Source organism: Hyalella azteca, unplaced genomic scaffold (genome assembly GCF_000764305.2).
Source record: "Hyalella azteca isolate HAZT.00-mixed unplaced genomic scaffold, Hazt_2.0.2 contig8592, whole genome shotgun sequence".
In the NCBI taxonomy this organism is placed as follows: Eukaryota; Metazoa; Arthropoda; class Malacostraca; order Amphipoda; family Hyalellidae; genus Hyalella; species Hyalella azteca.
Window position 1 is genome coordinate 16641 of NW_025938681.1, and position 72089 is coordinate 88729.

The 72089-nt window shown below is 37.9% G+C and overlaps 3 protein-coding genes across 3 annotated transcripts; all 3 read left to right on the forward strand.

The window, feature by feature from the left end:
* The first annotated feature begins 29018 nt into the window (after positions 1-29018).
* On the forward strand, positions 29019-42537 carry LOC108679856. The gene is made up of 8 exons (XM_018168585.2): positions 29019-29319; positions 34414-34596; positions 34728-34835; positions 37558-37713; positions 37879-38372; positions 39004-39197; positions 39656-39738; positions 40499-42537. Exons 1-8 carry the CDS (start codon positions 29019-29021, stop codon positions 41374-41376), a joined length of 2397 nt encoding a protein of 798 aa, XP_018024074.2. The 3' UTR covers positions 41377-42537.
* Positions 42538-45942: 3405 nt separating this feature from the next.
* On the forward strand, positions 45943-47927 carry LOC125178286. The gene has a single exon (XM_047881684.1). It carries the CDS (start codon positions 46063-46065, stop codon positions 47917-47919), a length of 1857 nt encoding a protein of 618 aa, XP_047737640.1. The 5' UTR covers positions 45943-46062; the 3' UTR covers positions 47920-47927.
* Positions 47928-56499: 8572 nt separating this feature from the next.
* Positions 56500-64784, forward strand: LOC108679854 (dnaJ homolog subfamily C member 27-like). The gene is made up of 7 exons (XM_047881683.1): positions 56500-56767; positions 57317-57469; positions 57703-57821; positions 59895-59970; positions 61720-61962; positions 62524-62621; positions 64473-64784. The coding sequence occupies exons 1-7, from the start codon at positions 56657-56659 to the stop codon at positions 64615-64617; spliced, it is 945 nt and encodes a 314-aa protein (XP_047737639.1). The 5' UTR covers positions 56500-56656; the 3' UTR covers positions 64618-64784.
* Positions 64785-72089: the final 7305 nt, after the last annotated feature.

Sequence of the window (72089 nt, forward strand, 5' to 3'; positions counted from 1 at the left end):
ATTACTTCCCACCGAAAAATTTACTTTAAACTTTTACCCCAATTTTCCATACAGTTTCCTTTAGGGTTCCAAAACCAGAATTTAGTGTCAGTGGCCCATGCAGGGCTCCGCATTTATCTGTTCGCTTGACTTTTTCCCAAATTCTTTCTTCCTTGGAGTTTTAAGTGCCGCCAGTTTCCACTTACAAGAGCGAGCCTTTAGTCCCTTTGCAATTTTAAAGAAATCTTCAGCTCGTCTAACTTTCTTAGGCGTGCGTTAAAAATGTCTGTGAAAAATCCATACGGTAGTCGGCATCAGAATTTACGAAGAATCCAAATTTGAGTATACCAAACAGGTCTGATAAATTTCTTCAGATCAAATTTAGCTATTTTCTTGGAATTTTTTCTGCTTTAAGCAAAGTGGTCCTACGCTATAGAAGAAATTGGTTAAAATAATCAATACTCGATTTCTTCAGTTCTTGTGAATCCAAAATTAAAGATCAACTTATAATTTGGTACTTCAGTCTGGAGTAAATCAGGCGACGTGCAATGAGAAATTAATTGGAAGTGTCTGAACCCGTTTCTGATTGCTGGTTACATTTGAAACCTTTTCGCCTTATAATTAAAACCAGTCAACATGCAGAACGCATGGTAATGCTATTAAGATATCTGAACTCCAGTATATTCTAAAACTTTTGATTTCAATCAAATTTTGGCGCAAACATAAATGGAAGTTAAAATTTATAATCCCTAATGCCAACCACTTCTACTTCGTGTTTTATTCGTTTCCTTCATCAGAATATCTTGTTGGGAAACTAAAATCTGCTGAGCTTTTCAGTCAATATTGTGAAAACTCAGAGTCTGTGAGTAAATCAAATCTGAGACGCAATATCCGCCGACTTCTGGCGACCTACGCTGGTCTTTGATGTACAAACGATGGTAATTTTTGTTGAAGTTAGAAAAATGTCGTAACTTTAAGTCTAATATGGAATTAAGAAGGCAAGTTGATGGACCATGTTAAATTTGGAGACACTCAAAGGTCTTGGGATGTTGTACAGAGCAAATGAAATATCACGGGCTCTGATTCATTATAATGAAATGGTATACCGATATGAAAATCATTTCTGAACTACTTCCATTTTGGGGACTCAATAGTGTATATGATTGTTTGAGAGCAGGGAAATTTGGATTTGGAACTCAGAAATTCGAACTGCAGTTTTAAGCACCTGCGGTCAGTAAAATCAATAGCCAATTAGCTTGAAACCGAGTTTTAAATTTTCCCAGTTCTTCAGTTATCCAGCTATAGAAAATTTATATATGTTATAGAAAAATTCTTCGCTAACCTCAGAACAGCCAGCAACCAGGTAAGTCCATGCAGGATGATGAAGAGTGTCCAAGAAACACCGATAGCAGTGATCTATACCTAGTTAAAACTTTAAATAATAGGGGCATAAGATAAATAATGACTGAAAATGTTCATATTCGACCACCGTCATGTCTTGTGTAGAATTTACGAAATAAAACTAAGTTTTGTTGCTGCTTCGGTTCTGAATAGAGCATTTGTGTAGCAAATTCGTGCATCAAAATTGCCCCGTCGTCAGTTTCCTAATTTAATTTGTTTAGGAGATTAGTGGACGCTAGCAGTTACTTGGTACCCGTCAACGCATCAAGCATTGACAACTGTATAAATATCTGTATAATATCGTTAGCCACTGATAGAATGTTCAGCTTGGGTCATTAAAGTAATGCAGTGGCATGTTATATTATGGCTTAGTTGCAAACAGCTAAAGATTGTCACTCAGAATTCGCCTTGAGCGTTATGTTGTTCTATTGTCAATAATAAATTTGAAACTGTTAAACGTTCAAAAAAATTTATCATAATCCATAATTTTCTTCATAAACACCATGTTTTATGCTATTCTGCATTTAATTGTTTAACTGTGCTGCAGTGACAAACTCCAATGACTTTGCGCCAGTTCAATGCGACAGAAATTTCGGCTGTCGCGTATACAGCTGAAATGTTGTGTAGTACCAGGGCTCAAGAGCTGGTAATAAATCCAAAGGACGGCATCCATACAGCTGCTGAATACAGATGCTTGTCGTGAGATGGCCAACACGTGACGTTACGAGAGAGAGCACCGAATTACTGTATTTATGTGGAACATTTCAACGGTCAATGTTTTCATAAATTCAAACTTGAGGAAAATTTACCGTCTAATTTAAAATTAAATTTTTTATTTTCCATTTCGGGCTGTTCATACTATAAAGATGTTCTTGCCTTAGTCGAATAATATATGATTATTACTATTCTTGATGAGAAGCAACACTTTCACGGGATAAAATTTTTTTTACAGATAAAGATTACAATTAAATTCAAGAAGAAGGTACAATAAAATATATGTACGTCTTCATTCGAGAGAGTTTTGATGAAAACGATTTGTCGAAATGAGGAAAATTGCATCATTTACGAATCAGTCGTTTGATTATTACCTGCAGCCATATAACATCGAAACAACATTTAATCGACTTAAATTAAAAAATGAACGTTGATAAATGTCGATTAATTTCAGATGCCTGGGAGTATCGGCACCTTGATTTGATCACAAAAATATAGAAGGTCGATTTCTTATTATTAAATCCTTAAGTTTCATTTGAAACGATCATTCCTCCTAACTTGTTAAAGCTTCATAAGCGTCCAAATTTGATTCGTTTTGATAGCTCTTTTAGGTATAAAAAGCAATCTATGGATGGAATTCTTCGACTGGCCCAGCTTCACTTTTTGCACGAGCGACTACGGTCACTCACTTGTCATTTTACGTGCCTATGGAAGTGAGTCTAAAATTTTATGGACCACCCAGTGATAAGATATCGCTTCAAGCAAGGGAAAATATTATTGAAGCGAACTTGGTTCGCTTTGAACGCGGACTTTGTGACGCATGCTTTTAGTGCCGGCGCTCAACAGCGACGTTCTTTCAATGAACGTTGCATTATCAGACTTTCAGTGCTGGCTTTCAGTCATTGGACATCGCACGACACACTGACATATCGCCAGAGCTTATGGGCCAGCACGGGCTCATTGCGTTCATTGGCATGAAATACGGTCTGCATACCGGATGTCGAGATTTGTAGATGTGAGTCACGAATTATTTGCATGGGTCACGAAATTTTTGTGTGGGTCACGAACATTTTTGCAAAGGTCATGAACCACACATTACTTAAAAGATGGGCGTGAGTGAATTTTTAAATATTTTTGATAACTTTCAGTTTGAAAGTGAGTTCTTTTCGTTGCTTCCATGAAAGACGCAAAAAATATCTTTCTGTAGTATGCTTTTATTGAACTTTGGGAGAGAATGTCGACCAATTAGAAGAGGTATGTGAATGAAATGGAAAATGATATTGATGAGCCTTCGCCATTACAAAAAAGAACTTTTAAACAGTAGCTTCGTAATTTCGATAAACTTCATTATTTGACAACAATAGCTGTATTTCTTACTGTTCCTTTATATGATAGCAGTACGTAGCTCAAAAATATTGAATAAAAATGATCACGATTGAAATTATTGCAGAAAAATATTCTGAAAATTAAAATAAATTCAGTCATTTTTTTCAGAATCCCATATGAACTATTTACTATAGGTGCCATTTGAATCTTACAATATTGAATGCTTAAACCGGTCACTTGGATACCTACAGTTAAAATTTTATGTAGATTAAAAAAAATACCAGGAAAATTTGTTCCTTTATATGTTCCTTTGTCACTCCTGGTATACTTTAAAAATCATCAGTCAACCGATTTATATTTCATATATGACTCGCACAGAATTTATATGATGTTTTCTCGTTTTCCTTGAGCCGGAGCGCCTGGAGACTTCAATCAGAGTGCCTTCAGTGCGCACTCTAAGAGTCGCCTGCAGGGCCGGCTGCCCATTTGCATGAATTTCGAACGCTCATGGACGGTGGACTCAGAACCTGCGGGACGAAGAACGAGGACTAAAAATATGCTTTACGTGAGCCTATAAAATAGTTAACTTATTTAGAGGTATTTAACGAATGACAAAAAAATAACGGGGTTTTAAGATCTAACGGAAATTTGTTCAGTTTCCTCCAAAATGTGAATGTTTAGACTTACTTTGATAGTCGTACTGGATTATTACTGACATCAAAAGTTCCAAATGTATACAGGTCGTCACCGGTAAGAATTATTTAATGCGATACTCATATGTAAACTGGATCCTGTATTGGATGGCTGATCAGTACTCGAATTAGTCTGATGAAATGAGACGTAATTTAGTCTACCAATGTATCTGATAAAGATAGAATAAAATTTCGTGGTATTACTAAAAATTTGATATAAATCAGTCGTTCCCAAACTTTTTCTGGCTGGTGCCCCAATAGGCGGCTCCCCATTGAATCTTTAGCGCCACCCCCCCGACAGACACATATAAAAACTTATGCCTCTTCCTTGATATTTAGTTCGCTGCAATTAAAAGAGAAAGGTTTAACACAAATGTGTATTGCACAAATAGAACCCCATTTAGTAAGCCAATATATTTTTTATAGTTTTAACTGTTTCATAACTAGAAATTCAAGACGGTTCAGACAATTTTACGGCCGGACTCGTGGCCGGTCTCGCTGACGGTCTCACGGCCAATCTCCAAACTCAGTGACAAAGAAATATCTCCCTAACTAATGAACGCAGCTCGATAAAACTTGGAACACGTATTTATTTTACCTAACGGTGATGTTTAGCTTGTAAAAGTTTTTAAATTTCACCTTCATTCGTGAGTTATATGACGATATAAGCCGAAATTCGTAGTGATCAAAGAATTTCTTCTAAACTACTGAACAGATTTGAACGAAATTTTGAATATAAATTCCTAACTACCAAATGGTGATTTTTAGCTCGTGAAAACCTCTTCAAGTCGGAGTAATGTTCTGCACGTGTTGTGTACAAATCGTTAAACAAACGTACAAATTTCTGACTTCGACTTCGCGGACTGCCGCCCCCTACTGCCCCTTTCTTCCTCACCGCCCTCCAGATCTTTCCACCGCCTACAGGGGGGCGATATCGCCCACTTTGGAAACCTCTGATTTAAACTCTTCGAAAATTTTATGGAAATACATTTTGATCTTAGCATAAATTCTCTCGAAATCTCATTGTTGTCGTATGTGCTCCGACACTTCAGACTTGTAAAGAATCTGGCCGAAGCCATTCATTACCGTAATAATTAAAAAAATCATCTATTTTGGCTGGATTTAGAGCACAAAATTATTGCACAAGATGCTTCCTGCCCTGTGTATACGGATCCCAGCTTGCTCCGTGTTCAGTGCTAGTTGCCGCTAAAAGATTAGTTCCAGAATTGGCTGTCGTTGAAAAAATGAAATAAATATTTTAATTTATGTGGATTCTCTTTACGAAATTTGCTCTTCGTAAAGAAGTCCGCATCCATTATATATGTAAATTTTCAACAAATGTTGCAAAAATGGTGCAGCCTGGAATGTAGCAGGCAATGCAAGCAGCGTTCAGGGCACACTCCCATCGCATGCATGCAAAAATTCGACTAATTTTGCCTGACAAAATTCAGAGCTCTAGTTCCAAGAATTTTCTGATAGGGTGACACGTCATTCCCATTATTAGCGTAGATGTACACAATAATGTAATTTACATTGCAAATGCAGTAATAAATTCGCAAGATATAACATATAACATTAGTATAAGATTTAAAAAAATGCAAAGAACATGTATAAATTAGTCAATTCAATCCAATATTTTCATGTTTTTTCATAACAATTCGTAGAGCAAAAAATAAAATTTTTGGAAATTTTAATATAATTAATAAATTAATGTTTCAACAGGTCCAGCGCTATTGGAGCAATGAAATAAACTTTCCCAATTATATCGAATTATGATTATACTATTTTCACAACGCCGTTTGGATCATACGTAGTCACCCCATATATCAGTGTGGATGTTTAGTATGGAAGTTGATTAGTGCTGAGTTTTTTACCATGTAACAAAACTGGTTTGAATGGAGCTTCACCTTCTTAATTATCAAAAATAATTTCGCATGGGGCTTGATATTCCCACAAATTACGTTTCTTCGCATGGTACGTGGTCATTACATTAGTACTATTTGTTATACGTCATGCATCATCATCCCACTCAGCAATGTTTGTTCAACACCGTTTGTTCACCATCGGAGGTCGTCATTCCAATTAACATTTTTTTTGCGTCAGACGTCTTCAGTCCATATAGCAGTTTCTTAATTTAAGTCATCCGTCTTCATCCCATTTAACAGTTTGTTTACGCCGCCGTTCGAAATCATTCCATACAACAGTTTCTTTAAATCGTACGTCGTCATACTTTTGAACAGAGAAAATGAAAGCACTTTTTTTGCGTCATGCATCGTTATTCCATACAAAATTTTCCAGAAATCGTACGTCAATATAACATTTTACAGTTTCTTTACCTTGTGCGTCGTCATCCCAAACTGCTTTGTTTGTCTCACTTCGAATGTCAACATTACATGGAGCTTTCTTTTTCTGTCGCGCACCATTGGACTTCACGGGGCGCTACCGGCTTTTGATCGCCAGGACGTCGCACGAGCGACGCGCCGACGCCGACATTTGAATGATAAGATCGCGTTTTTGTCGCCAAATGACGGTGTCATGGCCAGGAGTTCATACACATTCCATTGTGTGCAGCTCGTTGAGTTTTTGACTCAAAAACGAGCAGAGTTTTCCTTCTGAAAAGAAGAGCTCTATGAGAATTAGGAGCCCTATTGTTGCTTGACAAAGATGGCCGACTCCTTCCAAGAGTGCTTTTGTTCTGCTCTGTAGGCCATGAGTCGTCTGGTGGAGGCGCCCGCGCGATGCACATCCCGATAATTCTGCTAGTGGAATTAGAAAAGGTGAGCACAAAGTACACACAAAGTACAGTCAAATGGGCTCCTTGGGCAGCTTTGAACAAAAGACAATGAACTGTCTAGTCTACTGCGAGATGCTATTTCTGAACTGAATTACTGCGAGATGCTATTTCTGAATTTTCTTCCCGACGGAGGTATTTAAAGTAATGAACAGGATCTCAGTCTCGCTATCTTACTGCAGGAGAACGAATGTATATATACAGTATATATATTGATCGAATTATTTCTTAGCAAGCTGTGCAAAAATCATCAAGAAAAAACACAATGATTTCATCCATTAATTTAATTATAGACAAATTAGTTTCTACAACTCATTCATTACAATCCCACTATCATTATCATATAATAGTGAAGCCTGAAAAATAACAGAATACGACGTAAACATTTTAAACGAATTTCTTTTCTAATATTACGTTATAACTGAACGTAATGAAATCCTTAATGCGGACTTGGCAGTCCGCAGAGCCTGCCATTTTATCCAGCAACTTGAGAAGGATCAATAAGGAATGACAGGAGCTCGAGTCAATCGATCATCCGAAGCTTTCGATGGCAACGCAGAAGACTGATCGCTGAAAGACTGCATTTAAGATCATATACTTCATTTCTTTCCATTAGTCTTGCCTCATTGAAAAAATCTTCACCTTGGTTTATTGAAAAGCAAACGGTTCTCCTCTGTGAAGAGCAACAGGGTTGCTAGGAAATATATCATTGAAAATTTGCATATATTAGTATTGCATATTACATATTGGTTTTAATATTCACTTAGAATTGAAGTTTTTACTTAAAATTACAGACATACGACAAGTATAACTTGTGTACATTTGAGTCACCATCCTGGCAATTGATTTCGCCTATTGGCCAAAATTTACGTTTCTCGTTGGCGGTATTTACTTTAATTGCCATCAACTTCTACAAGACGTAAGCCAATTTCTACCATATAAGTGGTGCGTTTCTTCTCGCTTGAGAATTAGAGACCCGTCAGTCGACCGCCATGTGTCTGGCTTTGATCATGTCTGCTGGAAGATAAATCCGACGGCTGCTGCGGATCTCAGAGAAGCAACTTTTGGATAAATAGAAAACCATTTAGCGAGGGTCAAATCCTTTCCATTGATGGCTGCGATCACATACATTCGGAGAAGATTACATGATAATCAAGATCGCCCTTCATATTTTAGAAGCTTTAGCCTTATCATAGAAATGATTTTCTATGATCGAAAAGTGCGTAAAATGACCCAGAAAATATACAGTATGTAAGTAAGTTTGATGTTGTTAGGTTACTTTCTGTGGCTGAATATAATATAATATAATAATAATATAATATAGTATAATATAATATAATATAATATAATATATAATTTATACGTACGGAACGCCTGGACCTTGCATCAGCATCGTCATGCGATGCCTTAAGCTCAGGTTCTAATCATTAATTTCCAGGCAACAATATTTTGCAACATTTGAGCTTCTGTTCGCAGTAATTACATGATTATTTCTTGAATCGCATTCATGCATTAAACTCCGATTTCAATCCTTGCACAATTTTTAAAAACTGACACTTTAGTGAACAATGAATTTCTCACAACCGACGTCACTTCATTTGACCCGTTGTATATTACAGAAATATAATTTCTTTTTGTTTATCTACAACTGTAATAAGCATAATTCGAATATCACACTGATTAAAATACTTGACGGCTCGAATCAATATCGTTTCAATATGTAGATGGCGATATATAGTTATTCGCAGGATTTTATGCAGATTTTACTCGTCAAAAAATCCACGTGTCACATTCTCTGTTAACATTCGACTACTAGTTCACTGTAGATTCTTTACATCCAAAGCCTGTTTCCTGACTTCTATCCTCATTCATATCAATTCTCATAGATTGGGAAAACCTTGCCCGTTGGTTCTGTGGCGTCTGTACGTGTAGGCCTGTGAGAAATAGGCCTCCTAAGGCCGATACTTTGCAGCATAGAAAAAAATTCGGTCATTGAAAGTGGCTCTTCAAGGTGGCGTAGCTTTGACACATCCTAAGTTTCACGGTCACAATGAAAGAGAAATTTATTACCCTCATTTTGAGGGTGAGAACTATGCTGAGCGGAAAATGCCAAGCGTGCTGAGTAAAATATTTTTGAGACATGCATAAAAAAATAAGGACCCAAATAAAAATTAAGGGTGGCGCACCGATGATTATTGGTGGCGATAGTCGATTATATTATTATTGATGATTATTGGTGGCGATTATTGATCATCGCCACCGATGATTATTGATGGCGAAACGGTGGGTGGCCAGATCTGCCGAAAATCGACAAAAAAACACCAATAAATTGAGAGGGAGGCGAGTATAGGTGGGAGTCATCGATGAATCATCGATGAGTTATAGGGTCTGAAACATCTATGGCACATTGCAGACAAATATCTTGTGAGCTACCGATAACCGTTTTCCCAAACTGCACAGTGCATGATGGTATAATTGCCACTGTAATTTATCCAATGTAGAAAGGTGTTATTGTGTTGCGGGTCATTCGAGATCAAGACGAAACCATGACTTCGTTTTGTGTGCTTGGCTTTTAAGATTAAGTTCTGGTAAGAAAATTTAGCGTGAATTAGGTAGGTTCCAATAAAACTGATGGAGAGAAGCAAGGGGTTCAAAACATTGCCACGCCAAAGTGAAGCCACTGGCCGTGTATCAGACTGTTCCTGATATAAATTTTCCGATATACAATGAAAAAATTTTGTTGCAATAAATAGTTATTCCATAGATGACGGCGAATCCAATTTTTCATGTTCACCTGAAATATTGCGTAAATTTATAGTGAATTTTGCGGATGCGCCAACTGGCTGTGTTAGAAGTAGTGCCATCAATTGAGACTAATTATTGTATCATTAAGTATAAATTGTATGAATCAATCAAGTGTGTTCCATTATATTTACAATATTCTCAAGATGCCCCATTTATCTAAAATCAAAAGCCACTTTGACGTAGTCGACAGCGGCTCGGCTTCTTTGTAAAGCACAACGGCTAGGCATCAAGCGCAGCGAGCGTAGTCGACAGCGGCTCGGCATCTTTGTAAAGCACAGCGGCTAGACATCGAGCAGCGAGCGTAGTCGACAGCGGCTCGGCTTCTTTGTAAAGCACAACGGCTAGGCATCAAGCGCAGCGAGCGTAGTCGACAGCGGCTCGGCGTCTTGTAAAGCACAGCGGCTAGGCATCAAGCGCAGCGAGCGTAGTCGACAGCGGCTCGGCATCTTTGTATAGCACAGCGGCTAGACAACGAGGCTCGAGCAGCGAGCGAGTCCATGCAGTAAGCACACGTTCATACCGGTTGGGTTGACTTGACTCGCGTCGGCGTTGAGCTTCCTACTAATCTTTACCATGTCCTGCTTGAAACATGTGCTTTCCGGGTAATTTGCTTGTCATAAAAGTTTCCTTTTTACGCAGTGGATACGAGTAAAAATTCGGTTATCCATCCTGACTTCGATTGTGAAATTTTATATACAGTCAGATAATTATTTAGATTTTAAGCCTAAATTTCTAGGAAAGTGGCCCCGGTATCTTTCATACGCAATAGACTAAAGATTAGGCTAGGGAAAAATAGTGACTAGAAGTGGTGCTGGTATTTCACGCCTGACATTTCAAAATACTAGCGTAATAATCAATTCCTTATTTCACGTCAGAATATTCTTGGTGAAAATAAATCGAATCAAACCGCTGTCAGAATTTGTGTAATGTTGACATTATAAAACTTCGATGCTTATTAAGCATTTTCCCGTAGCCTTTACTCCGAGCTGAACCATCGTTCGATCGTTATTGATAAATGAAGTTTATTTCAGCGGGTGTTTATTCGAATGCAGCAGCATGTTCAAATAAAATTGTTGATGGAACCATCTAATCATCACGGTGGCAGCATTAACTTCTCTCATTGGACGAAATTAATATTTGCAATACTTCAGTTAAATGTTTTAAAATTACTCGACTGCCATGTCCTCTCCGATGGCACAACGGTAGAGGCTCGGCTTCGCGTGCGGGAGATCGGAGGTCGAATCCTGCAGGGAATGACACTTCTTCAAGTCGATATCTCACAAGGTATGTGTATGGTACTCTGATAATTTGTTACTGCTACATGTCTGACATTGTTACCTCTAATGCCTTGGTGGTTTCCCATACGTAGCCCTTAGAATGGTGATTGTATGAAGCAATATCAGTAAATACGAAAGCATCGGATTTGAAACTAAATTAAAAATTTTCATCGACTTAATTTTAAAGGTGGCCATCGGTGTCTGCGCCACTGGTGCCAATGGGCAGTTATTTGTGGAAGAGGAGTTTTACGGGTAGAGGGGCCATCGGCAGGTTATAGGTGTGGGATAGGTGGTGCATGCCACTCTTAATTCACTATATAAATCATAGTCGCTCCACCTATGGCGTCCGCTGATAGCCATCCTAAAAACATAGGTGCTCCACTCTTAATTTTTATTTGGGGAGTACACACAATTACATTGAGTAAAGAATCAGGATTGATCGAGGTGAAGTCTATGTGAATGAGAATGTACGGCCGCGAAAAGGCATAGGGATTCTCTGACATTCATGGAAGCTCATAAAAACTTATAGGACATCACTTTCTTGTACAAAAATAATTAAAGCAAGTGATCAGTGCAAAAGATGGTCAAAGCTGAGCACGCTGACTTTTTGTACGCTCGGCTTCCAAGTTTGGGTGCCTTGCGTGGTAATCGGAGAATAAGGTGATTGCCTTTCAGCAGAACAAAATACTAATAATACTAATTTCTGAAAAAAAAATTCGAATACTATCAATCCATCACGATGAATCAAAGTCTTAGGCTGATTGGCATAAACTTTTAATTCTATGTACTCAGGTCACTACATTTTTGAAGTAATTTTCATACAATAAATAGACTCATAGTGTGTGGTTCTGAATTTTAGAAGAAAAACAGATAATGTCCAACCAGCTTTCCTTGTGCGTCAAATTAACTCATGAACCGATACAACTCAAAAGAAATAGAGCGACGCCCGTTAGGCTTCATCAATTGTGACGTCACAAGCGGGATGATTCAACAGCAAAAGCAAAAAGTCGCAATGCAAGGCCTCGGGATAATTAGTTAAGCGTTTTTCAGGCTTACAGCAATCTAGTCTCGTAGAAAATTTCTAACTAAAAATAAGGGAAAAGAACAGTTATTATCTAAAGAAGTCCTAGCAGTGCTGGGACAATGAAATTAGCCTAACCTTTTATCAATGCTATTACGAATTAGTGGTCTAACTTTTTTATGAGATTTATGCAAACGCTAAATGAGGATTATTTTGCTTCATGCCGTAACCATGACGAAGTGACATTGTTTTCCTAAGTAAAATGTGTCTAATTAAGATCAGACATCGGAAGTCGTGAAGGGGTGTTATTCATGTGGATGGGAAAATCTTCAGATCGAACATTATATTAAAAAACAATTACCTGGCTTGGTACGAAAGACTAACTTTGTAAGAAATTAACTATCTGTATTCACTCACTTCGTAATTTGACATCTTTGTATAATGAATTTGACCTTAGTAAATCGTAGATATTAATTCGTAGGACAACGATGCGGAAGCTGCTAAAGCCAAAGCATGGCCACATGATCTAATAAGCATGTTTCGTTAAATTATTCAAGACTTCTTGAAGCAAGCAAGAATAAAAAGTATACCAGAGTGTCAGGTGGTTTTAAGAGAGCGTCTGACGATCTTGTAGCGTGGTGCGTTATTTCGTGGCTTAGCTCTGGGCTCACTTGCAATGTTCAGTGTATTGATGGTCGGCATCAGCAGTGGAAGCTTCTCGCACTGAAAGCCATTGCCCATCCTGTCGCTTCTGTACTCTGAATTCATGTTCTCCGTTCCCTGTGCTTAGATTCAATGATTATTAAATTCATTTGACATTTTTTTTATTTATTATTCATGTTGTTAATTGTTATTGTTCAGTATTCCTCAATATAAATGCTTCAAATGAGTCAATTACTTAAACCTCGGCAACAATCGTTATCCAAACTCTATACGTGCTGAAAAGATACGGCTTGCAAACGTTCTGCATACATTAGCTATAATTTGATATGTATAGGATCATATAATTTTTGAGATTGGATAGTAGGAGATTTGAGTACTTATTTTATAGCTTGGGGAGGGCTTCCACAAAAATATATTAGCAAAAAAAACTAAATGCACTATTGATAAAAATACAGGTAGATTTCCCCATATATGATCGAATTATTTTATGGTAATAAGTCAGCAAATCATTCATATTTGAAGGTAATATTATGCAACTTTTTATAATTAATAATTCTCACTCAACACGCGTTTTCTCATAGCTCTGTGGCACACAACGAAGCTGGCCAGGTCATCCGAGCTTAGCTCATCCGAGCAAGAATGGCTACGGAAAACAAATTTTTTGAATCTATAAACATTATATTGTATCCTAATATGGTCGGTAATTTACCTTTCAGGTAATTATTTCTCTTCTGAAATTGTGGGAAAATTTTCCCACCATTGGTCATTTTTTTGGTCCAGTGTTAATTTGTTCTGGTTCGCTGTTGTTGTTTCACTTGTTGGGTACCACTTAGGGTATTTTTTTCGTTAAGTAATAGAGGTATAGTTTGTAGGGAGTGCCAGTGGCAGTACGTTCAGAATCATTATACTTGCTATCGGACTAGCTATATTCGCTCCGGGCTGCATTGTCTTGCGAACTCTCAGACCAGTACCCAGTCAACCTCAGCATCTGTGCATGCAGCTTCAGCCACGACAGCCAATCAATCCACCATAAGTTCTAATTTCTTCCTGTGCACTATTTACCTATCTTTTCGTATGTATGAATGTTGCGGTTTATTCTTTATTTTATTTACGTTCTGTTATTAAGCTTGTTTACTACGGTACTCTAGACAATCAAATTAATCCGATCCTGCCAACTTATCGATCAAATTTATCATCTTATCAACTTTACAATTTTAATTATTACCAATCAACTTTATCAACTTTTCTATCAATTTATCAATCAATTTATATAGCGAGGCATCTGAAGTTCATTCGGTGCTGGCATCCGTATGGGTAGTCCGCTGCTCTATAAGCTTTTTCTTCCTTTCAAAAGTCCAATCTCCTACTGTACTTACTATATTTCCGTCTAGAGTACCTACCTTCCACTGATTTCTCTAAACTCATATTTGCCACCTTCCTAAGAGCTAGTAATTATCACTGAGACGCATCTAAATCTTAGGTTTGTGAACTGTTGGCCAATCTATTCATCTATATATAGTTGTCACTTATTCTGATTTTGATTTAGCGATAGCGAGGTTAAAGGGACAATTGCTTTAAATATTCATTTGTATCTTGCAGTATTCTGTGTTGGATCTTGCTGAAGCAAAGCCGTGAAGGATATTTCTATTCTGTTGCCTGAATCAATCATTAAGAGATCAACGTACGTCAACATTTACTTTAATAATTGCCACCTTCATCTTCACCACATCGGGAAGTGGAAAATGTTGCTTCGTCCATCTTAGGAAATCTTAAGATTGAATTAAAATCCAATTGCACTATTTCTGTTTTATTTGATCCGATTGTATGAGAGCCAAATATCACACGAAATTTCCTCCAGAAATCGGTAAAAATATAATTTTGTTTATAAACTTCATGTTAATGTAGTCTTTGATCAAGAACTATGCAAATGACATTCTATGTTTGACATTAATGAAGCCCAAATTGAAGCTAGTCAAAGTTGCAAACGAAATCAATTTTCCAGGAGTGTTTTTGAGTATAGTTAACCACTTCATGCACTCAGAATGCATTTTATGCCTTTTCATGGGCAATCCGGCCCATTGTCCAAGCGTTGACGATAGACAAACATGGACACATGTACACCGGAATTGATCGGAAATTTTACCATCGGATGGACACACACATCGGAATTGAATTGAGTTCCATCATCGACGCTTGCTAATGATTGACTGCCTGGAGACAGATAGGGCGTTGCAATCACGAATTCGGTTAAATTCTAACTCACGAATGAAGGGTTAAATTCTAGAAACTTTCATCAGCTAAACATCACCGCTAGCTCCCAGTGAATACGTGTACCAAGTTTCGGCGAGCTATGTTCTTTGGGAGATATTCGTCGTTCACTGAATTTGGGGAGACCGGCCGCGAGTCCGACCGTAAATTTGTCCGAGACGTGCATTTTTATGACAAAATCACCGTCACCTAAAGAAGGAAAATTTGTGGGAGTTGTTATAAAAACCCGTTTTGATATCGAAACTATGTAATTGAATGAATTTGAACTTAACTTATGATAAAAATTATTGGGGGCAAGGAACTAATCACTTATGAAAAATTGTTTGAAAAGCATTGGAGAACTGGTGCAATTACACTTTGACACTAGGTAGAATAACATTAGAAAGTATCAGTTCGAAGTATAAAATCAAATTCGTGTTTAAAGAATGATTTTATTCAACTTGTCTCGGTATAAAGAGTAAAATTATATCCCAAATGTAATTAGGAATTCATGTGCTATTTGTCGATACAGACAGGAGCCAGTTTTCCTATTTTCTTATGTGTATCAGAAAGACTGCGTTGCAAAAAAAAACCTATGTAAATGGCTGGTGTTTCTATCACGAACATTTGCATGCGAATGAAACTTGGCGATGTTACACGACACGACGAACGTCTTTTGTTGTTATTGCTACTGGAGGATGAAAGTTGCTCCTGCATTTGATTTCGGTATTGTTTATAACTTTGCTGTTTTTGATTGTAGTGCTGCTGATGTTTAGAACTTTGTTGTTGAGAGAATCGTGCTAGCAGCATTTTACGCCGCTTTAGCAGCTCTGATCGCATATATATCGAATTTGTCGCTCGTGAAAATCGTGGTTATTTTGAGCTAACGTTGCTCCTGAATGTTTCCATACGGTCGTTCTTATATACAGATGGCAAATAAAAATTCAAATTTAGAGTACGTTTGGAAGTTTCTACGATGCAATTTCATCAAGGAAACGATCCAAATTTTTATTTCATTTATAAAAATAAAGAAATAATTTCTTCATATCAGTTATATTATTATTCAACAATTATTCTTATTATGTAATTATTATGCAATAATTATTCTCCGAACAGAATTTTTGTTGTAAAATATGCTCTAGCAAATTCAGAATCTATCATTTACTTGAGATTTTTTGCAAAGTTATAAAACATGTGCAGGATATTCAGACTCTATTATTTGCTCAAAATATTTGCAAATTTATATACTTGCACAGGCAAATTCATAATCTATTATTTTGCCAAGAGTCCAAAGTTTTGGCTACACATATAAATTGTACCGGACACGCGGCTGGGGCGTGGCAGCTTCTCTTGTCGACGGGGCATAAAGAAACCGATACCAGGCAAGCCCAGCGATACCGACTGGCCGAACAGCCGCTGTCTAGGCTCTGCTAGGCTATTTTAGGGAGGCTATTTATTGCAGCAGCTTCGTCTGAGAAACAAAAGCTATGGCCGGGGCATGCAAGGTTTGCCCACTGGACATCGGAAATGAGATATCCAATATAACAATCAAAGAGAGTCTAAATAATGGCAAAGAAAAATTTACATTGAACAATTTTATGACTCAAAATTTCTAATTTCTTCAATTTGCTGGTGAAAGAATACTTACTTGAAGTCTTTTTGCAGAGATTACAATCTCCAATAACGCCAAATCTATGGTATTAAAGGGTTTTCAAATTATATTCATAATCTATGTAATGCGATTAAGTGACTGACTTCAGTGTTTCCGATAGCGATGACATGTTTTGTTGAAAGTATACATAACGTGAAGAAGCGTTTTACTGAAATCGAGTAGATCATGAAAATGATTTTTCTTCCAACATAGAAAACATACAACTTACGGGATGGGCTTTCTTTATTGTAAAAATCAATCCTTGGCTAACTAAAATTATTTAATTCCTATTCTTCTTAATTCTTAAGAAAAAGATTATAGCCAAAATAAGGAAGATAAATATTATATATGAAAGAACACTAATATTAAGGGGTATCTTAATTCATTTAAAGTGTCGACGTTTAAATTGATTATATAATGAGCTGAATGCCTCTCAATGTTTCTAGCAAGAAGAATTTTTCTTCAATGGTGGTATTTGCTAAGTCATTTAGAATTTTTCGCTTGTTCGTGGGTAATGCTAAAGCCTTTAGGTCGTGCATGGCGGTATCTCTGGGCATGGCAGTATTTGTAAAAAAATTAATTCAAGACACATTTTAGCAAACATTTCTAAATAGTTTGACAGTGAGCCCAACTAATCTTACTTCGCATCGCATACAATAATAATCTAAACACAGTTGAGAGCACAGACGCAGCGAGGCTCTGAAAGGACTATTCTATTTAAGCTCGTGACTCAACCGAACCACATTAAGACTGTCATTAAACTAGGCCTTGGTAGGCGGGCTCAGGGAAGACGGTTTGTTTTGGTAGGTTTTGATGGCAGCCATGCGACTGACCTCGACGTGATAGCGTGACCTCTCCAGGCCACGTCTGATAAGGCTGTGATAAAAGATAACGGGACAATGTATTGAGTGTCCTCATACGTAACTTAAATACAAGTGCGTTAAAATAGTGTTGAGAAGTTTCAAATTTGGAGAACATTTCATTTTGTGTGAAATGAAAACAATATTTGAGATTAATAAATATATTTTGAGCAAGAGAAAACCATTTTTTAACGAAATCATGGGCGGAAAGATAACATGGTCTAACGAGAATAGTAATTAATAAACATGATCATAAAGCTGTCCGTACTATCATCAGCAGTGAACGACTTTATTTTTGAAATTAAAGTTTAATTTTGCAAACGAAAATGACACCAAATAATGAGACAGATATTTTCCGAATTAAGGTAGACGACTTTTCATCTCTGTTGATGCAATGCATTGTGAAATATCCCATAGTGATCCCTAGTCAAGCTCAAGGGTACAGATATGCGACAGAAGTTTCAAACTACTCTGCAATTTAGAAAATTGCATCGCTCTCCTAGAATAGAACAACGCATTTTATTTCATATTAAAAAATAAGAAACTGTTCTGTATTTTAAAATATTCTACCAGCTTCATTACGAAGAATACTTCGGGTACTAAAAATCTTGAAATGAAAGAAAAGTTTTCCATTATTGAAAACCTTTCACAGTAGAAACCACTGGTAACCACTGGAAATACCGAAACGGCTACAGTTCAAAAATTAAGTAGCTTAGCTCAGAAACGAGGTTCTATAAGTGCTGATGGCCTATTGAAATCGTCTAACGTATGAATGTTATATGTTCAATGTAGCTCGCATATTGAGGAATCATTGAATGGACCATAAATCATTGGATTCATTGCATGCAGGACTACTATAAGAGCATGTATTGCTTCTAGTTAATGAGGTTACATAAGTGCATTTGATGGGCCCCCATTGTATTACTCCTCTCACACATTGATGCAACGCATGGTATTAATTTTATTATAAATTTTAAATCAAGCGACTGAAAACATAGACAAAAGCGCAGTCCACTGATTGTCAAAAACATTTACATAGAAAATAAAGAACATATTATTTGCTGCGCCCCATTTTATCACTCCTCTCACACATTGATGAAACTCATGGGATCAATTTTTTATAAATTTTAAATCAAGCGGCTGAAACCATGGACAAAAGCGCGGTAACCACTGACCGTCCAAAACATTTGCATAGAAAATAAAGCTGACATATTTATCTTGGAGAGCACACTATAGGTTCAAGAAAGCCAGCTCAGAAACCACAGCAATGACAAATATTTGAAGGGAAATACACGGAATTTGCCTCTGAAGACGGACATTTCGACGTGGCCGTTCCGTAGCATAGGTGCCTCAGGGAAATCATGTGTCACGTGAACGTCGGTCTGGCGCAGGTGAAACATGCGTCGTCCGAAATACCATCATTGCTGGCGATATTGTTGTCGCGCTGCCTCTGCCAGTAATGCTTTACTTGTGGCAGCTGTTGGATGGTAACTGCCATCGTAAGCATCAGAGTTGCCACGCCAACGCTGCCTTCCTGATGCCAGTGTTGAGGAGGAAGTTAAGTCCTTATTGCAGCTTCATCATAACTTCTACTATGCTGCTGTTTTTAGTCATGACATTGTAGTTTAAGTCACCCGCTGAATGTTTATTGCAATCATAACTTATGTTGCTCACTGCAGCGGTCTTCGTTACAATGAGAGAGCTGAATTGCCAGTGCCAGCATTGAGCTTTTGCTCTCAGGCTTTCGTAGCCTGCCAGATGGTTAAGGGAGGAAAAAAATTTTAATTGCTTCAGCTTTGGATGCATGTTTACATATAAATACTCCATCTCATTTCAAAGGAATTGTCCATTTTTTATTATATAAACATTTGCTCGATTTTCTATTTTCTAAACTTTTTTTCTTCTAGTTTTGCTTCACCGATAACACTCGGTTTACTGTATTTTCTCGTGTTAGGCAAAACCAATATTAATATTTATTTTTTATGTTAATAATCTTGTTTTTAGTGAATATTGTTTTAGGAACGCATTACCTACACATTGCTGTCATAATCGCAATATGAATTGATGAAGTGGATAATTTGTAAGGCTTGTTTGAACATATAGTAACTATTACTTAGGAACAGGAACTATTATTTATATTTAGGAACTATTATCCGCATTGCATTTTTGCAGTCGCTATGAAAGAAATAAAAATAAAGGAACCAATATGCCCATTCTAGGAGCGAGGGTCGAAGTTGGTAATATTGTGTTTGTCGAATTTACAGGTTTTATCTGTTCTGAGTTTCCGGAACGACCAGCACTGGAAAGTTTTGACAGTAATTTTGGGCATTCAGGGAAGCGTAAGGCCCTTATGCTTTGGTAATTACCGAGACGAGCTTGATCGGCCTCCTTCATAGGCCTAGAAATGAGCGCTAGGCTTACTAATGAAGCTCGATATTGCTTTAGTGCCCTTCGTGAAACGACTGCTCCATGGGAGGCCTTCAGTGGATGATCGACGCTGCAGCATCAGCGAACACACAGTTCAGGAAGCTTTCTATAATTTCCTTCTATAATTTTATTTCATATTAAAAAATAAGAAACTGTTCTGTATTTTAAAATATTCTACCAGCTTCATTACGAAGAATACTTCGGGTACTAAAAATCTTGACGACGCTGCAGCATCAGCGAACACACAGTTCAGGAAGCTTTCTATAATTTCCTTCTAGTGAAGCGGCGCTTGCTTAGTAAGATCTTATTGAAGCAGATGAAAATAAATGGACTGTACAATAAATGTTAAAATATGAGCCACCGTCGCCGGATGAAAAATAAATTTGTATTTGGTATACTCTACTTCCGGATGAATGGAAACAATATCTGATCTTCTGATTACCAGACAATTTTTTTCTCTCATTTTACATGTATTTGTGTTAATAAAATATAATCGCCACAAAATTTGGCGTCCTTATCATTTGAAGTAAATAATAATGCAATGAGTATTGGATGATGGTCTCCCATGGATTTTCAACCAGGGACAGATATACACCATGACAACAAAACGATATTATTTATGATAACGATTATAAACGACAACAAACACGCGTTTATAATCGCCAATGATTATAAACGCGTGAGTTTATTGTAATGCGCAGCTCATCAAAACGAAGTCATTCCTTTGAAAATGAGAATCTCCAAAATAATCAATGTTTAGTTGATATCGGCATTCAGTTTTCTGAAAAAAAAGACATAGACAAAGAGCCCATCTGGGAGATATAAGACAATGAAATGGAAATAAGGACCAACAAAGCAATCTGACAAGAAAATGGACTTTCACTGACCTCTTAAATCCAAAATAATTTCAAGGTAAAAGCGAAACGTAAACCTCATGTTGGAGTTAAATGTTATCTCAAGAAATTTTGTGTTATCGACAAAGTAAATAACAATATTTGACACATTTGAAAAAATATAATTCATGGACAATACATCTGGAAATACATTTATACCACACGAGTACATTATAGTACCATTCATTGAACGTAGCAACAAAGCCACGTGATACTGCAGGATAATTTTTCTTCAAAATTTTTATTAAGGATACATTTTTTGTATACGCATTAGTATCGTATCCATGACTGCGATGAGCTTCAGATATTACGATTAGCTTATTCATTCATTCATTAAACTGAACCGTTGGAAATAAAAGTGCCACTACCAACACAATCGATTTATTGCTTTCGTGGTTGCAACGTGCATACTGGTTTCTGGGCATCGATCACAGCTGTGTCGCTCAAAATACCCGAAAGTTAGTTGTCGTTGTTACCAGGTTTCTTAAATTATAAATAATATGCGTTTAAAAATTACTTTTTAAAGACAACTCTTCTAAAGAATCCAGCGTCTCCAATGTTACACATGTACAATGAATTTCTAATTTTATTTTCAAATAATTGAAAAAAATTAATTTGAATTTTTTTAGTATATATAGAAATTAAATCTTAAAAATTATTTATTCCGTCAATTGATTCAAGCATTGTCTCCAACATTACGCAAGAATGTAAAATTTCAGATCGATTGGACAGGTAGAAGTGTGTTGAATATCGATTATAAGATTTGTAGCAGACAAACAAACAAAAAACAAATAAACAAACAGCAAGAAGTAAAGTTAAAGAGTTACAAGTAATAAATATATTTAGATATTTAGAATCGACATTAATTACAAAAAATTGAGTTATAGGCTCACTTGCTATATTGTAATTTCTAACCTCATAATATCATTAAATATTTTCTGTGCATAATTTGCACAGAAAATCATCAAGTTTTCGATTGTGCGAATCAAGTTCCGATCAAAGAATCAAGTTTCCGATGGTGCGGAAACTTGAAACTCACTTGATTTGCACTTGGTTTCATTTGCTTCAAAGGTAAAACTCAGCAAATGATTTTATCAATCGGAGATGATATGAAGAGTTATTGATCGTGGAGGATTTTTCATTTAAAACCTAATCGAGAATATTAAATAAGCAATAAAAACTCATTCATAGAATTCATAAAGACAGAAATTATTTACGACGCTATCATTAGACATGCACATGAATAATATATTGTAGCGGGACAAATATGCAACATAAGCATTATTACGAGTCTGTAACAGCGCATCCTAAACATATATAGGATGACGAAGTAAGTAAAAAATGTAAGGGCTCGATAATAAATTTCACCAGTCGAGAAGTGAGAGTAACACGATCCAGGCCAGAGTAGAAGATAATTCGTGATATTGCATCAAATGCTCACAGTATAACAGACATTAGGTTTGAAACTCAGAAAGCTGAACTGAACTCCTTACACGGTTTATAAAAACATCTTGAATTTACAGTGCGATCGAATCACGGAGAAGTAAGATCGGAGCCCGGCTACTGCATGAATAAGGATCCGTTCTCTGACCCGGCATTGACTTAGGATCCGTAAGGATCTGGATCCTAGCTAAGGATCCCAAGAAAGATGCGTTTCTATGTTATTTATCTTCATTCTTAATCGCAGAAGTGCGACGACTTAAAACTAACAGCGTGGCCAAAAGTTGGCCCGCTACATTACTCAAGAAGACAAAATTAAGACAAAAATGAGCTTCTAACTAACCGTCGGACTTACATAAGCAAAATTCATTAATACAAGTTAAATAATAGAGAGGAATTAAGAAAATTGTTGTAATTCATAGAATTGGGCGTCTGGCTGCCAAGCTACAGACAAAGTTCATCGGGGCAGAAAACATCCGCTGAGTTACGGTGGTGAAAAAAACAGCTATGCTCGAGAGCCCTCAGGTGTACAGTGGCGAAATGAAATTCTCAAGGACTTTTTTTATCTTTAAGGAAGACAGTTGAGAGGCGAGTAAATATTATAAGAATAACAATGTAAATCTCGCTTTCTAATTCTCAAAATCGCCTTTTCTGGCCGCTTTTTAAATTTAATCGCCGTTAACAGGACGGCCAATAAATATACCTAAATGAAAATGGGCGAATAATGTGGCGATTCAAAATATAAATATATGAATGAATATCTCTGATCACATTTCTCAAAATCTAGATAAAAAATACCAAATTAATTAGTTTAGCTTTTGAAGTAACGTCTTAAAAATGAGAAGATATCCGACAATGTAATGCTTTTAAACGGCTTAAACCCCTTATAAACAGTATCAAAACAAAAATTTTGACTTCCTTTTATAATTAATCACGGAACATCAAAACACGGTACTAAATTTAGCCTGGAACGGTTAATCCTGAATAAAATTTATTGCATTAAAGTGCACGATAGGAGGTAGAGGCTCTTGCTCAGCCCCTGTCATGAGCCACTGTCGCCGGCAGCTTTTACACCTAAACAAATCTCGGAACAAAGCACAGAGGGAATTTATTTAAGGTTCTTTGAATTTCAAAGAAATGCCCGAAACAAAAGTCAAGAGAGCTTCTGCCAGTGCGGGCTGAGGGCAGAGGGACTTCGTTTATTTCGAATAAAACTTCGGATGTTGTTTTGCCGCAGGCTTCAGAGATATATGAGATGATAAAATACTGCTGGTAATGTTTTAAATTTGATCGCAAAATTATGAAAAATGGTTAGAGACTCTCATGGTTATACATCAAACATTTTTGCTGTGCTGTGCTTGCTGAACTACAAACTCGAGTTATATTTTTAAAATTTATTGCATGTGCTATATATATAATCGTAAAATGTTAGATGATTGACAATAAATTCCACCGATTGTTATTTAACATGTTCGGGATATTTGAAAAACTTGACGGTTGAAAGCGTATAGAAATGTACACGTATTGACAAATGAAATGTCATCAAATAATTGGATTTCAAAATGCTAATTGGATCATGTAAATTGTATCGGTATACAATGTTCAGAAACTGTAGCAAATTTAACCTGACATTTTGAAAGTTTTATTGAATTCTAATGAAAATAGGTGTACTTATGTGCAGCATAGTAGTAGCAAGAAATCATTTGAAACCAGTAACACGAAGTTTTTTCAGCGCTTGATTCATATTTTCTCGCAATTTAAGGAATTCGGGAACCAAGAATTTGGAGAAGATAGTATAATTCATCATCTTCTGCATACATGAATGCAATTAATTGATTACAACTCAGGTAACTGCGTAGGTATAAGGTTTTTTTAATGATTTTTTCGATGTTCAATGACATTTAACTTAATCATGGTCCGTCAAATTCAAAATTCCCTAATTTTAGCTGACAAACATTATTAATTCCTAAGAATTACGATATAACTAATACTCGTGACCAGGTGTGAAAAAGTTGCATATATAAGCTAATAATGCCATGGATTCTAGCTCCAAGCACAAAACGTACTTTAAGGATGCATAGAAATGCGAGGCATACTAGAGTCCATTGCACAAAATAGACTCTAGTTCATCACCAGCTCACAACAGAGTCCAGCATTCAATACATACTGAAATCGCATTAACATCAGTTACCAGAGCGATGAAACTCCTAGGCGACATCAGATAATCGGCTTATGGGGTGGTGAAAAAAAAACAAATAACATAGTCGCACAAACGTACTGGCTTAATTTAAAAGTGGAATAAGTTATTTTACGAAGCAATATCGAGGCTTTTATCGAAAGTTAGTCAAAAGTGCAGTTTAATCAAATATGTAACTTATGGAAAAAGATTAAATTATGAATGAGCAGGTATGTCGACCTTATTCTGAGCTTCTTAATACTTCCATAATAATTATTCAATCATTATACATTATTATCATTAATAATTTAACTAAATATATTATTCCACAGTTCTATTTCCAATACAAAATTTTCTAACAAAAGGCAACAGAAATAATATTATAAATATCAAATTAAATAAAATATCATGTAATTTTAGTCATTTATTGTTTAATTATGCAAACAATCGACCCCTCTTTTCGTTTTATCAACTCACTTACGGCGACCTATACAACATCGCATTTCTACAGGCCAATCAGAGTGAAGCAATTCGATCACGAACGTAGAATTTGAATGTTGAATTCTTTTTGAAGTATAGGCGGCCGTCACTCCGCTATTCAGTGACCAACGATATTTTGTTAATTTTTGATATTCCTATTAAATGAGAATTTGACGCAAGTGAGAAGTAATAGTAAAAAGAGGGCCTATCATCACGATTTGCTTATACTACTTAATAGGTTATAACCACCATTTATCACCGAGTAAAACCTGACCATTTACCCTCGATGTTATCCCCAATCTTAGCCAGCCAAATTCAGTTAAATGTCATTTGTCTGCAGTACCGATAGCTGATCTAAACTCTGTGTAATTACGCCCGTCACTTTCTTATGATAGAATATAATTCTTTGGAATATGTAATTGTTTACAGTGTAATCCTGAATCAGGTAAGATGATACAGTACACTGCTAGTGTGTGTATCATTAGCTCAATGCATATGTTGTTACAGAGCATACGCCTCTTTCCTAGGAGTCAATTCCGGAAACGTAGACAAAGAGCGCTCAGTTCGTCGGAAGGGCGAGCTAGAAATTGAGCTTTATATAGAGCGCAGACTATGCGTATTGCAGCAACATCAGGCATCAAACCCTTACGACCGCGAACGGTCGTATCGGTTCTCCTTTGCACGCGCATTAGTGACAGTGCATTTTGTAGAAATTTAGGAAGAGAAAAAGTGACCATAAATACAATTTATGCGGAAGAAAATAAGCTGAGAAATGCGTGGTGTGATCTGATACAAGTTATAGCAACGATAGATACTGCGTAGTTAATGAAATTTTGCATAGTTAATTAAAAAACTTTTCGCAAGCGAGCTTGAGTGTTGCGTGTACATATTGTATAAGAGCAGGTAGTTTTAAAATCCCTAACCACCCCCTTCCTATGAATTACCCTTAACTGAGTTCCTTTGACTCAAACCCTCCCGGCCGCATGTAGAAAAGGATGAAGGGATGCCAAGCTTGGAAGCTGGCAGGAAACATTGAGTGAAAGGAGGGGACAACATCAACACCCTTGTTGATATATGATGGCTCATGTCACCATCCATCGTGACCTGGGACTACTAGATCCAAAACATAAACTAAGGATACTAAGTCTAATCCATATTTTCCGTGTCTGCATTCTTTTTATCAAATCGGATGAATAGCGCATTTATTAGTGCAGAGGCAAGACAATATTTGCACTGGATATGTTCGGGTGTTTGTTAACCTTTTGACTGGGTATGATTGTTTGAACGAGACATATCGTACCTAGGTGAAGGTATGAGGGTACCCTCACCCTCAAGTCGTCTCACCCTCGCGCTTGCATATATTTAATTTATCACATATAATAACATTGTTTTTGGCCGAAATATAATTTTTGTGATAGTGATAATTAATATTGCAAGTTGAAAATATCACGTCATGGTTATTAAACACACATACGACATTCACATGCTGTATAGTTTCATCGTTGATCAATAACTTGCCTTGAGTTTTATGATGATGAATACAGGGAGTTTATTAAAGGTTTTCCATTTCAATGAATTGTATAGTTCGTGCGAGAATTTCTTAATTGAGGCGTTACTAGGTTTGTTCGATGGTCACATTTCCGCACTTATCAACGAATTCTTTTTAAAAAAATTCCTAAAACTGATCATAAATCACTATCCAAATTCAAAGACACGCGATAGAAGTCCATCGGATGACTGGAACAGAATTTAATTGAGTTCATATTAATGATTAATAAAGGTTTTTGTATAAATGATTTATTTGATAGTTCACATATTAACTCTGATTAATAATTTGCTATTTAACGTATATACCATTTAACAAAGAAGCACAAAAATATTCTTCCATTTATTTATTCAAAACTTGCTGGCGTTCTTCTCTCATTTTATTTTAGAGCAACAGATAACAAAAATGAAGGAATGGAAACAGAATATATATGTGGTGACTTTGTCACAAGTTCAATATATTTATTGAAATAGGTAACTGGCACAAAGTAGGCGAAACCTATAGCACAGGCTCCGGTTGGTAGGAACTCCTCACAACGTACGCTCCCAGCCACTGACGATCGCGAAGCTGTGGGTGCACAAGAGGAATTCAATTTCAGTTATAAGTTAGATATAGTTATCAGTTATAGTTATCAGTTATAGTTATCAGTTATAGTTATCAGTTATAGTTATCAGTTATAGTTATCAGTTATAGTTATCAGTTATAGTAGTTATCAGTTATAGTAGTTATCAGTTATAGTAGTTATCAGTTATAGTAGTTATCAGTTATAGTAGTTATCAGTTATAACACACTAAATTTCAAATATATTCACTTAAACTAAGGCCTCTAAATCTAAGGAAGCGACCGGAACCGTGACCGGCTAGGTCGACTTCAACAACACAAGTGAAGACTAAAGGCGCGACCGACAGAAGTCGGCTTACGCCGCTGTTTATGGTCACGTCACATGCACATGGGTTGCATCGTTTTAGACATGGCGTAAAAACCTCAGGAGCAGCATGCCATGAATATAAAAAAGTGTACCGCTTCAGTGAACAACATGTTATTCTTATGGCTGACATTTTCCTTGGCGAAACAGATGAACAGCGTAGAAGTAGAAAATACTTTTCTTGTTTTTGATACCATGTTTAGAATTTTCTTTTTTGTTTTTTCTGGAGTCATTTTTGACCTTTTCTGCAAGAACTTTCCATACTTCTCTCTTTTGTTCGATGTCTTTGGGAAGCGTGGACTTTGAATATATGATGGGAAAGGTGCGCAGAAGCATTGCGAATTTCAGCTCACCATCACAATTTTCACTAGTACCATTACCATCACAATTAGACATTTTACATCAATCTTCTGCAAAGAATGAGAATTACTTAGGGAATAATTAATTATTTGAGCACTTAACTACCATTCTTCAATAGACTCATAGCGTAGTGCGGCACTATAAAGTGCTCTAACAGCAAAGTAGCACTTCAAAGTCTTTCTGCATACGAATCAGTAGTGTTACACTAAGCGACACTAAACATTGTAGAGCTACTTCGAAGTGCTTAGTGTCTGTGACGTATTTAGCATACCAACAGGACACTTCGCAGTGCATAGTGCTACTTCGTAGTGCTAGTGCCCTATTTGGCATACGGGCCAAGGCCCCAAAGTTCAGAGGCACTCACAAGCCACACATAAACTTAGATAAATATACATAATACTAGCATGTTAGTATAGTGTTGACTGGGCTTGATGGTTCCTGCAATTTAAGAATCTCGCCATTTCAGTGATCCCTAATCCCGTTAATAATTATACAATAATACAGATAATAAATTCTCATTTGATAAAGATATCCACAATAAAAAATTTTAAAATGGCCCCTTCAAAACCACAACTTTATGGCCCAGAACTTTGGCAACTTTATGGCCCCCAGCATATTGCCAAAAAATACTTCTGATGTGCAGTGCAGATTTTCTGATGATTACTTCCGACTGAAAAAAGTGAAATTTTCAGTCCTTCGCACTGAATAACCTTCTACCTTACCTTACCTAGAACCTTAATTCCTCTCACGGTTCTATTTAAACGTCATAAAAATCAATATTTGCGTGTTTTCATAAACTTTATCTGTCTTTGACATTCTCACATTACGTCATTTATAAATCTTTAATAAAATTTGTATTTTTCAGAAATCATGGGCCGTGTGAAGCGATTAGTGGGTCCATTTTACCCACCAGGACGACCCACTCCCTCTGCACCCAAAGTTTTTGACCCATTTACCTACTTTACAAGACATCATAGCATAACTTCTTCAAAGCCTGGCCATGTTTTCAAAGCTGTTCAATCAAATTCGCTCACTGTAACCCAGTCTAGCAACTTAGCACACACGACACATTCCGCAAACTTGAGCTCAAATTTCAACTTAAGCAGTCATCAAACCCACGTGGACTCGGAGTCACCCTTTGATCAAACGCCCGGAGCATCTACGAATTTAAGACAAAACCACCATGCCACATCTCAAGCCTCATGGCTTAGCAATCCCAGCTTAAATTTTGAACATCCAACAAAAAATCCTAACAATTTTGCTCCTGCCATTGTGGGATTAGGTCTTAACCCGTTCGTTGTTACCCCTCTGGTACCAAACTATAACTCCACTACATCCCCACTAATGCCTTACCCTCACCCCACCACCAACCCATCGCTGCCATACCACTACCATACCACCATCCAACTGATACCCAACCATCACACCAACACCACCACTACCACCCCACTGGTGCCCTTCCATCACACCACCACCTCCACCACCCCACCGGTGCCCTTCCAGCACACCACCACCACCCCACTGGTTTCCACTGCTTGGGTCCACACCCACGCACCCACCAGACCTCCTGTCTTCAAAGATAAGTACACGTCGCAGCTCACGTGGGAGGAGGACATCATCGCTGGCACTTTCCTCGCCATCGTCGGTGAGTGCAAACTCTTCTACAATTTTTAGCGTTCAATGAATCATGAAAAGCAATGAAATATACTTTTTGTGGTGCTGATGCAGCTTGTCGCCGCAACGTTTTCATTGAAAATATGGTAAACTTGCATGGCGTTTTCTTTTATTTCCCGATTTTCATTGATTCCACTCAAAAGATCATCTAGTTATGCAACGCGATTAATAAACGCTAATTGGCGGACGATAGCTTAATGAGCGCGAGGGAGCGGGGTGTCGTTAAGGAGAAACTCGATAAAATCAGAAATGTGGGTTTGAGTGCCTCGGCCGCTTCAACTTCTTATAACTGTTATTGAATATTATGGGTAAAAACAAGTTCGATGTATAAATTTCGATTACTTCAAATTATTATAAGCTGAATTTGAAGAATTATGCCTATTACGTGAAGCGATTAAACTTTGCGCGAAAAATAGTAGCTACTGGTATTTTCCTCATGAAAAATGTCTTCCACGCCCGAAAAGATCAACTCGGCAGTATCAGATGAAGAACATGCCGTGGGCACAAAAAATATGACTAGCAGAAAAAGGCGAAACTGCGAGTTCTCCTGCGCTTTATTTAGGATGGATATTGAGTTTCACAGACTGTAGAGTCCTCGACAAATTCAAACATTTAACGTGAGTTGCTCACGATATTGCAGCCGTACGTCGCAAATTTATCCAGGTACACGTGGCGGCTGGGGGCATTTGATTTCAGAGTTAACCTTCAGTTCAGGTTTGCGGTGCATTTGTGACTTTACCAATATTTTTCAAAGTTAATCGTCACACCATATCGATCGTGCTTGATCATTATATGCACTCCGAGCAAACCATTCTTATCGGGCTTTATTTCTCACAATATGCGCTCCATGTGCACTATTCTTATCGGGCTTTATCTCTCACAATATGCGCTCCATGTGCACTATTCCAATCGAGCTTTATCTCTCACAATATGCGCTCCATGTGCACTATTCCAATCGAGCTTTATCTCTCACTATATGCACTCTGTGCGCACCATCCATTTCTCATGCTGACAGAAGTTAAGAAGTCCTCCGTTCTTCCGCTGAAGCCTGGAATGAGGTTGTTGATATGATACACAAGACTTCAAAAGTGAGGACCACCATCAGAGAGGCGGTGGTTTTTTCAGTTCCTTCCAGCGCATTTTTTGGAAGACTATTCCATTCTTATAGAGAACGGGATGGAGAACGGGAAGGAGAACGACGGGAAAGATAACGGGAAGGTGGGACGGGAAGGAGGAACGGAAAGAAGAACGGGAAGGAAAACGCGAAGGAAAACGGGAAGGAGAATGAGAAGGAGAACAGGAAGGAGAACGGGATTAAGACTACGGCAAAGTTAGGCGACCGAGTTGTGGAGGATTTTAGCGACCGTCAGGACGCTAAAAGCTCCGCAATGAGAAACGGTTTATGTGCTTTGAATTTTGAAGCGATTATTTTTTTTAAATGAGGCAGAGTTGCTGTGAAGAAATTGGAAAAATATATGCGTAATTAACAAAAGACAATAATTTACAAATTCCAATTACGACCCCAGAATATTTACCTTCAAAATTTTTATTCATGTAAAGGCGCCGAGTCACTAACTAGGCAACTCTATAGGATAAGATGAACCAAAACCTCTTTTGTGAGGGTATAACTTCATCAAACTATGTCTTAATTTTGACTCAGAACTAAATAGATCAATTCTCATGGAGAACGGGACGGATAATACTCATAATAAATAAATAAATAAATACTCATAATAAATAGATATAGCAGGAATTTAAAAGCAAAGAAAACAGCCAGAATATTAACCATTTCTTAAGAATGAAAACGTTTCGGAGTCCAGCTCCATCGTCAGTTCAAAAGTTCAAAACCTATAAGAAAATCTAATGGCCGTTTCCAGACCTCTGTGTTCAGAAAGCCAACGTTTACCGGTTTAAACACCAGCTTTTTTAGTTTTTGCTCATTTCGTTTTAAATTAAATGGGATTAAAACATTATTAAATCGTGGCTTCCGTATTTGTTCAACTTTCAATGCTATGCACACTGAATTTGAGTTTTTGCGCAGCATTTTTTCTTTAAACGGGTTTCCATCGCAACTGATTTATAGTCAAATTAAGAAATTCATGTCAAGGCAATATAATGAAGTTGTTCCCGATTGTGACAGTAGGAACCTGATTTATTGTTCTTTTCCCTACTTCGGTAAAGCATCTGAGACTATGGCTAGGGAATTGAAAGATTTGATCAATAAGTATATTCCGATAATTGATTCTTATTTTCTTATAGGTTTTGAACTTTTGAACTGACGATGGAGCTGGACTCCGAAACGTTTTCATTCTTAAGAAATGGTTAATATTCTGGCTGTTTTCTTTGCTTTTAAATTCCTGGTAAACTTGCGACTTAAGCAATCTAGTAATTTTTGTGCTTATATCCGATCGAAATAGATATAGATTTTTATCAACAATGACGTCGAGGTAATATTGGGGGAAACTCATTAATTTATGCATCAATGATACAGAATTCATACGGAAACAAATTGAGCTCATAATTTCAGTAGACGTTATAAATGAATTCCTTTTAATTTCCAAAAATATCGAAAAATTCCGTAACATATTCTTATATCTATAGCCATTGGGCTAACTTTTACAGGAAATGCAATTTATTGTAAAATGTATTAACCTAATTTTTTTTGTAGTTTAAGTCTGACATGTGAAGAGAAATTATCGTTCAAATTGTTTAGTTTGCTTCTTGGCAGTTCACCTTATAGTCCCATAACAAATGAACAGTCCGTTCACAACTGAAGAAATGGAGACGGCAGAACTTTCAGATGTTGTTCACGACGTTAAACTTTCTATACGTTTCATCCTGCTAACATCTCAACGCAGATCTATCTACCTCTGAACTGAAATTATATTTTGAAATTAATTTAAAATCACATTTTTTGAAATAAAACATGAACACCGCGATGCGGATGCTTCTGTAGGATTATTAAACAGAATACTCCTTCGTACGATGTCCAACTGCCGCGTCATATCAGCCGCAATTAAAGTATTTCTAATAATATTTCCACATTAAGAGCTTCCCTTGCTATTAAATTGAATAATCCAATATAGCATGGAGCCTAAAAATTATAAACTTAATAATTGGAGTCAATTTGCAGATGGGAAATCTAATTTCGTGGCTGTAATAGGAGGATTCACTGCGGTCAATTCCAGTTTGCACTTTCATTTATACCTTCATGAACTCGTCCCAAATGAATGCAGCTGGTAGTAATGTTAAAGATATTTAATATATTCGTAATATTGAGCAGATTATTGACCTGCCAAGTTTGCCAAGTTTCAGCTTTGCCAAGTTTATAGAGAAATAAAAATTTTTAGTTGAGATAGTTTGAGTCACGCTGCGTGTTTGTTGAAAGAGCCAATTTTTTATTAAAAATAAAATAATATCAAGTGTCTCAAATTTGATAAAGCTTGAGCACAATAATTCTGAAATAATTATACTCACAAATGCAAAGGTGCTGAGTAATTCAACTAAGAAGACTTAAGATTTAATATATGTTTCCGCATAATTCAGGGGTTCCTGTGTTCCATCAGGCACGTTTCAGGCAGGGGTTCCATCAGGCACGTTTCACTTATGTCGTTATACCACAGATTTCAAATGCGATGTTATACAAAAAAAATTTACTCAAAGAAGTATTCATCACCCGTTTTAAATTAAATTCTATATGAGTTGGTTTACTTGTCTCAAGATTAAATTTTGTAATATTGATGACTGATGAAACGTTTATATAGTGACGCAATTCAAGGCTTTGTGATCGAAACGAAAGAACGAAAAGACGCAAGAAACGAAAAACCATGTACTGTACGTCTACAATACTGCTTGTTTTCTTCGAGTTCTGGCAATGAATTTTCGTAAAGCCCCGTCCACACGCTCAAACTTTTCAGTCTTGCATGTCATGCCAGGTTTGGCAGACAAGACAGAGCTTGTGGACGCTCAAAGTTTGACGTCTTGCATGACGTGTGGGCGGGTTTTGAGATTTGACAAACCTGGAAAAGACGGAAGGGCGAGGGTTAATTCATACAAGACTGACGATAAGATTGAGCGTGTGGACGGGTAACCGATTAATTGGTCAAACTTTTACCATATCTCAGACTATATTGATGTTGAGCGCTGAGACATTGTTCCTCGCTAGCTCTAGTTTTTCACATTTCAAGATATGCGACATTGGCTTCACGATTTATTTTGGTGAGTTTATCGAATTATATCGTAGTTTCCATTGTTTGCGGTAAATTCAATCAAAAAGCTACAGTGGCAGGAACATGAGATAAGTTGATCCTACAGCAAACAAAGACTGTAACGAAGAAAATAAACTCTTTATAGAAAATAATGTGCCAAAATGAAGTCGTCAATGCTGTCTGGTGCAGATAGCAATGCTGTCTATCAACCCACATTGTGGTATTTTCTTTTAAAACCATTTTCGGGACCACCGCGTACGTTGCATCGCTTTAACCAAATTTTTGTGACACAAACTGCGATCACTGCAGCGAGCAGCACTGCCTCCTCCATTGCCGCGAGCACACAAGACTGAAGGAAAGTTTGAACGTGTGGACGCTCGTCAGTCTTCCGTCTTGTCGGTCAAACTTTGGCATGACATGCAGGACTGACGATAAGTTTGAGCGTGTGGATGGGGCTTAATTACACGCACCAAAATGTTACTTCAACTGACCCCAGCACCAAAAAAATTAAGATTGTTACCTGCCGCCAGGTATCGTGGCGGTGCTCGGTAACGGCGCGAGTGTCGCCATGTTAAGACTATAACTTGCCACCAGGCACCAGGTGACGTGGCGGTGCTCGGTAACGGCGCGAGTGTCGCCATGTTAAGATAGGAACTTGCCGCCAGGTGTCGTGGCGGTGCTTGGTAACGGCGCGAGTGTCGTCATGTTAAGATAGGAACTTGCCACCAGGTGTCGTGGCGGTGCTCGGTAACGGCGCGAGTGTCGCCATGTTAAGACTATAACTTGCCACCAGGTGTGGTGGCGGTGCTCGGTAACGGCGCGAGTGTGGCCATGTTAAGATAGTAACTTGCCACCAGGTGTCGTGGCGGTGCTCGGTAACGGCGCGAGTGTCGCCATGTTCTGGCGCAGAGGGAAGAAGCTGGCACCAGGGGAGCTGTTGCTGCTGAACCTCTCCTTCATCAGCCTCTTGCTGGCCGGGTGCTCCTACCCTGCAACCATGATATCTCTTTTCGCACACCGCTGGATCTTTGGTGAACTTGGTGAGAATTCCTGCCATGAGATGTTTAGTAATGCAATCTGAGTGAAACGTATAGTTACGGGAATGTTCGGATATGTACGGTTCGCAAGAGTCAAATATTTCATTCTCTGAAACGTTGCTCTAATATTGCAGGCTGCCAGTTGTACGGTTTTGTCTGCTACCTCCTGGGCATTGCGAATATGGCGTCGGTGATGATGCTGGCACTGGTGCGATACCTGAAGACCTGCTCCAGAGCTGCTGGTAATACCACACACTGGTTGATGGTAGCATGTACTACACACTGGTTGATGGTAGCATGTAATATTTATCAACCGATAGCAAACCCTCATGTTACGTTGCAAGATATTCTTCCATGCTACAATACACTTGGTAACGATCACGCAGTTTGGTGATTGCCTGCAAGCTGCTAACTAAATTTCATTACAATCTAATGGCAAGTAAAACGTATGAGACACGAGTCATTATTTGTACACTGTTAAAAATCGGCAGCTGAATTGCTAATTGATTCTTCGCTTTTATCATATTTCATAATTTCTATCGCTTTTATTATATTCCATAATCACTACCTACTTGAACAGGTAAGTACTAAACTCTGGTGGTATTTACCACTTACATTACATGGTATTTAACGGAATTTATTCAATTTATGCAACTTCACTGAAAAACTTGCAGTTTCACCTAGAAATAATTCAGGTTCAATATCAAAATTCGTTGAAAATTAAAGTCTCTGTATTTTAAAGTCGGTGGATACTTCTGGGGATACAAAGCCCGCAATCTGCAATATATAAAAATGTCCTTATAAAATACAATTATAGTTATGCATTAGTGAATAGTTTAACATAAAACTTCCTTAGTCAACACAACAGAAGTTCAGCTGCCAGCAAACGAAGAAGTTCTTCAACAATTACATGCTAGCCAAGAATCAAACGTAAGAGAACACAACTAAGAGCGTTCTTCATTATTTAATCTGTAACTGCTTTTCGTACTTACAAAACACCAACCTTCGTCTGACATTCTGTAGAGTTGCTCATGTAGGCTCCTTACACGTGGATGACCGCGACACAAAGAATCGTATAAAATTTATATAAATTTATTACCCTTTAGTGACTTAAACTGTTTGAAGTAATTAGGTGTAATTAGGTTCAAAAGTACAAAGGCTCGTTGTCACACAGAACAAAAGTTTGCGTGGGCTGGAGATATTTTCTTCGGAGCCATCGGAACAATGCGTTCTTATTAAATACGTGTTGTTGTATGAGATACAAATGTTGAACATGCAATCCGCCTCAGCAAGAAAAAATTATGCGCATGATTGCATGCGCAATTAATCTAACTAATGATGCCATGAAGTATCATGAATCCTACCTCATCGCTGTAAGTGTGGCAGCATTAAAGAGCTGAGCTAATTAAACTAGCTAATGGGATGCAAAATAACTTACGTAGCTTCCAAGTGGGGTGGAGCGAAGAAAAACTGTTATAAGATCTCAAATTTTACATTTAGCGAATAATTTCATATAATAAATGTATTCTTTTCAAAATCTACCATACATATTTATTTGATATTTCAGAAGAAGTGACAGTTAATTTAGTTGTAAGTTAGGAAACAAAATATAGATCAAATTGGTTGTTACTCATAGGACCTCCAAGCCTGTTTTTCATTTACCAAAATTTTTTTGCAGTCTATAATTTTCCAATTGATTGTCCCTACATAACGTTGTTACAATACGTCTATTTTAATATACCGCTGTCACAATTTTGAAGCTGTGGTTGTGGCAACTGCAGCACAAAATATTGAACGTTAAATTACTTTGTTATATAAAATCAACCCATTATAATTGTTCGGACGATATCGCGTTTATCGCTTAATGTTTCTGTGATGTTCTAAACAATGTATTTTATTTCTTTCAATTTCTGCAGCAAGTTTTATTGTAGATTATGATGTTATTTTTTCGTTAGTATTTAACTTATGATCTTAATGGTTATTCTCGCTCAAGCAACACATATCGAAAACATTTTGACTAGGTGAAAACACTCACTAATATTCACTAAAATACTGCGATAAACGTGACCTGTTTTGCTCGCTGAAGAAATAGTAACCAGCCATGCTAGGTAGTCGCGCCGTAACGTAGATTCAATATCAACTTTATCTGATAAAATTAATCAATGTTGAATATAATATAAGTAAAATTATACACTTTATTACTGTTTCAAAATGATAATAAAAGTTAATAAAATCCCCTGAATCACCAGCCTTGGTCTACAGAGGGAGACTAGCTAAACTTTTGAACACAAACCGATTAATTTTAAATTTTTTACCAAACTGGCAATGGAATAATATAAATGATTTCAGAAGCATCACCTTCATATTCCAGGTTAATTTTTGAAAAAAATTTTCTGAATTTAAAATCTCGCTATAAATTATTGTTATTTAAATTTTCACTTACTAATCGAAAAACGGTTTCACTTACTTAGCGGGAAATGGTTCAATAGGAAATTACTGTGGAGCCCGCATGGATGATGTGCATAGGCGAAATTAGGGGGAGAAATAATCAAAGAGAAATTAATAATTTCCAAAATTTGTGTTTTCTTCCGGTCCACCTTGGAGCGTAACCTTTACAATCTAATCTCCACCGCAATTATTATTAAGATAATTATAGATGCTACTTTTAGCGCTCGGTGAATTTGCCCATCCATTTTTAGCAATTCTCATTTATGTGAAAAAAGCAGTATTGTGCATGTCATGTCCGTCCGTCCGTCTGTCTGTCTGTCTGTCCATCCGTGATTTCACGTTTTCGTCGACGAGAAAATGCGCTCTGTCACTCACTGCAGTGAGTACTGAGTTATGTATTTTGTTATAACCTAAACAACAATTTAATTTCCACTTTAATTACCTATTTTGTTTATTATAACATAAACGATATAATTTCGCCAATAATTATTATGACTCTTATGTTGCCCGCGCGAGGTGCGTGGCTGGACAGCGACCAGGTGCGCCGCATCATCGCCGGCATCTTCGTGTTCGCTGCGGCCTGGGCGACCCTGCCGCTGCTGGGCGCCGGCGACTACGACGTCGAGCCCTTCGGCACGTCCTGCACCCTAGAGTGGGATGACCCGTCCTACGGTGAGTGGGATGACCCGTCCTACGGTGAGTGGGGCGACCAGTCCTATGGTGAGTGGGACAACCTGTCCTACAGTGAGTGGGACACCCGTCCTACGGTGAGTGGTGCGACCCGTCCTACGGTGAGTGGTGCGACCCGTCCTACGGTGAGTGGTGCGACCCGTNCAGCTGGCAAGATATACCTGCTGGTCACGCTCATATTCGTGGTGCTGTACGTTACAGCTGGCAAGATATACCTGCTGGTCACGCTCATATTCGTGGTGCTGTACGTTACAGCTGGCAAGATATACCTGCTGGTCACGCTCATATTCGTGGTGCTGTACGTTACAGCTGGCAAGATATACCTGCTGGTCACGCTCATATTCGTGGTGCTGTACGTTACAGCTGGCAAGATATACCTGCTGGTCACGCTCATATTCGTGGTGCTGTACGTTACAGCTGGCAAGATATACCTGCTGGTCACGCTCATATTCGTGGTGCTGTACGTTACAGCTGGCAAGATATACCTGCTGGTCACGCTCATATTCGTGGTGCTGTCGCCGACGCTGGTGATGGTGGGGAGCTACTCGCTGCTGCTCTACCGCGTGCACCAGAACAGCTTGCGCTGCCGGGCGTCGGGGGCCAGGAAGGAGTCCACGCCGTCCGACCTGCAGCTCACGGCGGTAGGTTCTGGCATAACATTTTTAGAAAGCGTACGGTGATACGTGTAATTTAGTGTTAGTTTGAACTGTTTTATGATAAATTGGATAACCGAAGATTTTAATAATATGTATTTAAAAATTCGTTTATAAAGAGAAAACATCTAAACAATCCCAGTGTCTCCGATGTTACACATGTACAGTGAATTACTAATTCTATTTTCAAATATGAAAGAAATATATTTTTTAATATATAAAAATATATTATATCTTGAAAATTGATTATTCTGTCAATTTATTCATGCATTGTCTCCAATTTTAGTCAAGTGTGCAAAATTTCAGATCGAATGGACAGGTAAAAGTGTGTTAAATATCGATTATAAGATTTATAGTAGAGAAACAAACAACAGGAAGTGAATTTAGAGAAGTGTTGTAAAAATGAAGAAGACTCTAAGCAAATTTAGCATATCATCATTGAAAACCATACGTATCGTCGTACGTTTTCAATGATTAAACATATGGTTAATTTGCGTGGAGTTTCCTTTGCTGTTAAATTCTTGATGAAGAAGCAAGTTAAGCAAACAATTGATAATGTATTTATGTCAAAAAATATATCAGATCCATAATGATATAATAATATAATGCTAAAACATTTATTGTAAAGGTGTCAGTGGCAGTGTGCCTGGGCTTCGTGGTGGCCTGGATGCCCTACGCCGTAATGTCGCTTTACTACGGCGTCCTCGGGGGGCAAAAACCCCCGCCATACGCGGCCATCGCCCCCGTCCTGCTGGCCAAGAGCTCCTGTGCATACAACCCTGTCTTCTATGTCTTCATCACGACGCGTTACAGGTGTTGTGTACAGGTGTTGTGGTGTACAGGTGTTGTGGTGTACAGGTGTTGTGGTGTACAGGTGTTGTGGTGTACAGGTGTTGTGGTGTACAGGTGTTACAGGTGTTCTGGTGTACAGGTGTTGTGGTGTACAGGTGTTGTGGTGTGCAGGTGTTACAGGTGTTGTGGTGTACAGTGTCACCAGGACAGTACAGTATCGACAGTACAGTATCGACAGTACAGTATCGACAGTACAGTATCGACAGTACAATATCGACGTGTGTGTCAGGCTATTCGGACGTACGCAGTATAACTATGACTCACCAGTTGGTTATTTTTTGACTTTAATCCAAACGTAATGTTACATCAAACATAATTCACGCACTTTTTCCATATTTAATTTGCGTGTACCGCCAACTTGCTCTAATTTATTCCTGTGTTGAATAGCAAGTTTATTTTGAAGATATTTTCGTGTGCAGACAAGAGATCATTAAAAGTTTGCCGGAGTGGCTGGCCAAGAGGCTGCAGAAGGAGCCGTTCTTCAGAGCACCAGAACCTAGCGGTGAGGCATGCTGGAATATTGCAACTTGTAATCTCATACAATTATAATTGTTAAAATTTGTGTTTGCTATTCAGGCACGCTTCCGCGATAATTATCGCGTCGGAATATTATCTTCACCTGAAAATATAGGAGGAATTGTATGGTATTGCAAAGCGAGAGAGAAGGATTAGAGTTAGACCAAAAGTAAAAGAAGGACTTTAAACATGTATATACGACAATTTAAGTATATATTCAAATTTTACATGAAAAGTACAATAAAAGTATTCCATGTTAAATGCGAGTTTCAATAGGTCTTCTTTCAATTATTATATAATAGTTGTTTTCATATTAACGGGAATCGTGTAATGTAGATTAATTTTAAAGCTTCCAGGAATATCTATCGATGCCGAGCACATCAGAGCTAACCTGCTAGTGAGCTCATTTCAGATCAAAATTCAAGTTGATGGTATAAAGTTGTAACTTCATATTAAGATATATAAGTACGATCTTGAAGTCTAAAGAAGCTAGTATCAATATTTGCATCTATTTAAATTCTATTGCGAGATTTTATGCTCAAGGGTTTTTCCGTTGTTAATCGTAATAGACAATCCAAACGATTTTACATTCCGTTCATATTATTAAATTTTCCCTCTGTCTTCAAACAGAAGTAATGCAACTAAAAAAACTTCCAAACTTTTATATAACAAAATCTTGCTTCAAAGTCCATTTCTAGTACATATAATTCATTTCAATATATATTTATTAGTTTAATGTCACACAGACTCCTCTCGCATTGTTCTGCAAACAACAGCCGGGGCATCATGCCGCAATTGCATCGCAGTCCGCGTAGCAGAACAAGAGGTGAACAACCGTTTGGCACGGAAACAGGACTCTCCACAACCTTACGTAAACCAACCTTCACCGTCCGTGCATTACAAGTTTAGCCCGCACAGTAATGGAAAAACAATTGACATTCACTGTGCACAAACCCATAACCCACAAGACGCACGACAGTTCACTTCTATAGGAAACCAATGTTCGGTTGAACGTCAGTTCGGAGAAGATTCTCTCGCAATGATAGACAAGTTTAATTCGCATAGTAACTGCCAAGCTTGTGATTTTCATGTCGCGCCATCGGAAAACGTTCAAGACGCGATGCAAAGTACTTCTGTTGGAATACAATGTGAGTTTGACCACCTAGTCAAAAATGTACCAGTTTCTGATGGTGACCGCGAAGCCAACATGAAACCAGAAGTTATTATATCTGATCCCGTTTCAAGAAACATTCTTGTTCCTGAAGCAGCATGTCGCGAACATAACACGATTCCTCGGTTCAAGCCAATTAAAAAGTCTCAAGAAGCTTCATCAGCTGAGAATTCGAACAAATATTCTTTATTAATTAAACGACCTCGTTCCTCGATAAATGGTCTATCAAGATCTCGTTCTTGGGACTCGAGAGACAGAGAAATCTTCGTATTATCTGATATAAAATTAGACAAAGGTGGCAAAAGCACTGTACCGTGCGTGAGTGCGGGAGAGCCATTGAAGCTGTTGAGCGTGAGGGCGGCCAAAACGAGGGAATACGGAACTGGAGCTAAGCTGGTAACCCTCATCTTAGCACAACACGAGAATGATGTCCTTACCGAACTCATTGTGTAATTTGCATGTCACCATCCTATACTATAATGGAAATTGTTGTGGATGCCAGTACAATGTCAACATTAATGTATATTGCTGATATAATCTTCAATGAAAATATTTTTCAAAAATCCATCAGCCTACTAACTCTTACCAATTACTTCATATAATTCGTGGGACTGACAAAAAACATACATTGGAATTTTAGCATAGCTCATTGATAACATTTTCCTGGTAGTATCAAATTTATCAGCCGCAGTTGACTGTTTGAAATGTGATTAACCTAATTCTAAATGTTCCAATTCTCATTATCGTACATGATCTAACATATAACAAAATTTCGTAGAATCATTGTAGCATTTCTCTAACAATATTTCGAATTCCCAGAATTTTTGTTAAAAGTCACATTCGAGTATTCTGATATCAAACTCATTAATTTGCGAAGGGGAAATATACAAATGAATGTCCATGTTAATGTTGATATTGATGTTATGAAATTATGAAGTATATCAAGTGTTTTGTCATCATATTAATGTTAATATTATCATGTTAATGATGACATTGTTATAATGAAATAGTGAAGCATATCAAGAGTTTTATAAAAGATAATTATCATCATTCTATTTATATGCTGCCTTCTTCTGATACGATGATAATGAAAGCTGCTGCGCGAGAAAATGTTTTACAAATCACTCTTTTGGCTTTCGCAATGTTATATTTTTGTATCATGTAAATTATTTGGCACCTGCAATAACATTCATGCCAGTATCATGAATGGAAATCATTAGGCATTGAAATTATTTTTCAATTGCCAAAACGTTTTAAAACGTTGCAAAAAGGCAGTTATTGAGTCGGGTTCTGGCGTCACTGCCCCTAGCTCAGCAGAACATATATCTTTGATGGAATAATTCAATATATTCAACGTTATTGATCAATTTTTCTGCCAACAATATTTTTAGACTTAAAGGCCTTCCCGCATGCATGCAAAGGTAACTCGGTTCCTTTGAAAGTCGTTACAATTAATTAAGGTTGTCGAGAACGAATTCGGTGATGAACAAAATGGATAAAAGACCCACAAAAATGGAACAAGCGTTAGTGCATATTCACTACTTGACCAGGTATTATATTCGCCATGTCGCAACATAATCGTTAAAATTGATTGCTTAAATCGCATAAACATTAAACAGAATTTAAAAGGAAAGAAAATGGCTAAAAAATCACCATTTCTTATGATAGAAAACGTTTAGGAGCCCAGCTCCAATCAATGAAATTATTCTCACTGGCTAACTTTTTGCTGTTTAAAACGAGAAGCTCTTTAATTGCTCTCATTATCCGAAGCCTTTTGAAAGGCGAGATCGTTTACTGTCCTAAATTGGAAGACTAGATTGGAGACAAGTTGGGCAATTATTTCTTTACTGACTTGCTGGGATTTTCTCTCATCTTTATCAACACGTACGCTCTTGGCTTGTTTTGAACCCATGTATAAGAGGTTCAGCTCATATAATGTTCAATACAACGTGACAGATACACCAAAAACAAGGCAAATATATTACTTTGGTAGCAGATCGACTCGTACTAACAACGAGATGCGCGCTGAACAAACTATTCTAATAATATTCCTAAATATACTTATAACATGGGGTAATATTCATGTCATATTGAAAAACTTGCATTTCAAAGGTTCCGCGAGTATACACTCCAGAATTAGCGTTATAGTATAAACCAAAAAATTCACAGGTATATCTTCAGCTCTGTAAAATCCACGGCGCTCCAAGTCGAGAAAGCTGAATATATTTTTAAAATATGTAATATTATGCAAAATATCATAGTGTCAGTGGATTATCGTAGTGACAATGTGTAGTTTTAACGCAGGTTCAGCATTAATTCAAAGATGTTATCTAATATACAAGCCTTAAGTGCAACAATGCATTTGAATCCCGTTCCGGTTTCATTATTCTCTCTAATATTATTATCATCAACTTACTGTATATTATTATTAACTTAAAATTTTAGTAACTTATATTAATAATAACTTATTACCCAGGTGCTATAACAACAATGAGAGTGGGGCCTTCGGACATTGCACCGTGATTTATAAGTTTAAAAATGACACTATAGGATTATATTATTCCTTTTTCATGTTTTCTGTCAGCAAATAAATGCAAGTTAAAAGGACAAATCGATGTCATTCCAAAAACAGTTTTCCCGACTTAAGTCTCACCGGCACTGAAGTTTGCATGGTTTCCTAGCTAATAGGATCTATCGATCATTACTAGCTGATAACTTTTATATAACTAACTTCTCAAGGAAAGATTTTTGTATCAAACGACCAACAAAATAATACATATCATGATGTCCCAACTACTTTTCTGAATACTGTGTGGTTGAAAAACTGTCACAACGTTTTATATTTGATTGTAAGAAGCTCATTGAGTTTTGTGCGAGAGACAGTTAATTTGTGCTATTCATTTTTCATAGCATTGTACAACTCGTCTATTCGTCCATTAGAAGATTTGGGTAGTGATGGATCTTATTGTGTATCTGTGTTTTATGTTGTATTTGTAGTAAAGTATATAAGTATAAATTTGTTTTATTCAACTCAGTTATAATTTTGTTGTCGGATATATTTTCTGAGCGCTAGTAAGGCTTTTGTAAAGCTTCAATTCAAGAATTTTTTGCGATAGACCTACCATTTAACTACAAATTCATACTTTACAACAGTTAACATTTCGTGAGAAACACTGCTAAACAAAGAGGAGACTGCAATACTTATAAAAATAAATATATTGGACAAAATTACTTTATGCCAATTCATTTTATCAATACTTTATGTCTTGGCAAAAGAATTTGACCTGAAATAAACGATGACATACCAGCATAAACACAGTAGTTAAGAATAGGTTATACAGCGGGAGAAAGTCAAGGATCGTTTATTAGAACGTTTTTTTTTCTATTTAGAAGACCTTTTCAAATTTACATAATCTACAAAGATTGTGGTTCTGCTCGGCAGATCATAGGCCATACTCAGAGATGGGCAGTAGCGCGCTACTAGCGGCCGCTACATTTTCAGTAGCGGTAGCGGCGCTGCAATCTAGTGGGTGTAGCGGTAGCGGTGGCGCCTGCTACATTTAGAGGATGTAGCGGTAGCGGCCGCTACATTTCAAAGTAGCGCTTCCCAGCTCTGGCCGTACTGAACCTCTAGAAGATCTGAACCTTCTATAACAGGATGAACATTCGGGGCTAAGTTATTTTTTCGGATCGAGACCACCAGAAAAAATTACTTCTATTTGCGAAAAAGGTTTTCGGTTATTTCACAACTTGATTTTTATCTGGAGGTTATTTTATTTCATAGTTAGTTTTATTCGCTAGATTTATATTTAGTTCAATTGACTTCGACGTTTGCTCCGCAATAGTGAGGTCGTTTTAGTGCTAAGCTTTACACAACTAATGATTATCAAGTATTCTAGTCCCCAGCAGAAGCTATCATTTATTAGGACAATATTGTTAAACACTTTGTGTTTCGATTGAAAATGCGGTATGGTTTTAAGATCTTCCACACAGAAAGTAATACCATTTAATTGTAATATGATTTCTAAATAAATAATTTTTTTAATAAATATTATACCTGCCTGGAATATTTACCTGCTATACCTGCTTATAAATATTATACCTGCTATAACAGCTGAATTATTTCTACATATGCATTTGATTTTGTAAACGCATAATTAAATTCGATCCGAATAAAAAAATATATAACTCAGTACTCACTGCAGTGAGTGACAGAGAGCGCATTTTCTCGTCGACGAAAACTTGAGGTCGCGGACGGACGGACAGACGGACGGACAGACAGACAGACGGACATGGCGAGCACAATAGTGCATTTTTCCATAAATGAGAGAATGCGCCAAAAACTTTGCACAACTGATGAAAATGCTACAATTAGAGAAAATTGCTGTACAATTTCGGAATCATCGCTTAAATTTCATATTACTCTATTAATTAGACTTCCAAATTTTGCACTATATTCACATGATTCCATGCATTTTTTTTCCAAAATATTGTTGTCATTCAGCTAGTTTGCTGCAGGTATCGTGGGCACTGGGCAGCAAGTCCGAAGATGTAGAATTGACCGCTTGCGTTTTGCGTACTTCATGCCAAGTAGTTAATTGCGCAACACCTTTGGTGAGTCTGTCCTGGGTTCATTTTTATCTCGTTCATACCAAGACCCACAGAGTGCAGTTTTTCGATACAATGTCAAGCCGTTGTCTGATTGCTTGGACCTTTTTTTCAATAAATAAGATATTTTTATTAAACGTCTCGTAACGATTTTCAGCAAAAATTTGGCATTGTACTACTGGAAATCTTACTATGTTAATTTGATATTACTCATCATGTAACAAGATAATGTTTCATATTCTGTCATCAATAATATCTCATCTTTATTGCCTACCTACATGACATAGGCGCTGGCGTGGGAGTCTGGGAGGAGCCTGTGCCGGAGTCATCAGCCTATTACCGTAGTTGAAAACACTTCTTCAGTCAAGTCTCGTTCGAACTGTGATACAGTGTGGTTGTGACTAAAACGCTCCTTCGCTCGAAGCACCATATACGATAATAATACGTGGTGTGTCCAGTGACATATCAATTTACATTATTCTAAAGTATACGAGGTACTTTGAGTCCTATTGAACGACAATAAATCATACCATGGGGCCAAGCCGAGGGCGCAATACGGCGCCCACGGCCCGGGCTAACCCTTTGGAAATGGTAGAAACGCCAAGCCAGACTTTGCACCATAAGTCTAAGCCTTACCGCCGCTCAGCCACACAGCCTGAGCCTGCCCCATCTTCTTCTGCCAAGAAGCGCAGCCTTTCGCCTAATAATGCCTCCAAGCCCAAGAAAAATGCTCCAGCCAAGGTGCAACAGCTGGCAGCTTCCAAGGTCGACCTTGCCCAAGAAGATGCCTCTTCAATTATTAGTGGGGTGCTGTCTGACTCGTGTGAAAGCCTTCCTAATTCTCCTGCCTCCCACTCAAACTCTCACCAAGCCCTACAGCCCCTACTCAACGAAGCATCCAAAGATAGCATGAGCACCACCAATGAACCACTCAAAAAGACTACAGAAGCCTCAAGCGCAAGGATAGACCTCAACTCAGCGGAAAATGCACACAACCTGCCCCAAAGCACCCGCCAAGTTATTCTCACCAGCTCAGACGCCCAGACTAAACTATCTCGTTTGAACCCATTCAGAATAGCCAAAGCTATGGACGCACTGTGTGGGCCAGTCCAAAGTGTAGAACATCAGCGCTCAGGTGCCCTGCTAATAACCACCAAGACATTAGAACAGGTACACATTTTGCTGGATGCCAAAATCCTGAAGATTGGTGAAGAATCACACCCAGTGACCGGAACAATTGCTTGGTCAACCCAGTTCTCCTATGGAAAAATATTTGCACCAGAACTTCAAGATGAATCCTTAGACTTTCTACTGACCATTCTCAAAGAAGATAAAGTAGTTGGGATCCGCAAGCTTCTAAGCGACCCCAAAAAATCCTCCGTCCCTTTATATGTCCTTACCTTCCTCAGCCCCTCACCTCCAAATGAAATACGAGTTGGCTACTGCCCATACACAGTAGACAAGTACTACCCAAGCCCACTTCGTTGTGGGCAGTGCCTCCGCTACGGCCACTCCAAACTTAGGTGCTCACGACAGAGCCCCATCTGTGCCCACTGCAGCCAAAGTGGTCACTCTCAAGAAGCCTGTCCAAACTCCCATCTTGCTCCCAAATGCATAAACTGTAAAGGGCCACATCCTGCAACCTCACGCCAGTGCCCATATTACGAGTCCGAGCTCCGAGCGTGCCAACTCACAACCGATGAGGGACTCAGCTTCCCTGAGGCAAGAGCTAAAGCAAGAACAGAGTCCAACAATACTGGCAGCCTCGCTGACACTACGGAAGCTCGCCCAGACTTACATGGCCGGAAGCCCAACAGCACACTCTACCGGACCAGCACACCAACAAGTTATAAGAAGCAACCACAACCAGCGCCTCTCATACACTCGGAGCAAGCGTTTCCAAGCCTCTCCCAACTAATGATGAACAATCGTGCCTCCTCTCCGCCTCCTCCAACTACCGCTGCTTGGCCAACTATAGCTTCTCAACCTCACGCAAGTAGCACTCAAACCTCTACCTGGCTCACACAAGGACAACGCACACAACACACCCCCCTGTATGCAGCCACATCACTTTCTAACCTACCCAATCTCCCAGATTCCCAACCAGAAACACTACCTGCACAGTGTACTCCTCTTTCACCTACCTCACAAACACAGCCTACAACTCTGCCCACCCCTACCTCATCCACTCATACAACACCAATTGCCTTAGACTTCACACAGCTTCTCATCAAACTATTGCCACTAATGATTCGCCTCCTCCTAGCCACACAACTCACAGACAAGATAGAATGCATCACTGAGCTTGGCCGAATCCTACAAGCTGACTCACTAGTCTCAGAGTCACTAAAACTGATAGGGCACTCATCCATCGCACACACATGCTAAACTTCACAATACTGCAATGGAACGTCAGGTCACTTCTAGCACGCTTACCTCACTTACAAAAATTAATAGCTGATCTCAGCCCAGACGTACTATGTCTACAGGAAACATTTCTTGCCCCAAACACACTATGCAACCTACGAGGATACCAGACACCAATGGCACGATGTGACCGGGCATGCGGTAGGGGAGGGGGAGTACTGCTGGCAGTCCGTCCCACTATCCCACACTTTCACCTTCCAATAGTCTCCTCACTCGAAGTCTGTGCAAGCCAAATACACTTACCTCAACTCAAACTCACAGTCTGCTCTCTTTATCTCCCCCCAAACTTACCCAACACAGTGCTACAAACCGAACTTCCTCTTCTTATCACCCAGCTCCCCAAACCATTCATCATCTGCAGTGACTCAAACGCCCACCACCCCTCATGGGGGTCCATCCACTCTGACCCCCGCGGAACCTTAATTCACAAGTGGATACATGACTCAAACCTCTTCCTCCTCAACACGTCAGAACCAACCTACCTAACATCTAGTGGTAACTACAGTCACATTGATCTCACCATCACTACAGCAGACATAGCTCCACAATACACCTGGACCCCACACTCAAGCCCATGCACCAGCGACCACTTCCCGCTAGTGCTTTCCACCCTAACAAAGCCATACACAGACACAGCACGCTGGCAGACTCGCTCTGCCAACTGGCCCCAATTTCAAGCATCCTTAAACCTTCCCAGCAACTTCCTATCCCCAACACAGGCATGTGGCACTGTTGTGTCCTCCATCCTAAAAGCAGCTTCTGCCCACATTCCTAAAACAGAAAGCAAACTCCGCCACCCATCACTGTGCTGGTGGACGAGGGAGTGTGCAGCGACCCACCGAGCAAAAAACCGTGCCCTGTCCCGATACAAAAATCATCCTGGCAACGTCGATCTCTGGATAGCCTTCAAGCGTGCCCGTGCCATCTTCCGGAACACAGTGGTGAAATCCAGAAAGGCAAGCTGGAACAAATTTCTTTCGTCCATCACAAGCAATACCCAAAGCGCAGTGGTGTGGAAAAAGGTCCGCTCCCTCTCCACCAAAACGGCCCCTCGCTCAATAGTTCTAACCCAGCAGGACAATATAATGGCCAAACCAGAGCAAGTTTCGGAGTGCCTCGCTCTTCACTTCTCCAGAAGAAGTGGTGAAAGGACCAACGACCCACTCTTTGAGGCGCGACGCGNAGCCCTCCCTCTCCGATGAACAGTGGCATCAATGCTTTCAAGACCTAATATCCCAGTCTTACTCCAACCACACCCTGGTTTACACTGATGGATCAGTCTCCCAGGATAGGTCGGGCTGCGCAGTCTACTCCACAAACTTCAACCTGCAAGCCAAACTTCCACCCGACACCTAAATATTCACCTCTGAACTCTATGCCATTTACTGCGCCATCAAATTTATCTCAACATTACCTGGCAACTTTGTCGTTTTCTGTGACTCACTCAGCTGTATATCAGCCCTGCACTCTAACGTCGCACCCACGCACTTCCTAGTCCCATAGATCATCGAGGCATGCAGCCAACTCACAATCAGAAAACTAACGCTTGAGTGGGTGCCACGACACTGGCATCGCAGGCAATGTTGCTGCAAATGCTCTGGCACGAGCAGCACTGAATTTAGCCAACACGACCAACCTTGCCTTGGGTACGAGAGACTGGAAAGTCAAGATCGCTAAGCACTACCGCAGCGTATGGCATAATGCCTGGTCAGCCCTACCTGCCCACATCACCAAGTCAAACCCAAAACTTGACTCACTCACCCCTACAGAACTGCCCCGACCCCAACAAGTAGCCATCACCCGCCTACGACTGGAAACATGCCTCCCCACACACAGTCACCTGTTCACTAAGTCCCCATCGCTTACATGCTCCTCCTGCCATTGCCAACAAACAATAAAACACATCTTCATCGACTGCCCATTATACACTCAACAACAACACACCTTGCGCACTGCCTGTCAGCAACTGAACCTCCCTTTCTCTCTGAGCACTCTTTTCTCTCCACCATTGGACCCTGAAATGATAATTTAATTTCTGCGCAAGACCCAACTACTGGACTCAATTTGAAAACGAGGCGGAGAGGGGGCGCTAATACCTTCGTCGGTGCTGCGCCGTATCTTAACCAAGTAACCAAGTATTATTGTGTGGAAATAATGGGGCGCATGCCGGTGGCCAGCTTTGCCATACTTCACACTTATTTCATATTCCTTTGATCCTTTCCATAGGTAAGAACGCTAGAGTGCATAACGGCCTATGAAGTCTAGTGCTCGAAGACATAGCGCCGTATGTCCACTAACAGTGCACACTCTAGTGACTCTGTGGGACCTCACTATTCTAGCCTCAAAGTTCATGAACAGATTCTAGAATGACATCCACAAAACTTTAATGGTATCAGGAGGGTGTTTCAAACATAGAGAGATGCTTTTCAAGTTTCTTTCTTAGATCTTGACATTTGAGGGATGCCACTAGAAGAGTAGCTCAGACCAAATAGCTGCCAATGTTACATAAATCAGTACACAGAACACATACATATCATAGGTCGTAGCAGCTGACAACATGACTATTACATTTTATATCTCACAGGAATATTTCTATCAACTTAAGGTTTTACTCACACAGCTGCCACATGGCAGATCTTGTTTTGATATGAGACAATAGTTACATATTTGTCATTACAATAGCAACACCTCACAACACAAAGAGGATACAAAAATAAACAAATCTTATTATTATTAGATTCTTACCCCAGTTTAATGTGCTCTAAGTAACAAAGTGATGCCAAGTGAATAAATCGGTTACGATCCGCATTTCAGTTCAGTGTTGCACTTTAGGGAAAGTCTAGATTATTATTTGACAAACATTGTTTATCTTTTTCGAATTATGAAATTCTATTTTATTTTAATATTGTCATCAGACGTATGTGCAGGCTAACTAGGTACATTTATAATTGTCCTGAAGATGCCTTATTTTATAATTCATGACAAAATGAAATAATACATTTTTCGAGACGTTCACTACAACTCCACAGCCCCAGAAGCAGAATAAGCTTGCCAAATGTAAACATGGCCATACTGATACTGCATCTGGATTCTGGCCTAACCTATACAAGCTGCAAAGGAGCGCAGCCGTGGGCCCGTGCAGCAATAAGCCCTGAATCGAACGCCTTGGATCTCTCATGACCTACAGTCCTAGACTCCTAGTCCTAGGTACACGGGTACACCAAAACCAATCAGCCGTGCCCCACTCGGCTTTGTCCTCTTCCGGCCTTGACCACCACATGCCGTGCAGTTGCGCACCACCAGGCCGCAGATCAAATATGACTTCTGGGCATTGTTAAATTACATAATTTTACGTTCACTGCATCTGACTATCTGAGGTTAGGTTCCAGATAGCATAGTTGTGTTCCAAAATTTATCGTCCTTTGATAAGTGGCCGTTCGACCGAGGGCTGGTTTGACTTTGACCCATGTCCCAGACTAGTCTGGAAAAGTCCTATTTTTGTCTGAAATATCGCGGCTCTATCATCATATAATTTCAGTAGGTATGAAATCTCGCGGCTCGAATGTCATAAATTTTTGTTTGATTAAAAAATAGGCTCGTAGAAATGGAATCACGGCTGGCAAATCCATAAAACCACGGCTCGAAAAATTCAGTCGCGGCTCGCCAAGTAGATATATTCCATACTAGGTCCCAGATACGGACGGCTTGAAGTGTTGAAGGCTACGTTCCGGTACAGATACAGGTACAGGGCAGTGGTGGTCGTGGTCTTAGGCAGGCAACCCAGGCTGCCACTGACCCAGCTGCAACCTTTCTCCACCCAAACAAACCTGAGGGCTGACCCGGCTGAGCGGACGGCGGACCTAACCTAGCCTCATTGGCTGCAGCCTGCAAGAAGTTATAAAGGCAGTCCAAGTATGCTGCTAGAGCCAGAGGCCCAGACTCAGCCAGTCATTGGCTGAAAGCCTGAAAGAAGGTTGTGACTTGTGAGCTACATAGCTCATGATAGCTGGGACAGCATGAAGAGGTTAGGCTGGACGCTGGAGTGGGTAGCTAGAACCGGATGCGGATGGGGCATGGCATCATTGGCATGCTTATGAGCGAGCATTCTTAAGCAGTGCCACACTCAGGATGATGTATGTTTTCGGTGAATTTTCCCGCGCATTTTCACTTTTTTAAGCTATTGCTGTGCACAGTTGGCGCAATGTAATGAAAATTGATTATCTTTGCGCATGTGTTCACGCAATCCCGGCCATCTTTATTTTAGAAGAAATTTTCTCCAAAGTCATATGGCAACACTGAACACCGTCTGTTTACATTTCGTATGTATAACGACCGCAGTTTATGATTACCGTACGTTCCGTATCCAACAAGGCGGACAACCGGAAGAGTCAGAAGTAACCCGGACATGTCTTACATTTTATTATTGTCAGTTCGACTCGCGTAATCAATATACTCGCGTATATTGTCTACTAAAATAGTAGAACTATTTTAGCTTTCTAAAGTACGGCGCACGGCGCATTTTTCTACCAACGTAGCATGGCGCACCGCGCAGGTCGTTAAAATGACAAAATAAATTCCTGCGCACCTGGCACATCTTCCTGACCATGGAAGCAGTGGCTGAAGACCTACGGTGCTATAACTGCTATTATCGTTTGCTTTTGCATTTTGGCTGTGAGTTGGTTGTGGGCCTTGTGGCTGACTGGCTGTGGGCGGCTGGCCCTGCCTCACAAACCAGTGTCTCACAAGTCACAACCTGCCTCACATTTCACAAAAGTGACAAACCAGAGATTTTTTAGAATCAGGTCATTTTTAATTTACTTATTTTCTCAAGATTTAAATCAATTTCTTATGTATGATAATGCTGGTATCCATTATACTTTACTGCTTTAATTATAGGACTCAAAAATGAACTTGAGGGAGAGTCTAAACTCTAAAGAACTCTCTGCTTTGCCACTATCACTATGGGCCCCGCCCTGGGCCCCTGGCTACACCCTACAGCCCCAAAAGACTGAAAAGTCAACTATAGATGCTGAAATAAATTTCTGGCTACACCCTACGGTACAAAAAGACTGAAAAGTCAACTATAGATGCTGAAATAAATTTGGCAAAGCACCAGCGGCTGGTGCTTTGCCAGGCTTGTGACCAGCCACCAGGCAGCAGCTCACCAGCATTCAATTTTATGCCTGTTAGCCTGTTACAAGTTATGTGATTGGCAATTGGTAGTTACATCATGCCCTTTGTAGATTCTGGCTATTCAATTGCCTTAAAATACATCTTTAATCAAATTTTAGGCTCAAAATGTTTGAGGCTATGATAGTTTAGAATTAGAAGTATCAATATTATGTCAAAAGTTGTATTGTGGTTAAACAATGGTTTGCTTATTCATATCCTACACTTTGTAGGTTGTATTGTATAGATTGAAAAATCTCAAATAATTTCAGACCATCAAAATAACTACCTATCATAGGGTAAACGCGGTATATTCCGACATTGTAGGTAATTCCGTCACCTCTCCAGCTTTTCCTTTATATTAAGCTTTGTTTTAGTTCCATGCGTTCATTGATGGTTGAAATGGTGACGTCATACATTTGCGAGTCAAAATACTGCCAAAACACTAGGTCTTGGCCATCTAGTGGGAAAATATTGAGATCCAAAGAGAGACAATGCATGCCAGACACATGAAAACTAATTCCGACACAACTTGAATTGGACACACACAGATCGTTCGAAGCTTTGTACAAAAATTGAAATTTGCTTAATTAAAAGCCTAATAGCTGTTAATTAAAACGTAATAAGGTAGTGTTCAATATTCGTTAGTGTTCTAATTCAAAGCCGTGTTGTATCCCAATACAGCTCACACAGCAAACAGAATTCAAACACATGGATGTTGGCAATACGTATCAGTTAAATTTGAAGCGCTGACGCAATACGACTCACCACGTGTCGAATATTGCCACACAAAGTGACGGAATATAGGGATTTGGTAGGTTTCCATTCTAAAGGCTTTTTAATAAATATGGCAACATTTTGTGACGTTTCATCGTTGCTGACGCGTAGTGAAGTGTTTTGAGAGTCATGTAAAGGCAACAGAACTTACGTAACGCATGCATTTTTTTTATAGTTATTCATTTCTTGATGCGTCCTTAATGTGTCGGAATATACCGCGTTTACCCTACCTATGTCTGTATAGATGGTGGAGCTTAAATGTTAATTAGAATTTCATATTGCTTGCAATCTGGATCTATGAGGCTGTAGTAAATATCAATGAAACTCAATCTTGTGGATTGTCTACCCAGAGTAGTTAGGTAGAAAATTCACAAGCAAGCGTGGAAAACATTTAACTTGCGAGCTGTGCCTGTGGGCCTGCAACTAGAGCTTTCCCACCATGTCTGGTACTGCAAGATTTCTGCCAGATGAAATACCTCCTATCTAATTGTTAACAAAATTGCACCACCTGGCAGGATTCCAAATGTATCAAATATTTGTCACATTGGAGTCTCGAGATTTCAGTTACAAGTAGGAAAATTTTAAGCCTGTCCACACAATTGACAGATTCACAAGATTGGGTAGGCTACCCTTTGAATTAAGATTCTAATGAAAAAATTTTGCACATTTTATTATTAAATTCTTAGAAAGCTAATAACCATTTACATATTCCAATATTTTTTCAGTCTCTCCATAGCAATATTTCTTCAGTCTCCATCTTATGGGCAGGATGGCCCAGTGGTTAAAGTTCAGAGTACCAAGATTAAAGTAGAGAGGTCAGAGGTGCAGGTTTGATCCCAGCTCTGTGCATCAGTTTCTGGTCAAAATCAGCAAGGAGGCCAGGCGGTTAAGCAAAGAAAATTCAAAGCGGTGAGTAGCAAATTCAAGCCTGCAACAAGATATGGATGTTCTGCAATGTCAAGAATCGGCAACAGGCCTATGGCCTACTAAATGCTGATACCACTATATTATATCATTATAAATGCAGGGAGATCCACTGGGTGCAATCAACTTGAAACATCAGCCTTAATTTGCACCAAATTTGGGCTTGCAGGGAACTCACTAGGCTCCTGATATCTTGGATGTCAGGAACTCAGATATTAAAGTAGATCCCTTCTGAAAAGTGTAACCCAATTAGGGTGCTCATATGCTTATATTTGGGCAACCAAACACAATACTAGTACCAGTATATGAAAATTTTATTAATGCCAATCCATGGCAAGCTCCAAAAATTGTTCAATGTATGTGAAATTCTCCAAAATTAGTTTTAAATACCTACAATAGTACAAAACATATCTACACAGCTGACTATTCAAATATGTTTAATGAAAGCCTTAAAAAACATCAATATGAAAAAAAAACAGTTGGAAAGTTATGAGTGCATATGTGCAGACACATATGCACTAAAAGTGTAATTGCATTTATATATAAGTATGTACCTATATATTCAGTGTGATTTATCATATTGAATTATAATTTTTTAACCTAATTATAAAGTTATATTTGAAGTGCAGACATGATAAAGGACAGGAACTTAGCAAAACAATTCAGTGTTGATAACAATAAATAATTTAAATGAATGAATATGATTTAATCGGAGAAATGATTAATTTACTTGGTGGTTACTTTGCTGTTAAATTCTTGGTTAACTTGCAATTTTAGCAGACTAATGATAAGAGTCTTCAGACAATTAAAGAATTCTGTCCCTTCCTTTGTGATGGAGTGATAAAACAAACAATCTCTAAATTATTGGTGTGAAATTAGGTTAATTAACAATGTTATTTCTAATCAAATTAACTAATGATCAAGCTAACTTATTAATTTAAATCATGAAATTAGGTAAAATGTTTGCAAGACATATGGTACCGGTACCTACCATCCCTCAAAACTTGCATTCAAATGAGACAAAAATTAAAAACATTTTTTAACCTGAAACAATAATTTACAAATTGTCAATACTTTGTCATCCTTTAATTATATTTACTCAAGATTTGCAATGGATTTTAGGAATGGTATTTTAGGACTCTACATCATTAGGATATTTTGAAATTGTTATCCATTTAAGAAATTAAATAATATCCATCTATTTCCTTGGATGACACAATGGGAGTATCATATCTAATTGGTGCCCTTATTAGGCTATGAAGAAATGTACCTGTTACTCTGGTGTCACTAATTGCTAAAATGACCAGAGTTAATGTTGTAATTTTATTTTCTTCTATGATGTTGTAAACTAAGAATTAAATTCTACCTGGATTAAAATTTCTGCCTCAAATTTTGGTAATTTAATTATTTACTCTGGATATGTTGTTCAAAATGCACTAAGTTTTGTTTTGATGAACACGTGCATGGTTAAGCATTCCATAATACAAAAATTATGTTCTAGTTAAAGGACATGGGTGAGATTGGTAATTTTTAGTAGACTTCAATAAAGAAGTTGCTGATTATATGTAGTGCAAGTGACTTTGAATGATTTACATTTTTATTTTCCTTATTAGCTTCAAGCCAAGCCTGTAACACTGGCTTCAAATAACCATACAACTATTCCTCCTAAGACTAGGTGTAAACACTTTCCTATTGAAGAAACTGGAGCTCATTTTCTTTCCCTTGGAGAAATATTGCCCTTATGGATCTTGTTAATCTTTACTACAGAAAATAAAACTAGTTTATCTTGTTTGATGTAGGTTTTTGAAGAATTTCAATTAGATAAACAATGGATTATGCCAGCTCTAGATCAAAGAAGTCAAGACCAAGAATGCCAACTCAGCCAGAAAACCTCCCACGGATTAGAGTTCTCAGCCTGGGAAATGAGGGTGTGGGCAAGGTAAGCCACTTTCTGTTGGTTACCAACTTTATCAGTTATTGCTGCATATTTTCCTACATGAATGAAATTTTTAACAAAATTAATGCTTGTTATAACATTTTTTTTAAAGAATTTCATGACTATCATTAGCCTCAAAGTCTCAGGTTATTATGTTTACGAAATAGTCAATGTGTCAGTACTCAGTATGCATGAGCCAAGCTTTTTAAAACCTATATGACATGGTGTCGACAGTATCCAAAACTTGCTGCCCATGCTGTTGATAGAATTCTTTTGTCACTACGTACCTATGTTTTGAAAATGAATCAAATCAGATTACCTATTTTCTTATTTACTGACAATCTAAATTCAGGACACTGCCACAATTCTTCTCCTGCTTTGTGCCTTGACTACACACTAAATGCAAAGTGCTAAATCTGTTGGACATGTATTTGTTTTGCACAATTTCCTGTTAATAACTAATTAGGAAGCATACTTTAGAGACTCCTTAGCAAGTTATCCCCTTGTCTCAAAGCCTTATTCATCATGGGCTATTCCCTTTTTCTGTGGCAGAGCTGCTTGATCAAGCGGTACTGCGAGCAGCGGTTTGTTGCCCGCTACATCCCCACCATTGGCATAGACTATGGCTCCACTAGAGTTGAGGTTGATGACCAGGTAGTGTCAGTACACTTCTTTGATACCTCTGGCAGCCCCCTCTTTGAAGAGGTAATTTCCCTTGTAATAAATAATCCCTCTTGATTCCGTTATTTGTGTATTACACGGATTTTTATTTCTTTGATTGAATATTTAGAACCTAAGATCTGCTATTTAATTCAATGGCAGCCATTTCTTACAGTATTATCAGTTGAAAATAATTTCTGTTGCATTATATATTTAACAGATTCAATGTGTAGATATGTGTGATGATAATATATATGTTTTATCTTGTTTGTTGTCAGGTGAGATCAGAGTTCTATGCAGACATGCAGGGCGTGTTGCTGGTCTATGACGTCACTGACCAAGCCTCCTTCCTGGCCCTGGACAGCTGGATGGCTGAGCTACACCACAACCTTGGCCAGTTAGTACATTATTCTAAAGTTGCAGTTTTTATGATATTGGTGTCTGAATATCTCATGATTGTTGAATAACATGTTTTTGAGTTTTGCCTTGAAGCTAAGTGTACAATTCAAGTTTGTATTTGTCTTAATTTGTTAACATTATTTTTTTAATTTCATACAGAAATTAAATAGGTATTAGTTAAGACTAAAATTAACCTTGTACAGATGGAGTGACCAATGCAGCAAGGTCCATGTGTGTTTTCTGTGCTCTTACTTGATACCATCTACTAGGGTGACTTTAGCCACTGGGGATGACTTTGGCTGCACCCACAACAGAAACAAATGGCAGCAAAACAAAATAAAAAACATTGCCCAAAGTCACCTTGGTGGCCTAAGTCTCCCCAGTCACTTTAGCCGACATTTATTATTTTGTTTTGCTGCATTTGTTTCTGTTGTACCTAGGTGTGGCCGAAGTCACTCCAGTTGACGGTATGTGTCTATTACAGTATGTAGCACCAGAGAACATTTGTATACTGATGTTTTTTAACCTTTCATTTCTAACTCACCTTATTTACACTTTTAGTTTAGACTGATCAGTCCTCTCATCAATTCCTGTCTAGTTTGGATTTTGTGTTTCATTAACAGGATTGTGGCGTATATGCAACGCCATTGAGCTAATAACTCAGGCATCAACAAGAACTGATTGTCACTGCGGTCAAAAAGTCCATTGACTGACAGCTCAATGTGATGGTGAGAAATTATATCCAATAATTTTTTGTTGTTTCTATTAAAATTTGTTGGCTTCCCATTGACATTAATTGAATATAATGAAATAAATCAGCTGCATTAGCTTGGGCATTGTTATCAAGATGTTATGGTTGCTCTTGTGATTAGAAATGACCATAATGTTCAGTGGTTCATGAATACAATTTTTCTATTGAATTATAAATGAGGATCTTGTACTTTAACTGAAATTAACATAAATTAATCAAAAAAGTTCAAAGTGGCACAAAAAGAAAATGCTTGGAGCCCTACCTGAGTGGTTCTAAAATTCTAACATGAGCCTAATGCAGGGGAATAAGATCCCTCAGTACAGTAAACTGAAGGGTGCAAAATCTCAATTTAATTTACTTTTCTTATGCACTGTATAAAACATTGAGAACAATTAAGGATTCCTTTAAGAAAAACGGAAGGGACAACATTAAATCATATTGAGGAAGTTACACTGAAACTAGTTGAAACCCAAGAACCTATGATCATATATTTTAATAAAGTATCTATGAAGCAATTAATATAATGGAACAGAACAGCTTCAGTGAATAACAGGTAAAAGAATTACAAGCACTAAGTGGGCTAATTCTAAATCTGGTGTAAGTTAAAAACAGTGTTGCTAAGCAAATTAATAAATGAACCTAATAAAGAATCAAGTTCATGATAACTGTAAACAAAAAACTAATGTAACAATTTGGCATTGAATGACGCAAGGATTAGCATGTAATAACAACAAATAAGGTAATATACAGCATAATAAATCATGAACAAACACATAAACGTTTATTGTTTACCCTAAAGCAGTGTGATATGTGTGCAAGGTAGCCAAAAAATGCCCCCATATAACAATGGTACATTATAAACTTTATATACTTCTTTGCTAGTTATTACCTACATCAGCATGAAAACAAAATTAGTTTCAGGAGTTTAATTTATTATATTCATGGTTCCATGTCTGTGTAGGTACTGAGATTTGAAATATCAGCAATGAAGTTATATTAAATTTAATTGCTGTATAGTAAAGCAAGCTGAATCCAAACTCCCATTAATTCCCTTTAGCTTAACATGGTTCTTATATGTTTCAGTATCTAGGATAACATTTCACTGATCTATATTGCTAATTCATGAAATTTTTCATGTTTTTCTTGCCTATCAAACAATTTTTGTGGGAAACTCCGATCATTAAAATTAAATTTAAATCATTGTCTATGATTCCCTTGCTAATAATCGACCATTTTTTTATGCCTTGAATAGTTTAAGCAATATAAAGATTAATTTGCAAAAAAGAAATGTGTGGCCTCAATGTGTTGTTCACTACTCAGGAGTGGAGTGTCCACGCTAGAGGTGGTGGTTGTTGGCAACCGCAGTGACACTGGAGGCCGACCTGCTGGCCGACAGGTGGGCTTTACTGCAACCTGTTTGCTCCAAACATGTAATGGGATGCTTCTTGTAATTTAATTTAAATGCAATATTTTCATTTATGCAAGACTCTCTTCGATTTTAGAGCTCATCAATGAAGACCCTGAGAGTACAGCATCAAATCAAGTATATACAACATCAAATCATGGCTGATGAAATGAAATTGCTTTGACATGAAAGAACCACTTTTTACCAAGACCATAATGCCATACCTACTTTAATTCAGTGGTTCCCAAACTTTTTCAGGCTGGCGCCCCCGTTGGCTCCCTATAGTGAACTTCTAGCGCCCCCCACAGACACATATAAAAACATACGCCTCTTTCTTGAAATTTAGTACGCTGCAATTTTAGTAGATAAATGTTGAAACACAAATGTGTATTTCACAAATAGAACCCCATTTAGTGAACCAATATGTTTTTAAGCTGTTTTAACTGTTTCAGCACTAGAAACCTAGGACGTCTCGGGCAAATTCACGGCCGGACTCGTGGCCAGTCGCACGACCAATCTCCTAATTCAATTATCAAGTAATATCTGCCAAACTAATGAACGCAGCTCAAGGAAACTTGGAACATATATTCATCAAAACATAAAGTTGATTTTTAGCTCATAAAATTTTTTAAAAATTTTACCTTCATTCGTGATTTATATTGCAATAAAGGCCGAAATTCGCAGTGATCAAAGAATTTCTTCCACACTACTGAACAGATTCGAACAAAATTTTGAATATACATTCCTAATTACAAACGTTAATGTTTTTGGCTTGTAAAATTTTTTATTTTACCTTCGTTTACGATTTTTTTTCATTTCACAGTCATTCTTGATTTCACACTTCCTTATATTCGGCCTGTATCGCCGGATAATTTGTCGCTTAAATTCGCGGCGATCAAGAAATATCTTTTAAACTACAGAATAGATTTCAACTAAACTCTGTATATAAATACCTAACCTCTCAACGGTGTTGTTTAGCTCGCGACAATTTTCCTATTTTGCTTTCGTTCGCGAGTTATACAGATATAGGAGGAACGACCGGTTTTTCTACCGGCCGATTTAACCAAGAGCCGTTTACGTATATCCGTATACATATGGACGTATAACTCGCCAACAAAGGTAAAACGAAAAAATTGTAGCGAGCTAAACATCACCGTTGCTGAGGTTAGGTATTTAAATACTAAGTTTCGTTCAAATCCATTCAGTAGTTTTGGAAGGAATTTCTTGATTACTGNTGCGTTGCCTTCTCTGTGAGTCGCCCAGCCTTCTTGGTGAGTCGCGTTGCCTTCTCTGTGAGTCGCCCAGCCTTCTCTGTGAGTCGCCCAGCCTTCTTGGTGAGTTGCGTTGCCTTCTCTGTGAGTCGCCCAGCCTTCTTGGTGAGTTGCGTTGCCAGCTCTGTGAGTTGCCCAGCCTTCTTGGTGAGTTGCGTTGCTTTCTCTGTGAGTTGCCCAGCCTTCTCGGTGAGTTGCCTTGAGTTACTAACTCATAACACTACCGGTATATGATGTCTGGGCAATGATATGCAATTATGTGCTATTCGCATTAAACTCCAAACAACAGACTTCATTGATTTTGGTCCGCATGAATCTGTGAGTCACAGGCAAAACTTTCATATTGAAGTTCTAATGGCACAGGTCACCCTCTCAATCGTACTTCCTTCCGTTGTGTTTGTTGGGGTGCAGCATTATGACTCACACCAGTTCATCCTTCAGTTCATTAAAGCTAGCATTTTGTCCACAGTCACTGTTCTCGGCTGCTCTACACGGCAAGGAGAACATTCGAAAATCTCCTACACCTTCCAATCAGCAGAACACCGGCACCAAAAATGGCTTTAACAGCACCAAAAACGGCAGTAACCGCACCAAAAATTGCAGTAACTGTACTAAAAATGGCAGTAACGGCACCAAAAACGGTTGTACTGCCTCTGGTGGTGGTGCTGATGCTGGCGGCATACCTCCTACACCCAATAAAAGAACCACCACGGTTGGTTTGTGTCCGAATTATGACTATTATTATCATGAATTATGCTGTTTTTTGTTTGTTTGTTATTAGTTTTATTTCATTGGTTACCAAAGAAACGACCTAAAGATCTCATATCAGCCTGTTCCTCATGCTCGGTCTTGTTTCATGGAGGGAGTCGGAAGCAATTTGTTGATAGATTTAATTTTGAAGTTTATAGAATAGAATAAAAATGTCGGCACTGAAGAAATAGGTCCATGGCCTGTTATTACCGAGAATAGGCCCATGGCCTTAGCAAGAAAGAAATCCATAGTTTTCCATATGACGGTTTACTGGTTCAATCTCAATCATGGCCCAACTATTACTATCAGTTAAATGATGAAATGTTAGAATATAATTTTTTGTCTTTGCCATTCAGATTAAAGTCATTATTGCTTTTGATTCTAGTTTGAAAAATTGGAGCAACATTTTCACCTGGTTATCTTTCCTCGTTATGAATTTGTGCTTATTTCGTATGACAAATTATTATTCAACTTATTCTTTATGTTGATTGTTGTTTATGTTGATTATTGATAATAATTTCAGGCTGGCAGTGAGACTGAAGCAGAGGCTGCCATCGGTCGCTTGTTGAGCTCTTCCGACCACTTCCACAAACTCCAACTTAACCGCAGAGGAACCACCAAGTTTGTACAACTTATGTGCACTTAAGAAATTAAATAGTTCCTATAAATCATAATAGTTCTGACATTCAAACTGGAGAAAGCACACTTCATTAATCAATCATTCGAAATCATTTACCTTATAGTTCCTATAATAATCGTAATAGTTCTGACGTTCAAACTGGAGAAAGCACACTTCATTAATCAATCATTCGAAATCATTTACCTTTTCGGGCAAATTATTTAATCACTCGATGTGGCTCAATCAAACGGATATTAACTCCCCTTCTTTTCATTGATCGATGAAGGAATCGATTAGAACTTATTTCTTGTAACTATTGTCTAGTTCTGTCCAGGTTAACCATACGTAGGTATCTATATGAACAATAATCATAGTAATTTCAACACATATTCACCTTCAATCATTAATTATAACTTATCATGTGCAATCATAAATCATCTTCAATAATATCATCTCTTTTAATGGTCACGATAAAAAACTAATGTGCTTTCTTAAGTCATTTTCAATTAAGGGGAGCTTCTGAGTAAAAAAAAACTTATTTATGTACAGACGGAGCTCTGTAAAACCTCGTACGCAGTTGTAGAAGAGATAATAGATAATAGAATGTAGATAATTTCCTCCTGTGAATTATAGAAAAAAACTAAAAGAAACGTGAAATACATAGAAAACGGCAAGAATCCTTACATCCTTTGATTTACGTGCTACAATATCGAAAGATTATCATTCAATTTGTAAATAGAATATCTATGGACTCTGGAAACCCTTTTTTTTGCAATTTTTTATTTTATTTCTATTATACAACTTTTTCCATTTTTCTCCCATATCTCCCACCTCCCTCTATTTTTTATATAATATATAATCCAAACCGTGTACAAATCAGAAAAAAGAGCATCTATAGTTGCTAGATATTGTCTTTATGAATATAGGTACGGTAATGATATATCTCTCAATGTTGTAGCTCACATATCACATGAGGGGATAGATTTTTAAGATGGCGTATTTTGAAAATTTTAATTGTTCAGGAGCACCAGATAAGTAAAATTAATAGAAAAACAAAAAACTGATAAAAGAAACTGCTTGATACTGTAGCCCGAGCGTTTCCATTGCCAATTGCTCGTCTTGAGGATACCATCACGCATCTTTAGACTTATTCTTGTCCAGTTTAATGCGAAAGATGAGCTATAAATGTAATAACTCTGATATATTTATTTATATAAAATGATCATTTATGTGTATGTGACTATATATTGCTTATAAAAGTGCAAAACGGCTTGAAACAACAACTATTGCTATTTGCTGCGTTCAACACGCCTTGTTTGTACCTAGCTTTAAAATGCAGATCGCAATTAACGCGAATAATGCTCTATAAATTCAATTTTTCTGAATAATCTTTGAAAATTTTGTTGAAAATGTTCATTCAATATAAACTTGAAACTGCTTTACGCAAAAACTGGAGCACGAACATAGGTACTTGCGATTTGCTGCGTTAGACGCGCCTTTTCCGCAGTTACACAATGAGCCCTAAAAACGGAAAAGCCAAATTTTTCAATTTTTCGACCCAGACGCTCACCTTAAATCATTTCTGTGAATGCTGACGGTATCGAACTATGGTAATGTGCACTCATAAGTCATTTCCAATTGAATAATCTCTCTTAATTGTAACAATAACGAACTAGTCAGGAGCAACCAACGAACTAATGTAAATCTTAAATCATTTGATCTTATATAGAACAATAAATCGTTTTCAGGTAATCAGTTATTTCCAATGAAATGCTCTATATTAACGTTGACCATAACGATCATTAACTACCCTCTATATTAACGTAGATTATAACGGCCATGCTGACGTGCAGGGAGGACGTGAACAAGAGCTACCGCCGCCTCGCCGCCCTCGTGCACCCCGACAAGTGCGCCGCCCCAGGCGCCGAGGAGGCCTTCAAGCGCCTTGCCCAGGCGCGCGCCGCAGCGCTGTCCTACCTTACTGAGACCACAGTGTAGCGCCTCACAGGCGACAGTGTAGTGCCTCACAGGCGACAGTGTAGTGCCTTACAGACGACAGTGTAGCGCCTTACAGGCGACAGTGTAGTGCCTCACAGGCGACAGTGTAGCGCCCCACAGGCGACAGTGTAGTGCCTTACAGGCGACAGTGTAGCGCCTCACAGGCGCCAGTGCCTCACAGGCGACAGTGTAGTGCATCACAGGCGACAGTGTAGCGCCTCACAGGCGACAGTGTAGCGCCTCACAGGCGACAGTGTAGTGCCCCACAGACGACAGTCCAGACGGATGGATAATCTAGAAATTGAAACGCTTAATTTTGAAAATATTTTGTTGTTTGTTATATATTTCGAGAAAGTAATATGTGAAAGTATTTATATTTGTGAGCCTCGTGTCAGCTGATGAAACCTAGGTAGTTAGTTGAGAAGCACCGAAATACTGTTTGATATTTCACGCATTGACATGCTTGATGCTTCTAAATCATCGTGATGTTCAATCATGTATTGTTTTAGGAGTTCAACTGGATTTCAGAATCATATATTTAAAAAGTTTCTAGACAAATACAATGGAAGGGCGACGTTCATCTTATTATCTACAGGCGTTTGACGGAACGCTTGTTTTGCCGGCTGACATTCCAGCTAATTTACCGTGTGTGCTCCAGCTGAATGAATTACGTTCAATAGTTTTACAGTTTTTTGCTAATAAGGTGGTCCTCATTGTTGAAGCACAAATATTCTTGTCTAAATCACTGCATGCGAGATTAATTTTATAATATTTTTTGAATTTTGATTGATTTGTATATTAATTTGTGATAATTTGTACAACATTTTAACGGCAGCCAGTAGCTTTCGTGGGCCTTGCAGAACGCAATTGTTATCAAAGCATGCACTGCATTCCTTTTGCTAAAGTTACTTTGATAAAGTTTTGGAACTTTTATCATTCATTTTGGCTTCAAAAAAACAGATATTAGGATTTAATCTTCCACTTTTTGAGGCAACACTAGTCATCCTAGTCCCATTTCATACACAAAACTAGAATACATTCTTCATTCAAATGAAGATTGAACTACCACTTTCACCTGTATCGCCCATTTCATCAAGCGGAACACTTACTTGAATTATGTGTTATTATCAACCTGAATTTTTCCGACCGCTGCCTGCGGAAATTTCAACGAAATTATATTCATGTGACCTTGAATGTTATTCAATGTGTTATTATCAACCTGAATTTTTTCGACCGCTGCCTGCGGAAACTATAACGAATTGATATTTATGTGACCTGCGACGAGAGCTGTAAAGGTCAGCGATATTTCTCCGAGTTTGTTTAATGTGTACATGCATGGGCTGTGGTGGGGCCTGGGAGCTCAGCTTAGCAAAGCATATAAAATAATATTAAATTTGTTTTGTTTCAGTTGCTTCTGCCCCTCAGTTCACTGCCCACCCCTCACTCGCTGTTGATCTATGTTTACTAAATGTGTTCGAAATATTTGTAAAAACAAACAAATTTTTAATCGCTTTGCATTTTATTGTCCATTCGCCTCGACGAATGTAAGCCTTTAACGATTTCTTACATTAAATTTTGTCTTGAAGCTTATAAAGAATTATCCATTTATTATTTAATTTTTCATTATTAATTATTTATTGATTATTGTTAATTAATTTATCCACTGGTCTGTCTCATTAAGTGTTCGTCATCACACTCGAAAAAAAATGAGTGAAATTTTGTCTGAATAACGATGCAATTTTTACACACAGGTTGGCCTGTAGCGTCCATGCATATATATTTCCTGCAGTTACCCCTTCAACTCATTTTCTATGAACGTTGCTAGCCTATTATAATTTAACGGAGTTACTCATCAACTCTTAACTCAATATTATTATCCTTGTTACTGCCTTCAGTATCATTAATAATTATGAACTGCAATTAGAATCCTGTTAAATATAAGTTAGCTACATATTTATACTATTAGCACTGACCTAGGACGTTACAACATCAATTAACTCCAGTTGTCATATTCATTTGCACATCTGTAATACCGTGTAATTGGTATCCAAACCTTGATCCAGTAGAGCTATAGGTCTACCGTGTTTCATTCCCTAATGCGGAGCGCAGATTGTAAAACGCTGACACTGTCTGGTCACTGACTCTGAAGCCTTAGCCGATGCATAGGGGGTTTGGTACAATCAAACGTTTAAACGTCTTTAACCCTCTACCGCCTGACACGAGTAACCGGAGCAATATTGTCACAAGCCTATTTCCCAAAAAGGATAAGTTCCAGTGAACGCAAAATGACTTGCACTGGTGGTTGCCGCCACGTACGACAACTTTAAAATTTTCTCTGTTGCGTACAAACGTCCTCAGGTTGCTACACTCAATAGTTTACGTATAATTAAAGTTGAAAGTTACTTTTAAATGTTCTCTGTTGCGTACAAACGTCCTCAGGTTGCTACACTCAATAGTTTACGTATAATTTAGGTTGAAAGTTATGTTCCTTGGGAGTGACATACGGCGGTAGAGGGGGGACCAATGTCGCGATGCCAGCATCCTCACGTCTAACAGACCGGGAGCGCAGCCGTGCACCAACAATTTTGTGCACCAATAAGCCCTGAATCGAACGCCTTGGATCTCTCCGGACCTACACCAATCAGCCGTGCACCACTCGGCTTAGTCCTTATCCGGCCTTAACCACCACCTGCCGTGCACCACCAGGCCGTGGATCGAATATGACTTCTGGGCATCTTCAAATTACGTAATTTTACGTTCACCGCAACTGAGGTTAGGTTTCAGATAGCATAGTTCTGTTCCAAAATTTATCGTCCTTCGACAAGTGGCCGTTCGACCGAGGGCTGGTTCGACCCACGGCCTAGATACGGACGGCTTGAAGTGTTGAAGGCTACGTTCCGGAAGGCAGGAATCATGATGGTCCATTACATCCAGAGCAGTTGTGGTCTTCGGCAGGCGACCCTTACAGACCTAGTAAAAGGCGTATTACTTCTACGTCCGTTCTCAGGTCGAGTGCAGGACACTGATTGTATTGCTCGATCATCTAATCGCTTGGTAGTCTCTTTATTATATTATTATAAATATTTATCGATTATTCATAACCAATTAGAATGTTGATTCTCCAAGCAGTATATAAATTATCTAATTATTTAGATCGTTAAATTATAATCTAGACTAACCATTCAATATCTAGATTATCCAATTATTCTCTCATCATCAAACTGTTATTTACATAATTAAATTATTATCAAGATACAATCCTGAGTATGAAATTCAAATTTCCAGATTGATCAGCAAGATAATCATATTATTATCTTGATCAATTGGCAGTGGCCCTATTATACCTATTTCAGATAGTCTTCAGACCGCTTAATACAATTTAAATTAAATCAATCAAGAAAATATGAATTGAATCTAAGTAGATTAATTATTGTTACTTGAAGATATTAATTTGCGTTTATCTCAGGCGCTGTTCATGTTACTTAGCCCCACCGACTTCAACGCGGCGCCCAAAAAAGAAATTCGCTGAATTCAATAGAGATTTTAATTCGAATACAAATTAAACCGATAACGTAACAATGAATGCATGACATACAATGGACATTAAATGTTGATCATTATTGTTTGGGTGCTTCTGTAATTGAGCTTCTCAACCCTTATCCTCCATTATCTATTGGGCAATTTTCTTCATACACTGAAGTCTGCTTCACTCTAATTGCTTTAGTGGCGTCTAATCAATAGGTTCTAATTACGTACAATAAATACGTTCTAATTACGTCTAATCAATACGTTCTAATTACGTATAATCAATACGTTCTAAATACGTATAATCAATAGGTTCTAATTACGTATAATCAATGCGTTCTAATTACGTATAATCAATACGTTCTAATTACGTATAATCAATACGTTCTAATTACGTCTAATCAATAGGTTCTAATTACATATAATCAATACGTTCTAATTACGTCTAATCAATACGTTCTAATTACGTCTAATCAATACGTTCTAATTACGTCTAATCAGTAATCAGTACGTTCTAATTACGTACAATCAATACCTTTTAATTACGTCCAATAAATTCGTTTAAATTACGTCTAATCAATACGTTCTAATTACGTCTAATCAGTAATCAGTACGTTCTAATTACGTACAATCAATACCTTTTAATTACGTCCAATAAATTCGTTTAAATTACGTCTAATCAATACGTTCTAATTACGTCTAATCAGTAATCAGTACGTTTTAATTACGTACAATCAATACCTTTTAATTACGTCCAATAAATTCGTTTAAATTACGTCTAATCAATACGTTCTAATTACGTCAATTTAATACGTCTCCGTATAACCAAGGTTTGTGAATATTGAATGGACAACGGTTTATTTAAACCGCGACCGTTGTATGAAGATTGAGCTACAGAATATTATATATCTGTTTCATGACTGAAGATTACTTGGCAAATACGACTGAGTATAACGTTATCAGTATTATATGTGAAAAGATTTGAAATATTACCAAATATCGTTTTCCTTGAGGCTGAAAATTAGAACCAAATATTATCTGCGTGAACAGTGAGAATATTTTACATAATTCATTCAATAAATCATCGGCTTCAAGACAGCAAAAAATGCACAAACTAATACTTTTTTAGCGATTAAAGAAAATGTTATTTAATATCATATTATTTTAAAATATTTTAATTAAAAACTGTAATATATAAAATTTTATTTATTGCTTATAAAATAGCGCAACACTAAGACTAACTTGAAGACGTTCGTCCGGTCGAGATTTATTCGTCGTGTTGGTGACGTTGTTGTATGCACACTCTCAAGGAAATGAGTGTGACATTGTTCATATAACTGTGCACGTTTCTAGCCCTTTTGTGGGTCAATGTGACCCACTTTGACGTATCAATGATACGAAATTGACAATTTGAACAATTTGATACGTGAAGAGTATTATTTTGTGTGTATAAAAGCACAACTCTAATCGTGACACATGCCCCAACCAGAAAAATCAATGGGTTGTGTGTCCAAATACTGAAACTAGTTCACTTACACTAGCTCCCACCCTGTTATTTCTCGCAGGGTTCATTCTACAAGTAGTAGACGTGATATTCCTTAACTTTGGCAGTGCTATTGTTTCATCATCGAAGTCTGACATTATATTCCATATTTAAATTTAAACATTATTTTCCATATTTAAACGGGGACATTATATTCCATATTTAAATGGGTACATTACATTCCATATTTAAATGGGTACATTACATTCCATATTTAAATGGGTACATTACATTCCATATTTAAATGGGTACATTACATTCCATATTTAAATGGAAATACTATTTTCCATATTTAAATGGGGAAATTATATTCCATATTTAAATGGGGACATTACATTCCATATATAAATGGGTACATTACATTCCATATTTAAATGGAAATATTATTTTCCATATTTAAATGGGGAAATTATATTCCATATTTAAATGGGGACATTAAATTCCATATTTAAATGGAAAATTTTATTCCACATTTAAATGGAAACATTTTATTCCATGTTTAAATGTGGACATTATATTACATATTTAAATGGAAAATTTTATTCCATATTTAAATGGGGACATTATATTCCACATTTAAATGGAAACATTTTATTCCATATTTAAATGGGCACATTACATTCCACATTAAATGGGGACATTTATTCCATATTTAAATGGGACATTATATTCCACATTTAAATGGAAACATTTTATTCCATATTTAAATGTGGACATTATATTCCATATTTAAATGGGCACATTACATTCCACATCAAATGGGAACATTATATTTCATATATAAATGGAGACATTATATTCCATATTTTAATGTGGACTTAATATTTCATTTTCAAATTGAAACATTATATTCCATATTTTGATGGGAACATTATATTCCATATTTAAATGGGGACATTACATTCCATATTTAAATGGAGACATTATATTTCATAATTAAACGGAAACACTATATTCCATTGTAATAATATTCATTATTACTCCCCCTAATAATATCCAGGAGCTTAATATTCAGGAGTACTTCGGGAAATAGAGAGAGATGAAGAACAAAAGTAACCAATGTTTGTAACGTAGGATAAGTTAAGGTGTCGACCATCCTGTAGCAGCGTAAGAATTCAGAGCAGACTTGTTGTGGGACCAGCGCAAGAACTAGTTTGTGAATTCAAACAATTGCAGAGGTATGCGTAATAATCTAGAGTTGTGGAGACATTCTACTGTCGATATTAACCAATATTGTATTTATTATGTTTGTTGATGCTGTGCGAGATATCTACTAGGGAAATTATCCGATTGAATGTAAATTTGATTTTGTTCATGTAGGGAGAAGTCAACCCGGATAGAAGATCACAAGAAGCTGGTATATCTTGAAGATTCAGTGTTTGTGTATATCGTAATCTACTACTGTGTTGTGTGGAACTACGAGTATATGTTCTGTGCCCTAGCATATGAAAGAAGAAACAGTTCTTTGCCCTGTAACTATGCTCTAAACCTATGTTCACGTTAACTTTGTTCGATGTTCATCATTTAAGTGTTTACTTTTCAGTTAAATTAAAGTAATTATGTTTATTGGGAGATCTTTATTGAACCTCGGCACGAAAGATCATTACAATATTGCAATGATAAAATTCAAATTATTTTGTTCCCTCGTAATAGTGAATCCATAAGTCGCAGCTTTCACTCTCAGGGACATGAAAGTTTGCGTTGTATTTCACAACCTTAAAGCATAATTATAAAAAAATATAACTCAGTACTCACTGCAACGAGTGACAGAGCGCGCATTTTCTCGTCGACGGAAGCGTGAAGTCACGGACGGACAGACTGACAGACGGACAGACGGATATGGCGAGCACAATAGTGCATTTTTCCATAAGTCAGAAAATGCGCTAAAAAGTATCAACACAAACTATTATTTATTAAAGTTTAATTGGAGATCAATGCTTTTAATTTCTTTTTTTATGAACAAAATATTATGTAATTTATTTATCACTTATTAAATAATTTATTTAATTACTTACAAACAAATTTTCCGAAGAAATGCCTGAAATTTGACACAAAATTTAATTGTTGCAGTGCACGCGGTTTGCATAAACTTTCCAGTCTGATATGAACTGGTCTGTCGGTCTACAGCCTGGAGCTTCGATCACCCAAAGAATGTTTGACTGTCAACATTCCGAATGTTCGTAAATTGCTAGTAAAATGCGAAAAATGAAACTACTGACGTCAAAAAACTGCGTCAGCACTCAGATGCGACAACACCGGCCGTTCTTCAAGCCAATTTGGCATCGGTCAGGGCCTATACTTTCAAGAAAAGTTAAGAGATCGTAAGTTCATCAGCCAATCATTGACGGCCTTTCAAGCCATACTTTCAAGAAAAGTTAAGAGATCGTAAGTTCATCAGCCAATC

What these genes read in the sequence shown, in the direction of transcription:
- LOC108679856 (XM_018168585.2), top strand. Translation starts at nt 29,019, where the DNA reads ATGCCTTACCCTCACCCCACCACCAACCCATCGCTGCCATACCACTAC. An exon ending in CACTTTCCTCGCCATCGTCG is followed by an intron (nt 29,320 to 34,413) that starts GTGAGTGCAAAC and finishes ACTTGCCACCAG; the next exon opens with GTGTCGTGGCGGTGCTCGGT. An exon ending in TTCATCACGACGCGTTACAG is followed by an intron (nt 39,198 to 39,655) that starts GTGTTGTGTACA and finishes TTTCGTGTGCAG; the next exon opens with ACAAGAGATCATTAAAAGTT.
- LOC108679854 (XM_047881683.1), top strand. Translation starts at nt 56,657, where the DNA reads ATGGATTATGCCAGCTCTAGATCAAAGAAGTCAAGACCAAGAATGCCA. An exon ending in GAAATGAGGGTGTGGGCAAG is followed by an intron (nt 56,768 to 57,316) that starts GTAAGCCACTTT and finishes TTTCTGTGGCAG; the next exon opens with AGCTGCTTGATCAAGCGGTA. An exon ending in CCAATAAAAGAACCACCACG is followed by an intron (nt 61,963 to 62,523) that starts GTTGGTTTGTGT and finishes TAATAATTTCAG; the next exon opens with GCTGGCAGTGAGACTGAAGC.
- LOC125178286 (XM_047881684.1), top strand. Translation starts at nt 46,063, where the DNA reads ATGGGGCCAAGCCGAGGGCGCAATACGGCGCCCACGGCCCGGGCTAAC.